This window comes from Vulpes lagopus, chromosome 7 (genome assembly GCF_018345385.1).
Source record: "Vulpes lagopus strain Blue_001 chromosome 7, ASM1834538v1, whole genome shotgun sequence".
Taxonomy (NCBI): domain Eukaryota; kingdom Metazoa; phylum Chordata; class Mammalia; order Carnivora; family Canidae; genus Vulpes; species Vulpes lagopus.
This window is the reverse complement of record NC_054830.1, coordinates 16014557-16075504: the sequence shown is the minus strand read 5'-3', so window position 1 is coordinate 16075504 and position 60948 is coordinate 16014557. Positions and strand designations below refer to the sequence as shown.

At 56.5% G+C, this 60948-nt stretch overlaps 4 protein-coding genes and 1 long non-coding RNA gene across 13 annotated transcripts in view; 3 read left to right on the top strand and 2 right to left on the bottom strand.

The window, feature by feature from the left end:
• The first annotated feature begins 274 nt into the window (after positions 1-274).
• On the top strand, positions 275-5374 carry PRSS50 (serine protease 50). Its single transcript, XM_041762400.1, has 6 exons — positions 275-398; positions 501-788; positions 1983-2145; positions 3134-3417; positions 4529-4695; positions 5044-5374. The coding sequence occupies exons 1-6, from the start codon at positions 275-277 to the stop codon at positions 5272-5274; spliced, it is 1257 nt and encodes a 418-aa protein (XP_041618334.1). The 3' UTR covers positions 5275-5374.
• Positions 5375-6460: 1086 nt separating this feature from the next.
• On the bottom strand, positions 6461-15090 carry TMIE (transmembrane inner ear). Its single transcript, XM_041763781.1, has 4 exons — positions 14995-15090; positions 11595-11712; positions 8085-8234; positions 6461-7756 (listed from the first exon to the last, which is right to left on the bottom strand). The coding sequence occupies exons 1-4, from the start codon at positions 15088-15090 to the stop codon at positions 7656-7658; spliced, it is 465 nt and encodes a 154-aa protein (XP_041619715.1). The 3' UTR covers positions 6461-7655.
• A 5464-nt stretch (positions 15091-20554) lies between these two features.
• On the top strand, positions 20555-41434 carry ALS2CL (ALS2 C-terminal like). Of its 8 annotated transcripts, none has more exons than XM_041761688.1 (26): positions 20555-20633; positions 23158-23399; positions 24369-24567; positions 24911-24976; positions 25440-25605; positions 26130-26261; positions 26911-27030; positions 28540-28598; positions 28724-28790; positions 29179-29375; positions 30449-30514; positions 30931-31029; positions 31135-31296; positions 31993-32104; positions 33000-33077; positions 33982-34112; positions 35291-35464; positions 35653-35749; positions 35936-36093; positions 36610-36678; positions 37575-37748; positions 38952-38994; positions 39808-39869; positions 39965-40114; positions 40418-40514; positions 40925-41434. In XM_041761688.1, exons 2-26 carry the CDS (start codon positions 23297-23299, stop codon positions 41003-41005), a joined length of 2862 nt encoding a protein of 953 aa, XP_041617622.1. In that variant the 5' UTR covers positions 20555-20633; positions 23158-23296; the 3' UTR covers positions 41006-41434. The 8 variants fall into 8 exon arrangements, 7 of the variants coding, with proteins under 7 accessions (XP_041617622.1, XP_041617624.1, XP_041617625.1 ...); XM_041761690.1 differs by having other exon boundaries at positions 20561-20633; positions 23250-23399; XM_041761691.1 differs by having other exon boundaries at positions 20568-20699; positions 23274-23399.
• Positions 41435-54408: 12974 nt separating this feature from the next.
• FAM240A (family with sequence similarity 240 member A) overlaps positions 54409-60948 on the bottom strand; it is an 18697-nt gene continuing 12157 nt past the window's right edge. For both annotated transcript variants that reach the window (XM_041761695.1, XM_041761694.1), the window contains one exon: positions 54409-58029. In XM_041761695.1, the coding sequence (XP_041617629.1) occupies positions 57897-58029 (133 nt within the window). In that variant the 3' untranslated portion in view covers positions 54409-57896. The remainder of the gene's footprint in view (positions 58030-60948) is intronic.
• The window catches only part of LOC121494784, a 4454-nt gene continuing 2250 nt past the window's right edge, over positions 58745-60948 (top strand). Inside the window, exons 1-2 of the long non-coding RNA XR_005988869.1 lie at positions 58745-59076; positions 60777-60948. The exon at positions 60777-60948 is cut by the window's right edge and continues 1661 nt beyond it. This is a non-coding gene — a long non-coding RNA (uncharacterized LOC121494784). The remainder of the gene's footprint in view (positions 59077-60776) is intronic.

Here is a 60948-nt window from a genome sequence, read left to right as displayed (position 1 = left end):
GGGGGCGAGGAGGTCCAGGGATTGGCTGGGCTAGGTTGAAGGGGACTCCGGGAAGGGCCTGGCCCAGGGGGCAGAGGTGTGGTGCAGAAGGGAAGCCGGGGGGCGCACTCGGGGAGCGCTCCCGCGGGCGGCCACTGGGGGGCGCCCGCGCGGGCCCGGGGCAGGAGCGCGCTCGTCCGGCACAGCGGACGCCGGCGCGGGCGGCAGACGGGGGGCGCCGTCGCGAGAGGAGCTCCGCAGCGCGCTCGCTGCCTCCCCCCCACCCCCACCCCCGATGGAGCCTGCGTGCAGGACCAGGACGCGCGCCCGCGGGCAGGGCCGCCGGGGCCCCGGGGCGTCCGCCCTTCCGCTGCTGCTGCTGCTGCTGCTGCTGCCGCCGCTGCCGCCGAGGCCCGCGGGTGAGCCCCCGCCCCCGCCCCCGCCCCCCGCCCGCAGTCCTCCCGGGGCCTCCACGGGCCCGTCCCGGGCCTTGTCCGACTCCGCTGTGCGTCCTTCCGCAGGCTGCGTGGCTGGCCCGGCGCCAGGGACACCGTCCGAGCCCGCTTCCGACGACCCTGGCGTCCCCTGTGACCCCAGGGCCACCTGCCCCTCAGGCGGGCCTCGCCTCCCCCGCCAGGTCCCCACCGACCCGGACCCGCCGCAGCAGCCCTCGACCTCCGCGGCCTCCGCGGCCTCGCCGACCTCCCCGACCTCGCCGACCTCGCCGGCCTCCCCGGCCTCCCCGGCCTCCCCGGCCTCCCCGACCTCCCCGGCCCGGACCGTGACTGTTACTGAGGAGGTATTCCCCAGTGAGTACCGTGGCCTCGGCCTCGCGGGGAGGAGGGTGCGGGGCGGAGGAAGGGGCAGGCCGCAGGGAGAGGAGAGTTCCTTTTGCAAAGGTTTGTACGGAGCATCTCCTGTGGGCCGCGTCCCGCCTGGTGAGGCCCCCCGGGTGAGGCCCCGCCGGGTGAGGTCGGAAGCAACGGGAGTCCACTCCCGAGGGGCCTGGGGTGGGTGCGGGTTTCCGCCTCCCTCAACCGACCCAGGAGGCTCCCAGCCAGGGATTTAGGGGATCCTCCCGCACAGCTTCCTGGAAGCCTTCCCGTGGCTCTGGGGGTCACACCCGTGGGCCACCGTCTTTCCAGCAGTGGCTTTTCCAGCATGTTGAGCGAGGATCCACAGAATTACTTCCTATCCTGGAACTCCGAGCCCATGACCTAGTGCGTGCAGACGTCCCCCTCTGTTAGGCTGACACACACGGGGGCCAGCCCATGCACGCTGATCTCACAACCCACTAACTGCCCAGAAAACACCAGGGCTGGGCTCCTGTGAGATTGGATGCGTGCATCTTCAGGGTGAGAACTTTTCCAGAGTGGCTGTACCCACCAACATCCCCCCACCCAAGCCAGCAGTGAGCAAGCTGGAGCGGTAACCCCCACCAACACTTGGTGCCGGGTGGGTGAATTTTGCCTGGCAGGTGGTGTGGAGCAGAGCCTCAGTGTGCTGCAAGTCTACACTTCCCGGAGGACCAGCTTCTGTGTTGGCGCAGCAGGGGTGTCGTCCTGGGGGTGTGTCTGTTCATGCCCCTGGCCCACTCTCGTTTTGGGTCGTATCAGTGAATCACGGGACGGCTCCCAGAGGAGGCAGAGGGGACTGCCTTGGCCGAAGTAGAAAGGGCCAGATGGAAACGTGGATGAGTTTCTGAAGGATCTGGCCAGAGCTCGGGGGGCCAAGGCTGCACCAGGCTGGTGACTGGGAACCTCTGGGGCTCATGCTTTGGGAGCAGAGAGAGTGCTCCCTGGGGGACACTGAGGCCCTTTGGAGGCTGCAGACTGCAGTCCTCATGTGGAAAAAGAGAAATCCAGTGGGAAAAGAGAATCACTGCCTGAGTGTGGCCCACAGCTGGAGAGGCAGGAGGTGGGCCTGATGGGAGGCAAGGGATCGTGCCTTGGGATGGGGCTGCAGGGTCCCGTGCTGCATCAAGCTCTCACCTTCCTCCTCAGCCTGTGGCTCCTCCCAGGAGCAGGACCCCACCCTCAGGGACCCGGAGTCCATGGCTCGGCGGTGGCCATGGATGGTCAGTGTGCAGGCCAATGGCACACATATCTGCGCTGGGACCCTCATTGCCTCCCAGTGGGTGCTGACCGTGGCCCACTGCCTGATCCAGTGAGTCGGGGCCTAGGTGGGTGGGTGGAAAGGTCGCTGGTCCTTCGGCAGCTGCTGTGCCCTCTGCACTTCCCCGAGATCCTGGCCCCCGCCTCACTCCTGCCCTCAGCAAGGGGAGGCTGAGTCCCAAAGATTCCTTGTCTGAGGATGGGTGGGGGGTGTGTGCTGCTGCCCTCACCTGGCTCCCCAATCCTTCACAGTCATGCCACAGATAAGCGACGGGGGCTTGGAAGGCCTGGCCAGGGCCTCCTTTCTGTTGCTAGCCAGAAAGGAGGTCCTAATTCTTTCATTCCACACCCTTTGCTTCAGTTACTCATTCCTGCCTCTGTCTGACCCATAGCCCTTGACACTCCCTTGAAGCCGGGCCCTGGCCTGGGCCCTGGGGGCAGAGAGGGGACACCTGACTCCTCTTGGGTTGCTGGGGAAGGCAGATGAGAAGACAGGTGCTCACAGGGGAGTCTGGGCAATGTGGGGCCAAGAGAGAGGGCATGCCTATCTTCGGGAGCCAGGGCAGCTGGACTGAGGGCAACATCTGTGCTGCCTGGAAGAGCCTGCTCCAAGTCTAAGCACCGACCTGGAGACTTGAGGGCCATACTGGGAAAGGAGGCTGGAGGGCTGATTGATGGTGCCAGGCCTCTGTCATTTCCAGGACACGGCACGGGGTGCCAGACAGAGTCCAGAGTTTGGAACCAGAGAACACTGGATCCGTGTCCCAGCTCTGCCACTTGCTGGCTGTGTAGCCTTGGAGCTGATTGCTAGGCTTCTCTGAGCCTCAGTTTCATCTCCATGAAGTACAGGGTTGCTGTAGAGGCTGGACCACATAGTGTGTGAGCAGGGCCCTGTTCACATCTGTTGCGAGAGGGCTGGGGGTCAGGGGGCTTGAAGCAGGTGGGTGGCCTGCCTGTATTTGCTCCGAGTGTGACAATGGAGTGGAGGCATGGGGTGCGGTGCCTGGAGCTGATGACAGACCCCCTCGTGTTTCCCCTAGGCATGATTTTACCTATTCAGTGCGGGTGGGGAGTCCAAGGATTGATGAGGTGTCTCAGACGACATCTGACATCCCGGTATACCAGGTCATCTTAAACAAAGAGTACCGGTCCCATCAGTACTGGTCCTGGGTGGGCCGGGCCAACGACATTGGCCTCCTCAAGCTCGCATGGGCAGTCACGTACAACAAATACGTCTGGCCCATCTGCCTGCCTGGCTTGGACTTTGAGGTGAAGGACGGCTCCTTCTGCACTGTGACAGGCTGGGGACTCCCCAGGGTTAACGGTGAGTCCAGGCCTCCCCAGACTGGATGGGGAGGTGGGGTGAGAGAGGACCCAGGTGCAGGCTGGGTTCTCCCATGGACAGATGATTCTGAGACACCTTCCTGTCGCGGTCTCCTCACCTTCCCCTTAGGGGTCTTGGCAGTGAGTGCATCATGGCCATTCAGGCCTTAGGGGTTCCAGATTGCCCATGAACCCTCAGCCCCAGGCCAGGACTTCCTGGAAGGCAGAGGGGCACAGAGTAATAACTCACTGTCTGTGTGTAATCCCAGGACGTCCAGGACTTGAAGCAGAACATCTGGAAGTGAGAGGAGCTGTAAAAAGTTCCCCCAAAGATCCCACATGGTTGGTTAGGGGCAATGTGCACCCTTAGAGTTTGAAAGTCACTGAGTCCACATGTGGCTTCCCTCTGCCCCCAATGGACCTCACTTGATCCCTTTATCATCACAAGGGATGGAGCAAGGCCCAGAGAGTGGGAGTGTCGTCCTGGGCCCATCCAGGGGGCATTTCCTTATGAGTGTTAGGAATGCCCAGTGCATTCAGGGAGCCCCTGTTTTTCATAAGAGAGGTGCTCTTCCCTATGGCTTCAGGGAGCCAGCTTGCCTAAAAAAATGGTGGCTCCAGCTTGGGGGTGAGGATGGCTGTCTCTCCTGCCATAGCCTATCTGGGGAATGGCTGAGGATGGTTGGAAGTCTGTCTGTCCCCGAGCGGCTCTGGCTAGAGACAGAGTCATACTGGTGAGAGGGAGGAGGAGACAGGACAAGGGAGGGAGGGAGGGGAGGACACAGTTCCTGGGGCCCAGAGAGGGGGGTCCAGGCTAGCTAGGGTGGAAGAGGCCTTTGGGGAAGACTTGAGTAAAGGAGGGATTTGGACCTGTGAGGGGCTGGGCAGGCCTTCGAGATGGAGACAGAAGGCAAGCCTCTAAAGTAGGAACAGACCCTGTGGATGGGTCTCTGTAGGGCTGAGGTCAGGCTGGGCATCCTGCTTCAAAATCTCTAGGAGCAGCTCATCAGAGGCTGGAGGAGTGGGCCCGGGGCAGAGGACAGCCACCAGGTGGGTAGCAGCGGGCGGCATCGATAGGCGCCAAGCCTGAACTGTGAGGGCCTGTCCCACAGGCGTATGGCCCCAGTTCCAGACCATTCAGGAGAAGGGGGTCACCATCCTGAACAGCAAGGCGTGTGACAAGATATACCACAAGATCTCCAAAGTCCCCAAAATGGTTCGGATCGTGGACTCCAAGATGGTCTGTGCAGAGGACTTTGACAGGGAGCAGTTTTGCTATGTGAGCACCTCTCTCCTTGCCCTCTCACCTCCAGGGGCCCCGGCCAGGAGTGGTGTCGGAGTGCAGGGTGGCCAGGCTCAAAGGGGAGGGATGGGAGACCAGAGGGAGAGATGGGAGATGAAGGTTGGAGAGGAGGAAGAAGTGGGATGGAGAACCCCTCTGAGGGAGGTCTCCTGGGTCTGGACCTCTAGGGCACCTGTCAGCTATGTGACCCCCTGGGTGGGTGGGGTGGGGGCTGTGGGAGAGATGTGGTGTGAGGTCACTGTGCTTGTCCTAGAGCTGGGGCGTATCTCCCTCTGGCCACACCTAGCTCCCCTGATCCTCTTTGTTCCCCACCTCTCCCCACAGGAGATAAGTGGTGAGCCCTTGGCCTGTTCTGTGGACACCATGTGGTACCTGGTGGGCCTGGTGAGCTGGGGCCCTGGCTGCTCGAAGAGTGAGGCCCCGCCCATCTACCTGCAGGTCACCTCCTACCAGCGCTGGATCTGGGAACGTGTCAGTGGGCAGGACCTTCCCACCCCATCCAGGGCCCTGCTCCTGGTGCTATCACTGCCTCTTGGCCTGCTCTCGGCCCTCTGACACCCTCATGGTGTCCCTGGGGTTGCTGTCCTCACCCTCTGTGCCCAGGATCCTGCAGATGTTGCTCCCCTGGCCCCACAGGGCAGGGCAGATGTGAAGTGCTTCATTAAACGCTTCTCTTCCCCAGCTGCTTCCTTCCTGGGCCTGCTTGAGCTGGAGGTGATGAGTGAGCCAGATGGGGGTCCAAGGGGGGACTTCAGATCATCTCTACTGGAAAGTGCAGAGCCTCCAGTCCACCTCCACCTGCAGTTGGAGGGAGTGTATAGGGATGATCCTGGGGTCTAGAACGTAGCATCCAGGCTGAAGCTGAGCTGCCAGGACAGTGAGGCCAGGGAGGTGAGTGTGTTTTCTGTGATACTTTAGTGGGAATCAGGCTGTCCTCCATGTTGGTCTGTCCCCTGGCCAGGAGCTGGAACCACCCTGTCATTGCCCCGAAGCACTGTAGTGAACTTTGACCTTCCCCCCTGCCTAGAGCCTGGGGCAGGTGCCCACTGGGATCAGACATCATCCATCAGCAGCGGAGCCTGTCCCTAAAAGACTAGTAGAGGCCACAGGTCAGAGGCCAGTGAGCAGCTGGCAGGGCAGATGCTCCCCCCAAGGCTTTACCAGCTGCTTCTCGGTGTGACTTCCAGTGACCTCTGCCCCTCTGGGCTTCTGCTGCCAGAGCCACACAGGAGGGCTCCGGCCTGTATGGGTAGTGTGACTTTTGCCACGACCTGAACTTTCTGCACAAGAAGCCCACAGGCTGGACTGTGAGGGCTGAGTCAGGGCTCCTTCCTGGCAGTGTGAGCACTCAGAGCCCACAGCAGGGCCTCTGCAATTTCTCTGGCCCCTCACCTGCTCCATGGCCAGTGTCTGCCTGGATTCCTCTCTTTGTAGAATAGTGATCCAGCTCCAGGTCGGGATCCAGATTTGACTCCTCTTGAGTCCCCAGCAGTGGGCTCAGACCATGGAAGGCAAAGTGGTGTGGTGGGGCCCCCGGTCTCCACACCCAAGCTGTCTGCAGCTGCCCCTCTGCCTCTTGGCTACCACTTCTCCCTCTGGCTCATCCTAATTCAGGCTGGGAGAAAAGTCGGAATTGGGGGGAGCTGCAGCTTGGCCTGTGCCACCTCTCACTGCTGTGTCACCCTTCACACGTATGATCTGGGGACAGGGCATCCCGCAGGGTCATCTCAGGTCACTCAGGTACGAGAAGGCACTCAGCTTTATTTACAAATCTCTGCAGGCTGCCAAGGCAGAGGCAGCGTGAGATTTTCCAGCAGCTCCCCCCGCCCCCACCCGGGCTCAGGAAACTCTGGTGTCTCCTTAGTTTCCAGGCCCAGATCTGAGTACTATCTGGAAATCCCTCTGCATGGCCCCTCCCCGAAGATTCAGTCTTTGGGTGGTGGTTGGGCCTTTACCCTCTGGTCAGTAGTGATTCTCTGAGGCGCTGTAGTTGAGACAGTAGAAGAGGAAGCTGTGTGCTGTTCTGCTCAACAGGTGGAAGGCTGGTTGCTGCCTCAGCCCCTGACTGCCCTCTGCGGTGGTCCCCTAGGGCCCCGACAACCCCCACCACCTCAAAGGGACCTCTGGCACAGATCAGCGCTTCCCTTGGCTTCTTCAGGATTCCCTGGTCCCCCAAGATGGGGCCCAGCTACCAGCCTTCTTCCCTTCTCCCTTTGGCCCATTGGCCTCAGCCTTCTGCATCCCTGACTGACCCCCTACAGCCCCAGCCCTGAACCCCCAGGCCTCAAGCTTGGCCTACAGACAACCTCAGCTCCAGTGCAGTGCAGCTGCCCATGGTACATGGGCACATGGTATCTGCTGGGCTGAAGTTCCCCTGCCTCTGGGCAGCTCTATTCACTGCCCGGGCCAGGACCCCTGCTGGGCCTGGAGTGGTTCCCTGGCCACTAGGGCTGCTATCTAGAGAAGTCGGAGAGCCTCGTGCTGCCACAGCTTCCTCGCGGCCAGCCCGGGTGTGGCCTCACACTCTAGCCCATCCAGTTCAGCCATCTCCTCCCAAGAGAGCCCATTTCCCATCACCCCAGTAGAGCCACTGCTGTTCCCGGCAGAAGGGACAGAGGCACGTCTGGGTGGATGTGAAGCCACTCTGGATCTGCAGGGGGGAGCAGTGGCCCAAGACCATCTTTGCTGAGCGGCCATGTGGCTGAGGTGAAAGGAGCAGAGTCCAGGCTTCAAGGCAGGACACCAGGTGCAGTCCTGTCCCTGCCCCTGATGGGCCATAGGGATGGGGCTGCAGCAGCCTCCTCGGAGCCAAGAAGAGGGTGTTCTGTAACCTCTGTGGTCCATGGATGACCTTGGAGTCCAAGATGCCTAGACCCCTGCCAGGACTTGAGCACAACGGCCAGCCAGCTCCAGTTGCCACCTCTAGGAAGCCCTCCTCATTTCTCCCCTTTCTTCTTCTTGGCCTCATTCTTCTCATCCTCCTCTACCTTGATGGCCACTGTGTCCACACTGTCCTTCTTTTTCTTCTTTTTATCCTCTGTAGAGTAAAGGAGAGGTGGGTAGTAGGGGTGAGGCAGGGTCCTAGGGCCCAGATCAGATCCTCCTGCCTCCAGCCCTTCGCTGCTTCCTTCCAAGCCTCTCCTACCTGCAGAAGAGCTCCTTGCATTATCTGCCTCATGCTGGGGCCCATTTCTGGGCTCTGGTCTCCATGGACAGGGCTGGCTCCCCATCCTGAATTTAATGCAGGCAGAGGGGAGGCGCAGGGCCACCCTTGGTCAGCGGAACTGAGGAGCTAACTGGCTGGCCCAACTGAGACAGGTGGTGGCAGGGGGTGCGAGGGGTGCTGGGGCTCCTGGTTCACTCACCTCCGGGGATCTCTGTGAGCTCGTTGAGGGGTGGCACCGTCTCCAGCTTGTCTGTGTACATCTTGGCGGCCTTCCGCTGCAGGTACCGGGCTTCAATCTCCTTCCGGGTCCGTGGCACGCGGCAGTTGAAGACACAGCACAGGGTGATAACTGTAGGGGGAACGGGGTGGGCTTGGCCGAGGCTGGAGCTCAGACACCCACCCCAGGGATGGGACCCAGATCTCAGACCTGTCCTCACCTACCCACGGGTGCCTCCCCCAGGAGATGCTGGCTGAAGGCTCAAGACCCCTGTGGGCTCTGGGGTTTCCGAGCCCTTTCTCCTAAGCCGGGCCAACCTCAGGCAGTCGCACCAGGGGCCACTCTCAGAAGGGCCTTGCACTTGGCTTAATGCTCTGCTGTCACTGTTCCTAATGGTTTCTGACCAAGGGGTCTCACACTTTCATTTTGCACAGGCCACCAGGTCATGTCATTGGTCTGGCTTTCTGGCTAGACCGAGGCCCCTGGAGGTCAGGGCAGAGGCCTGCATGGTGACGGTGACTCAAGCTCCAGCCGCCCCAAGGCTGTCCTGTGTTCCCACCCAGGGCTCCTGGAGCTTCCTCCTTCTTCCTCCCCAAGCTCCTGAGAGGAGCTCAGACAGTGGAGGACATGCCAGTGTCCTCCTCATCCTCCCTGAGGACAAGCCTGGGCTTCTCCTGGCTGCGAGAGCCCACCAGCGGGCACAGACCCTGCCGTGGGGCGTTCACCTCAGACAGTTATTCCAGGGCGGTTTTCCGGCTGAGGGCAGCTGTGCCCACGCGAGCTGGGCCAGAGAACGGAGCTGCCCTGTCTAGTGACAGGCAGGGTAGGACAGGGCTGCCAGGACCCGGCTGGCCTGAGTTTATTTTTCTAAGGCCCCATAGTCTGACCACCTTGGCCCCGGCCTCAGGGGAGGGGACGGGGCTGCTTCCTATTATAAATCAGATGACAAGACATAACTTCCTGGCAGACTTCTGGGGGCATGAGGGCCAAACAGGACAAGCCAGGCCTATTTTAGGGAAGATGGATCAGGCCAGGGTAGCCGGGGCTGGAGCACTCTTTGGGGTCAGTTTGTGTAACCCCTTCAGCCAAATCTTGTGGCCCCACTAAGTCTTGCCCAGATTCACAGAATGAAAAAAAAAAAAAAAAAGAATGTATGAATGCATGAGTGCATAAGACGATCTCAAAGCCTTTGCTCCTGAGGATGGAACGGGACTCCCCAAGGGATGGGTGGGGGTGGCTGACAGCATCCAGGACCTCTGGGGGGCTTCACGAGACCCCAGTGGTAGGTCTGACTCTGCACTGCTGTGAGGGGTAAATGACGAGCTGTTCTTCAAAGAGCCGGGTTCTGGCCTCCTCAGGCCCCTGTGTGTACGTCTGTGGCCCCGACCCTGCTGGCTTGGGGCCTCTCCCAGCCGCCCGCCAGGCACGTCCTCGCGCCGTGCTTACTCAGGCTCTCCACAAAGGCTGGTCCCAGGCACTGCGAGGCCGAGGCCGGCGGGGCTTCGAAGGGAGCTCAGCTATTGGCACCTAGCAGCAGGGTTCAGACACCGCCCCTCACTCCAGGCCTGCCCCACCCAGCCTGGCTGGTCACTTCTCTTCAAAGAAGGAAGAAAAAACAAAAACAGAAACGATGTGTCTTGGATGGAGTTCCAGGGCCTGGACAGGGAGCTGGAATGTGAGTCCCCAGGCTGGAGGGGACCTCTAGAGGCACCCCCATCCAACCCCCGCCCCTCCACACAAGGTCCTCGGGTGATACGCCGCTGACAGTGGCACCACCTTGGCCCAAGCACACTGGGAAGCAGGAAAGAGGATTCCTCCCCGGGACGTGGGGCTGTGCCGTCCCTACTCCCTGGGGCTCTGCACGGAAGGCAGCGAGTGGTGACCAGCTGCGCAGAGGGCTTTGGGGCTCTCAGTCTTTACTAGGGAATCAAATTGAGGAGTGCGAGCTGGTCTTTTTCTTCATGTTCAAACTCCTCTTTGGGTCCAAGCTAACTTTGTGTGGCCCTGGGCACCTCCACCATCCGGGGCTGAGCAGAGCCTACAGAGGCCATTCTATGTTTAGAGGCCCCTCAGTGCCCTCACTCCTGCTCCCTGGAGTTCCCCAGAGAGGCTTCCTGGCCCTGCACCCTACTCTGTTCCTTATCGGCAGATGCTCCCCTGAACCCTGCCTTTTGGTGACGGGATGGGAGGTGGGGGGCATGGTTTCCTCTCTGGACACCTGGAGTGGGGCGGCAGGCACGACCAACTGGCTGTAGGGCCTCCAATGAGAAGCCTGATGGGTTCTTGTCCTGGCTAGGAATGAAATGCAGCCTCTTGCTCAGATCCTGCTCCTACCCCAGCCATGAAGAAACGGTGATGGTGGGATGTGCATATTTTCCCACAACGAGGGCCTTTCTGGTGCCAGGAGAAGCACATGTAAATCAGATGTCCTTGTCTCCCTTGGAGTCCTTACATCTGGGTGGGCCCTCTGCTGGGGCACTGCCCTCCAGGGGACCTCATCCTGGGACAGCTCCAGCTAGCACTTAAATGCCATTTTGGCTCCCCTCACCTGGGATGCACTCCGTGAGAGTCCTGTAGGGGTTCCTGGAGACCTTGCGTGGAAGTGCGCGGAAGCCGTTTCCTCCCACCTCTGCCTACACCATCCCCTCTGCCTGGAATGCTTCTCCAGCTGCCTACCTGGCAAAACTGCACAAGACCTCCCGACGAGCTGCAGCTAAGAGGACCCTCACCTCTGTGAAGCCTGTGCAGGGGAGTGGGTTTTCTTTGCTGCCTTGCCTGCCTCTGCCCCGATCCTTTGGTGGGTGAGAGCTTTCACCGCACTCTACGTTGTACCCTGGCGGCCTCCCCCATCCACCGGCATCTCTCTGCCCCCTTTCCCCAACTCCCTTACTCTGGAAGGGCTGAAGGGAGCACGCCAGGCCCATTTCTGTTGTGAGTCTGCATCAAGCAACACCCAGTCCCAGGAGAGGAAGGGGGCTCCTGCTTTTAATCGAGGTGGGTGTGAGTCATTCCAGGGGAACGGGATTTGACAAGGCACAGTTTGCAGCCTGGGAGCCACATCTGCCGGGCGTCTGGGGAGCCTCTGCGCTGAGCTGTGGCCAAGGATGGCCTTGCTGGGGCCTCTGGGTGTGGGCCCTTTAAGCTGGCCAAGCTGCAGGAAAAGCATCAGGAGGCCAGCGATAGGGAAAAATGACACGTCCTCATCCTGGTTCAGTGGAGTCCCCTGTAATTACTGTAATTGCCATGTGGCTGTGTCCCAGTTGGGCTGAATACTTCAGGTCACCACCAGCCTGTCAGCCCTCCACAGGGACTTTGTGTAGATCAGGAGGTGCCAGAAACCACAGCGGGCCTCCTGCGGGCGACTGGCCTGCTTGCAATGCCCGGAATTGCTGTTCTGAGCCCCTGGGGGTGGTTTGGGGGGGTAGGAGGGTGGTGCAGGGTGTCGCTGTGCTCCCGCAGGGTGTGGGGGGAGGGAAGGGAGCAGCTACTCACTGATGGACAGCACGAAGAGCGAGAAGATGCCCACCACGTGCCAGAGGCGCATGTCCCAGAACACCACCGTCTCCTTGGTCAGTGGGGGCGGCTTGGGCTTGGGCGGGGCCGTGCTGGGCTGCAGGTTGGGAGAGAGGGAAGTGAGCCAGGCAGCAGCCAGGGGCTGGGGCTGGGCAGAGAGAGGCCCAGGTTTGAGGGAGGACTCAGCCCAAGTGTTCCAGAATCTCCTAGAATCAAGTGTCGTAGACATTCACGGCCACCGCCCTGGACCTTGGCAAGTTCCAATTTAGAGCCACAAGAAGAAAGCAGAGCCCCAGAAACATGGAGCCAGGGACCTGGGGTACAAGGGTGCCTGGGGATAGTTGGGGACACCAAGGCCTGGAGGGCCAAAGGTGGATGGCTTGTCCCACTCAGGTTCAAGTCCCTGCTGGGCAGCCTGCTCGTCTCTCCTCATCTTCCAGTCCTGGGCCCCACAGGCAGATGGGGTCTCAGGACCAAGGCCAGAGACAAGGCGAGGCCTGTGTTGTCCTGGGGGACTTTGCTCCCAAGCATCCTCCGTGTGTGTGGGGTGTGCGTGTGGAGCCGGACTCAGGACCCGTGGCTCTGCTGCCTGGCCAGGACTCGCACCCGGTGACCTCAACTGTTGCCCATCCTGCCAGAGTCACCTCTTCTGACCAGAGGCTAGGCCAGAGTCCTCCCAGGACAGGACTGGGTAATTAGTCTGCAATGCGACAGCGGCACCTAGAGGCCAAAAGTTATACGCACAGCCTGCCACCTCCCACCTCGGCAGGGAGATGCCACCTAGCCCTGGGAGTCTAGGGTAAATGGCCCTGATGGGTCTGCGCAGGACCCGTCCCTAACCTGACGGGCTGAGAGGGACATGACCCTATCTCTGTCACCAAGTTTGGCTGAGGGATGCTGTGGGGGAGGTTAGCGCTCAGAGGGAGAGAGGACCCCGGGGCATCCGTGGAATTGACTGTCTCCTGATTAACCGAATAAGGACAGACCTGGAGTCTCTTCTGCTTTCTGGGAAAGAAAGGCAAGGCACAGCTCAGCCACCTACCCAGTCTTTCTCCTGATCCACGAGCATGGGTTGGGCACCTACCACAAGTCAGGGGCTTCCTCATCGAAAGGACACCGCCCTGTAGCATGTGTTGGGGACACTCAGAGAGGACCAGCAACCCGTCCCAGGTAATCTGTGTGCTTGGGATTCGAACACGATTCCCCGGGTATTTTCTCTTAACCAGGGTAAACTGGGATGGGTGACTTCTTTCTTCTAGATCTCAGTGTCTCCATCTGTAACTTGAGTGGGGTGGTGCCAGGGCTTTCTGGGAAGCTCTCTACCCAATCAGAGTGGGAAAATTGAGGAGATACCCCTCCTCAGCATCATCCCAGGGGCCTGACACATGCCCCTTGATAGGGTCAGACATATGTGTGTGGGGTCAAGGAACATGTGTGTGGGGTCAGGCACATCTGTGGGTTTGGGGCACGTGTGTGTGGGGTTGGGACACCTGTAGGGCTGGGCACATATTTGTGTGTACAGAGCACACTTGTGATTGGAGTACGTGTGTGGTCAGACCTAAGTTTGCAGAGTCAGGACCAGGGTCTGGGCAGTGGTGGGGCCCCCGATCCTAAGGCTCAGGATGTTTGGCCCGGCTGGGCTGTATGGCTGGAAGAATCTGAGGTCTCAGATTCTGAGCCTGGGCAGCTGAAAGCCCACTTCTGACACCTTCTTGTTCTAGCGCTGTTCTGAATGGAATTGACCTTACAATCTCACCCTGATAGGGATCTTGGATAGAGGGTAACAGTTAACAGTGGGGCATCTCTGTGGTCAGCAGTGCTGGGGGTCTGAACTCCAAAGCTCGGGAGCCCCAGCCTCTCAGATGGAGAAATGATGCCGGCTGCGGTGGGTGGTGCTGTGGACTCCAGCCCTTCCCTCTCTTTCTGGTGCTTCCCTGGATCCCCTGGGCTCAGCCAGGCCCTTGCTCAGGCTGTAGGCAGATGGCAGGCTGATGGACTCCAAATGCAATTTCCCTCGATAAGCAAGGAGATGTCCTCCTGGAGGCTGAGGAGAAGAGTCCTTGGCTCAGAACTGACATGACCCCCACCCTCAGCCTTCTTTCGCACCCAGACCAGCTCAATTTCTACACCTGAGGCCTTGGGGCAGCCAGTAAGGGGCCCAGGTACACTCCGTGGGGTTCCAGCCAGCCTGGCTCCCCTTACAGGGCCACTGGAGCTGACATCTGACTCCCGCCCAGCCTTGTGATCACACTCCCTGGTCAGCAGCAGGGACAGGCTAGTATCGGGGTTCAGGGCTCTGTCTTCATGTCCCTTGGACCCTCAGGTTCAGGGCTGTGTCCTCCTCCTAGATCCTCAAGATAAGGCTCTGTCCTCCCTCTCCCGACCTGTCCCCTGGCACCTGTCTCCAAGGGCCTAGCTGTCTATTGTTCTTCTGTCTCTCTGCCTTCTTCTCTCTGCTCCTGCCTGCACAGGTCTTACCCCCCCGCCCCTCTCCCTGGCCCTGCCTTTTGGGCCTTCTCCCTCTGGCCTCATGCTCCAGATCTGGTCTGCCCCTTGGGGTCCCCTTTGCGGCTCAGCAGGAATGAGTTATGGAGGGCCAGGGAGGCTGCAATGGCCTCCACTCTTCCCCTCCCAGCCCTTTCTGGCCCCAGCCAAGCTCCTGGTCGACCACCCCAGCCACCCTCCTCACCTCTCTTGATGGGCTATCTGAGCAGCACCCCCAGCTCCCCCAGTTACGTGCCCTCTTCCAATTTATCCTCCTCCTTCCACCCCAGGACTCGACCACAGCTCTCCCCTTGCTCAGAGACCTTTGCTGGCTCTCCATCATCACCAGGGCCAAGGAAGACCCCCAAGTCCCCGGGGTCTGCCCTGCCCACACCTCCCCTCCAGGGCCAAGTGCTTCTACGGGGAGTTGAACTCAACACGCGGCTGCTCTATAAAGGGTCTCATCCTCCTGCCCCGACCCTCCAGATTCCCAAGGCTCCGTCTCCCCCATTAGGCAGGGGACCCCGCAGGATCTCTGGCGGCAGGAGCTTTTTCCTCCAGCGGACCCTGATACCAGGGACTAGATGTCCCCCATCAGACTAGAGGTCACTGACACCAAGGACTATGCCTTCCCGCCCCCTCCCTCGCTCCCCCCATTAGACCCAAGGCAAGACGGCAAAGCTGTACCCCCAGTCGGACTGGGAATCCTTGGGGTCAGGGTGAGTCTCCCAGAATGGATGTCCCTGAAATCAGGGGCCGTGCCCTCCCGTCAGACAGGGACCCTGAGGTCGGGGGTCCGCACAGCCGGGGGCGCTCAACCGCCAGCCCCGGGTCCCAAGGGCGTCCCCCAAGCCCCGGCCCCCAGCCCCCCCCCGCCCCGCCCCGCCCGCCTCACCTCCACCAGCTGCGCGGCGACCCCCGCGAGGCAGAGCCCCAGCGCCGCGCCGCCCAGCGCCCAGGGGGGCCCCGCGCCCCGCCGCAGCCCAGCCATCCTCGGGCGCAGGTGGGGGCCGCCGAGCGGGGCGCGGCTGCCGGCTGCCGGGGTGACTGCCCGGAGAGCCGCGCAGGCCGCCAGCGGGCATCATTTATTCATCGTCGGTGTCTGGTTCCCGCCCCCACCTCCCGGGGAGTCCGATCGCCCTCCCTAACCCGACGGGGGGGGGGGGCGAGGGGTGGGAGCCGGGGCGAGGGAGGAGGGAAGGAGGGAGGACCCGCAGGGGGCAGGTCCCCGAACGGCCGGTTCCCACCTTCCCGGGCCCCACTCGGGCCTCAGTTTCTCCATCTGGGGGAAGGGGAGGGGCTAGGATCTGCTGATCTAGGAGGCCCTTCCCAGTCTGACGTTCTGAATTTGAAAAACCCTACTGGACCCGGGCTGGTGGTGGTGGAGGAGGGGTGGAGTGGGGGGAGGGGGGTTGGCAGGCAGGTCGCCATAGTGACAGGCGCTCAGGGATGTCCTGGGCTTTCTGGGCTGGCTTCCTGCCCAGAAACGGCTCTGGTCACTCTGGACACCAGAGCTAGAGGGGGGGATGGGGACCAGGGGTTGGTATGGCCAGTCTCTAATTGCGGGTGCTATGGAAGGTTCCTGAAAAAGCCAGCATCTGCTGCCCCGTGGGACCGGGAAGGCTCCACCTGGAAGGGCGGGAGGACCATTTTCTGACTCTGGCTCTGAGCCTCTGCCCTAGTCTGAGCCCCAATTTTTACTCCAGTCTGAGCTTGACCTCATACAGAGCCTGGCCTACAGGTACACTGGTCCTCACTCCAGGAGGAGCCTTGACAACCCAGGGATGGAGGGAGGGTGTATCTGAGGAGCTGTGGAGACTAGGAGGGCTTTGGAGGAGGAAGAGGAGGAGGAGGAGGGAGATCTGGGGTGGGGAGACCCCTCTGGTCCATCCTTCCTCCTCTCCCTTTTCCTCCCTTCCTTCCTTCCTTCTTTCCTTCCTTCCATTGTTATTTATCTCCTGCCTGCTGAGTGCTGGAGAAGCAAGCAGCCCAGGTGTTGAGCCCTGCATTCTTCATCACTAGGGACACCAGTGGAGCAGACCGAGGGGCTTTGGGCATTGGGCCCACCCTCAGAACTAGGGATCCTGTAGATTCAGAGCCTGGGGCTGGAGGGGATGGGCAAGGAGCAGGGTGAGCCACAGCAGAGAGCAGAGGGGCCAGCTCTGGACACCCACAGGTGACAGGGCTGGGCGATCACAAGGCAGGCAGAAAAACAGGAGAGCCACTGGTGAAGGACAGCTGGGCCAAGGGATCCTCAACAGTGGGTGGTAAAGTCTGGGGGCTGGGTGAGCACGGTCACCCCATCCTCCCCAGGCCTGTCCTAGCCAGGCAAACAGGAATTCTACTAGAGCTCAAGTCACTTGGCTGAAGTTCCCACTTCCTCATGCCATCTGTTGTAGGCCAGGCTAAGGAAAGCCTCACTGACCAGCCAGGGAGAGCACCCTTGGGACACAGGGTCAGAGAGGCCTTGGCTGGACCGGGCTGAGGTTAGCGGGCCTGACCGTGACCTTGGGCAAGCCATTACACCTGTCTGCTTTGAATTCCTCATCTATGGAATGGAGAGAGCAAGACTCTCATCAAGGGGCGGTTGGGAGGGATATTAAACTAAGGTTTATGGGAATGCTGAGCACATGCTGACTTTCCCTGAGAGGGAAATCATGCAGTGGCCAGCCTCCCCGCACTTCTCTGCAGGCTCTTGGACATAGTTGAGATCTTGCTGCATGCTATTTATCCTGTACTTTTTTTTTTTTTAAAGATTGTATTTATTCACGAGAGACACACAGAGAGAGGCAGAGACATAGGCAGAGGGAAAAACAGGCTCCCCATGGGGAACCCGATGCGAGACTCGATCCCAGGACCCTAGGATCACGACTTGAGCCAAAGGCAGACGCTCAGCCACTAAGCCACCCAAGTGCCCCCATCCTATACTTTTTCACCCAGAGCTTTTACCCAGCACCAGAATCCCAGATCCCCACGTGCCCCAAATACAGTCAAATACTGTTAGACAGGCTTTGAAGTCAAACTGACTTAAAATTAAAAGAACAGGCTGTCCTGAAATAGGACAGTTTCAAGCACTTATAACCTCAGAAGTATAAAGCTACAGATTTGCAAGAAATGCAATTTGGGCGCTTACTTAAGTTTCCTTTTTTGCCTTTTGTAAAGCTGGCAAAAGTTGCCTGGCAAGGTTGAGGTTATTATCCAAAATTCACAAAACTAAGTGAGCATGAAGAAACTTTAAGTATGAAACTTTTGTATTATGTTTCTTATAGATTTGTGGCCTTTATACTCTGTAGTTTCTCAAGTTATTAAAGCTTAAAAGAAAGTCTTCTGGGGGCAGGAACATACATCTGTGAGACCTCGGTGGGCTTCAATCCCTCATCTGGAAAGTGGGTATAACTATAGTATCATGGCACCTGCGCATCACAAGCCTTCAGAAAATGCTAGTTGTTATGACTGTTGTGGCCATTGTGGGGAGACGCAGTGTGATATTATGCTGTATTAAAAACCAGTAGCACTTCATTCAATGCCTTATTGTTCAAACATTTACATTTTCCAAATTCTCCAAAGTGTGAAACACCATGGTAAGAGAAACATCCTGAAAGCTGATGCCTTCTCCATCTTTGAAGGCTCTTCTTCCTCCCCTCTGTGCACTTATGGGGAATTGAGGACCAGAAAGGGCTTGTGCCTTGTGTAAGATCACACAGGAACGGAGTGACCCTCAGACTCAGCGTGTGGCCCCCCAAGCCAGGGTTCTGCCCCCTGTCCAGTAATATCTCTATTTCTTATGAAGTGCCAGATCCCCCTGCACATTACTACCAGTAGGGCCCATCAAGTTTGGAGGGGGGGGCAGAGCTCTAGACCCTCAGACCAGACTCCCCTGGAAGACAGTGTCCCCTCCATGCATGGTGGCCTGAATGCTGGCCAGTGGAACCCTATTTGTCCTTTCCTTTGTGTGCTATTTTTAGCTCTTGTGGGTTTCCTGTAGGGACCTAGTCCAGTTTCCTGGGCCTCTGGGTTGGAAGCCCTGGGCAGAGTCGATTGATAGTGGCCAGGGGGACCTGTGGACAGTTCACTCCTGGAGCCAGAAATCCCAGGGCTCCAGGCACAGCTCTGGGGTGGCAGAGCGTGGGGAGTGGGTATCCTTCCAGTCCCAGCTAGGCTGGATCCGGGACATCTTGGACTTAGCTTGGGCTGAAAGTGGGGGCTGGGCTGCCTTAGGCCTGGGACACAGTGCCTGGGGCCTGCTGGGAGCTGGTCATCTCTGACCTTGTTGGCCCTACGCCTGGCCCAGAATAGCTCTGGGGCTGGGCCGGGCCTGGTGAGACCTGCATGTACATAAGCATGTGCTTGTGTCCCAGAACACTCATATACACAGGAGACAGGAGTGTATGTGCACTCTGCACTTGCCTCTCTGTGAGTCTGAGTGTGAATCTTAGTGTATGTTCTGTGGTGCAGTACGTAAGTCTGTGTCCGTGTGGGTGTGCACAGGGCTGCCTCCTGAAATGTGCTACATGGGAGTCCCACCCTTGTGTTCCATTGTAGATGGGTCTGTGTGGCACATGGAAGTCTACACACCACACATTCTTGTGGCTGTGGAATCGTGTATGTGTGCAGGGGATGTGGGAATGGGGTGGGTGGGTGTGTGCATATCTGTGGTGGGATTGGACAGGGGCCCTTGGCTATGTTGCAGGGGACCAAGGGCAGGTGGACCCAGTGGGGGCTGACCTTTGGGCACTGCTGGGGGCACCACAGATCACTTGGCCTTATCCGAGAGAGAAGGAGGGAGAGAGGCTTGGCAGTTTTTGCCCCATTTGGCAGATGATAAAACTCAGCTTGGCAATACTGGGGTGGACACCCAGCCTGGGGGGCAGTAGTTAAGGGAAGACCAGCCCCCAGCTTTCCACTTCTCTTAGATGTGAACAGGAAGTCTGGGCCCTGGGGAGGAAGCCGAGGGGGGGCCGTCCTTTCCTCTTCCAGCCCAGGCAGCACTGTTCTCCCTCAGCTATAGGTACAGACGAGGACACTGAGACCCAAAGAGAGGAAGGGCTGGCCCAGAGAAGCCAAACACAAAATCAGCTTCCTCCTGCTCAGGGACTCTGTCCTGCCTGACTTGCTCATCACACGTGATAAGAACACACACTCCTGGACAAACTTGCTCTCTACATGTGGCCATGGTCCCTCTTCAGCCCTTGACCCTCCCTCCCAAGCCCCAGAAACCCCTTGCCTGACCACTCCCATGTGTGCCAGGGAGCCCACAGACCCACTGAGACCCTGCACATCTGGGAAGGAACCCCCTGCACTGCCCTGTGCCCCCTCCACTGGGGATCTCTGGTCAGCTTGGCAGGATGGGGCATGACTCTCAAGCACTCAGACTTGAGTAGGGGGTTGCTGGGGTACCCTTTCTGCTCTTCCACTGCCTGTACGTGGCCCTGAAACTCGTGTACCACGGGAAGTGTCGGGGGAGGGGGTGCTGGTGTGACCACTGGAGGGGGACCAGGCAGCAGACAGCGGGCTCCTTTGTTACAGGCTGAATCATCGTCCTCCCTCTCCTGGGATTAGGCTTCCACCACCCTTTCCAAGGTCGCAGGGCCCGGAACACACAAGTGCTGGCTTCTCACCCTACTGGGCCATGTTGAGACCCAGGCGTGGGGGCAGGGGGGACTTCCCCAAGGTCACACAGAAAGGAGTGGCGGCTGGCCACACACACCTGGTCCAAGGGGCCACTGGGCAGCCTCGGTTGACCCCACTTCTGACTTCAAGCTTCTGGAGCTCCTGGCTCATGCTCGCCTGCTGTGATTAGGAAGGATGGTGGAGGGGATCCCTGGGTGGCTCAGCGGTTCAGCGCCTGCCTTTGGCCCAGGGCATGATCCCGGAGACCCAGGATGGAGTCCTGCATCAAGCTCCTGGCATGGAGCCTGCTTCTCCCTCTGCCTGTGTCTCTGCCTTTCTCTCTCTCTCTCTCTCTCTCTCATGAATAAATAAATAAATAATAATAAATAAATAAATAAATAATCTTAAAAAAAAAAAAGGTGCAGCACCCAGGCCCCAGAGCCTCAGAATAGGGGCGAGTGCCCCGGGAAGGCCCCGCCAGGATCCCGGACACTGCCTCCTGGGAGCCTTTCCCGGGGAAGCCAGGTTAGCCCGGCCTGGGTGAGCCAGCGAGTGTGTGTGTGTGAGTGTGGGGGGCGGAGGAGTCAGTCCCTCTCCTCTCCTTCGGACCCGGCAGGACTCTAGGGAAAGGCCTCAGGAGTAGACGTCTGGCGGGGAGGACCGACGCCGCGTCCCCCCTCCTGCCAGGAGGGTCCGTGGGCGCCCGCCCCCACTTCCACCTGCAGCTCCCGGAGGCGGGGCGGGGCGAGCGGGGGCGTGGCCGGGGGCGTGGCCGGGGGCGTGGCCGCGCCGGGGGCGTGGCCGCGCCGGGGGCGTGGCGAGCGCCGGAGCGGCGGGGGGGCGGCGGGGGGGCGGCGGGGGGCGGACCGCGGGGAGCGGGCGGCCGCGGCGACAGTCCCCGCTCGGGGCACCGGCGCCGCACAGGTACGGGCGGGGCGGAGGTCGCGCGTCTGTGGGCGGGCTCCTGTGCTCCGCGTGCCCTCACTCCAGGTAGGACCTTCGCCAGCGCCCCCTTGGGCCGGCGCGTCGCCGTCCCTCCGCGACTCCCCCAGACCGGGGCCGTCCGAGTTGGTGCCGGCGGCCTTCAGCCTCGTCTTCCCTGCCCCGTGGTCACGCGGCTCGAGCTGAGGGGCAGCGCAGGGATAGCACCCCCACCCCGCCCCCCAGGGTTCGTGCAGGGCCCGAGCGCCGTGCCCAGGGACTGGGCCAGGGCTAGGGTGCGAGGGGCTGCCTGGGAGGCTGCCAGGAGGAGGTGACGCCTGCGGCGAGACCGGCATGGGCCAAGGCCTGGTGGCTGGAACAGGATCCCATGTTTGGGAAACTCGGGACTGCGTGTGCCGGGGCAGGGAGGGGCAGGGGAGCTGTGAGACACCGAGGGGGGTGTCTAGGACAAGAAGCTTAGAGCCTGGAGGGCCGGAGAAGGGGTGCTAGGGGAGAGGCCATAGGCAGACTGAGCCGTCCCTGTGACAGTCGGGCGCCCCCTCCCTTGGGCAGCCCTTCTCTGCTCTACCACTGCACTTGCTGGTTGTTTCAGAGGACTCCACAGCAAGCAAAACTTCCTTGCCTGTCCAGACCAGGAAATACCAGAGTGGGTGCCATGATAGGGTGTGGCCCAGGGGCCTGAGGGGCGGAGGGGCCCGAGGGGCCAGGCCCTGGCCGGGGGCAGGGGAGGCCTCAATGGCCCTGCTGCCTGAGAGCCACTTGGCATGCACAGGCCAGGAATGCAGGGGAGAGAGCAGGTCTGGCTGCTGGTTAGATCGACACAGGGACAGGCAGCTGACTCACCTGGGCACGCCAGGACCAGCCAGTTCTGTCCTCACCCCACCCTGCAGGGAGCACCGAGGTTGCCTGAGGGAGGTAGGAGGCTGGGCCCTGCTGGGAACTTGCTGTGTGTCCCTGAGACAAGTCGCCCAGCCCTTCTGAACCACCTAGTTCTGGTGAGCTTGATGGGACAGGGAGCCAGAGGCCTGGGTCTGAGCCCCGCACATGCTCTACAAGTAGCGTCCGGGCCCTCCAGTTGCCTCCTGGGCCTCAGTTTCTCCATATGTACCTCACGTGCAGCCTACCACTGAGGAACCTTGCACCAGGGTGGAGGGCGAGGGTAAGGAGGCCATGCCCTTGACCAGAGCCGGGTGGGTTGGGGTGTGACCCGGCTTCAAGTAGGGATGACTCCTGCTGGGTCCCTCCAGTGTTATGGCTTAGCACCTCCCCCGACCCCCAAACACACTCATGCCTGGTCTGCTCCCTGCTCTCACACTCTTGGTTGCCTCCAGGATGAAGCCCCAAGTTCTTCACCCAAGGAACAGGGGCCCCTGGGCACCACCAGGCCAGATCCCCAACCATGCACCGTCTCATCAGCCATGTGGAACTTCTGGCCTTTCCTCTGGGCAATGTGCCTCCATCCCTGGGGGTAGACATCTCATTTGGGACCACGAATCTAGAAGGTTCCTAGAGTCGCGTCTGTTAGCAGCCTGGGTCTGTAAGACTCATCCTGAGGGGCCCAGGCTGCTTTGAACTGGGAGGGAGGCTGAGGACCAGGTCTCCACATCCAGAGCAGCTCCCCCACCAGTTTATCCTTTCTAAGGAGGACTTACAGAGTCCTGTGGGAGCAGCTGAGGTGCGGGCCATGGGTGCAGGCAGGGGTGGGGTAGCTGCCAGCCCTGCGGGGGGAGAGAGGGAGGAAGTCTGAAGTGGGGAGGGACAGAGCTCCATGTCCTAGGTGCCGTGGGACTGGGGTGGGCTCCAGGTCAGTGCGCGTGTGGGGGATGCTTGGTATTCAGGACCTCCCGAATAGCCTCGAGCTATTGATGCTTGCCCTGTGACACACGCCCTCACCTGGTTCCTAGTACACACCCCCTGTCCAGGCTGCACCCTCTTCCTCTACCTTCAGCCAGTGGCCTCACCTCTCAGTTCAGACCCCAATGGACTGGCTGCCAACTGAGGATGGAAAGGTGACCCCCAAAGGGCCTTTCTGTTCCATCCATTTCTGGAGATAATGGGGAAGAGTCAGGTGGACCACATTTGCTGTACCCTCTGGCTCCTCGGCTGGGCTTCCCCGGTCTGCCCGAGTTCACCTGGAGCTAACTGCTTCGCTGTCCCATGTTGGGGGGGCGGGTACCGGTACTGCTGCAGGGACCCACAGAGAGCAGGCCACAGCTGGGTGTCTAGCTGCTTCCCCTTCCTGCCTGTCCCTCCCAAGGCCTCACCCTCCTAAAGCAGCAGCAGGAAAGGTGGGGCAGGAATGCCTGGGCCTGGGCCCTTGGCCAGACCTCTGAGCACCCGCCCCACTGCCCCAGAGCCGGTTCCCTGGGAGTTGTAGACTTTGCCAGGGGCCTGGAATGACCTCTGGTGCCATTGGGGCTGGGTTGGGAGGAATGAGACCCCTTGTTGTTTGCCTCTGTCGCCCGCCCATTCCAGCGGCTTCGATTATATCTCCCACCCTACCCAGGTCAGCTAACTGCAGAGCCTCAGAGTGTCAGAGCCAGGGACAGGCAGTCTGAGGCTCTAAGGCTAAGAGACCCTCTAACTCTCAACCCCGAGACTGGGCCTGGGCCCTGTTCACAGGCCCCGAGTGCGGCGCCCTGGCCATGTGCAGCCCTGAGGAGGAGGCCCTGCTGCGGCTGGAGGAGGTCTTCTCGGCTACGCTCGCCCGCATCAACAGCCTTGTCCTCCAGCCCCTGCTCGAAACCAGTGAGTCTTGGCTCTGCAGGGGTGAGGGCCGGGGGGTGGGGGTGGACACAGGAACCATTCTGGGTATCGAGTCCTACCTTGTTAGACCTGGGGTGCAGCTTTCTCAGCCTCAAACGGGAGAGGTGACACTTGGTATCGGCATCTTCTGATGGGACTGGGGCTCTGCTTCCTGTTGGGGGCTGCTCCCTTCTCAGAGGCACCCCGAGGGGCCAGGCCATGACCCCCTAGCCTAGACCCAGCTGTACATGGAGTCAGAATCCCACCTCTTCCAGGGCACAGGCCTGATTCTTTGCCTGGATTCCCATCCTGCTCTCAGCCAGGACATGACAGGGTTTTTACTTCCAGTTTGGGGGTCTCACTTGTTTTTGTTTTTAAGGTGTATTATTTTCCTTTCTATTTTTGTATGTTTTTTTTTTATTGGAGTTCGATTTGCCAACATATCACCCAGAGCTCATCCTGTCGAGTGCCACCCTCAGTGCCTGTCATCCAGTCACCCCATCCCCCTGCCCACCTCCCCCTTCCACTACCCCTTGCTTGTTTCCCAAAGTTAGGTGTCTCTCATGTTTTGTCACCCTCTCTGATTTTTCCCACTCATCTTCTCCCCTTTCCCCTATAATCCCTCTCATGAATGAAGTGACCTTGGGCAGGCGTCTTCCATCTGGGGCTCTGTCTGTGCCAGGGGACCACGGGACTTAATGGATCCCAAATCCCAGACCCACTCCTAGCTCATCAGTGCTGTCCTGGTGTCATAGGGGATGGGGGGACCTGTGCCCCCACTTCCAACTCAAAGATGCTGTCCCACGCTCCAGCCCACCCATCCCTTCTGAGCTCTAGGGGCCACATCAGTCTCCTCCCCTGTCCTGAGGACCCCCGGCTGCAGCTCCAGGGCTGTGGGGCACCGCTCCCCTGGGTGGAGGAATGGCCCTGCCCCCCTCACATTGTGCTTGTACCCACCCCCCCTCGCCCTAGCCCCAGAGCCCTCGGACCCCCGGGGCAGAGAGCACCTGCGGCTCTTGCAGCAGCTGCACCAGAGCTCCCAGCAGCTCTGGGAAGTGACAGAGGAGAGCCTACACTCGCTGCGGGAGAGGCTGTGCCATCAGGACTCCGTGGGTCTGGAATCCCTGCTGTTGCTGTGCGGTGCCGACCGTGTCCTGCAGGTCCACGTGGAGTAAGACAGCGAGGGCGCCTGGGGCTTGGCCTGGGCATCAGGGTGCCCACCACGAAGCACCAGGTTTCCAGCTGGGTCAGGCATAGGCCAAGGTTTGGGTTTGGTAGGGGGTGGGGCTCACCCGGGGTTGGCCCCAGGGCCTTGGGCATTAGCTGGGCTCAGGCTCAGACACCGCAGACCTGAGCCTTGGGGCTTCCCAGTGAAGAAAGACTGAGTTAGAATTCTCTGGTTGGGGCAGGGTTCCAGCTATGCAGTGAATGGGATCTGGGGACCCCAGGGGGGCAGGGGCTTGGGTGTGAAGCCGTGGGCTGGGCCTGCAGGGAGTCCCCTGTGCTGCTTGCAGGTACATCGAGTCCTACACCAGCTGCCTGGTGGTACAGGTCTTTCAGAAGGCAGCAAAGAAGAAGAGGTGAGCCCAGGATGCTGCAGGGGCCCTCTGAGTGGGTGGCGGTGTCCAGGGGGTGCAGGTCGGGGAAGTCCCATCCCCAGAGCAGTGAGTGTCATGGCCCATGACTCATCCTGAACACTCCTGATTCTAACAATTCTACACTGATCCACACCGGAAGGGAGGGAGGGAAGTCTGCTGGGGCTGTGAACACAATCCAGATATCCCCTAGCCAGGCTTGACCCTGGGAAGGCAGAAGGAGTGCTGTCCTGTCGGGGTGGGTGGTTCTACTCAGCCACCCCTTCAAATGAGATGTTGCCATTGACTCTGCAATGGGGCAACTGCAATTATCCGATAGGAGAGTAGTTTGGGGTCTGGGACTGTCGCTGGGATGTGGGCACAGTTAGCTGGGGTGGGGGGGTGATGGTGGCGGGTTCAGGAATGGAGTAGGGGAGTGAAGGCGGTGTGTGGCCCTCCCTCTGCTCAGGGAATACTGGCGACGCCAGAGGAAGACACTGTGGCAGCTCCTGTCGGGCGTGAGCTCAGAGGCCTCTGTGGGCACAGCGCTGGCCCAGGCCCTCTGCCAGCCGCTCGCCCATCACGTGCAGCAGTACGTGTTCCTCCTGCTGAGCCTCGGGGACACCATCGGGGAGGTAAGTAGCAGGGACTGTCAGGGGGCCGGGTGCTGCTCACGAGGCCTGTTGCTTGCAGGGAAGCCGAAGGAGGAGAGACACAGGGCCCTGGCTTGGGGGACACACTGATTTGGGAACTGTGGTTTGAGAAGGACCCGGCCATGCTTTGGGGATATGGCTGTGTTCTGGGGGGTTTGGAGGGGTGTGTCCTTGTCCTGGCCTGTCTGAGGTACATAGCTGTGCCCAAGTGGGGCCAGCAGAGACCCAAGAGCAGACGGAGAATCATATACGGGAGGAGAGGACACCTGGCCCAGGCCCAGTGAGGGGAGTCATCCAGTGGTCCTGTCTGGAAGCACCTTCATGCTGGCCTCTCCCCGAAGGAAGGCCTGGCAGGGAAAAATGGACAAACTTTGGCTTAGATCCAGACCTTCTGAGCAGCTGGGGCCAGGCCAGCGCTGGGGCAGCCGTCACAGTGTGGGGGAGGTTCTGACAAGCCCCCCCTCCACCCCCATCCCCTGCTCACCAGCTTCTCTGTGTCCCTGCAGCATCACCCCACTCGGGAGCTGGTGGTACACGCAGCCACTGTCTTTGGGAATCTACAGTCCTTCATGAGGCAGGCGCTGGACCAGGCCATGGCCACGCAGGCCCTCTGGCACACCCTGAGCAGCCGGCTGAGAGTGAGTTTGAGGCCTGGGGGGTGGTCAGGGAAGGGGTTCTCACCAGGCAGTGTGGCCTGTTGGGCTGTCCATGCCGCAGCTTCCCCATCTGGAAGTGGGAGTGGTGGCCGAAGCAGGTGGCTGTGAGGCCCACCTGTCTAGCTATCTCCATGCACTTGCTGAGCAGCCCAGGCCGTGAGCTGGTTCTAGGGAGGAGCAGTTGGAACTGACCCTCTGTCCTGGGATGCCACCAAACGGTCATATCCTCGTGTCACTGCCCACTGTGTCATGCACTGTCCCTGCTGGGAGGAAAGCCCCTGTGCCCCGAGAGGGTAAGACAGGCCTGGGGCCCAGTGTAGGGAATTAGGTGGACAGGAAAGGGGACAGAATCGCCAGTAAGAGGCGGGGACTGCAGAACTGTGGTGAGTGTTGTTGGGCGGCTTGGCAGGGGCAGTGGCTTGAGGTGGGGCGGGCATCAGAGTGAAGGTTCAAGACAAGTTGTGATGCCCCTGCAGACTTTAGAACCCCAGTGTCCACCACTGAGCTGGGGGCCTCTGGGACAGTTTCAGACTGCAGGGGCTGACGCTCTGGGCAGAGACAGGCAGGGGAGCGGCCACAGTGACCAGCCCGAGGGTGCCTGACCTCCATGCCTCCCCGCTCTCCTCCTCAGGATGTGCTCTGCACCCCTGCTCGCCGACTCCTTCAGGACAGCCAGGACATACCCGTGATGGTCACCCCGCTGCGGGCAGAGCGTGTGCTGCTCTTCGATGATGCCCTCATCTTGCTACAGGTTGGGGTGGGGCTGACCAGAGGTCCTGGGGCTGCAGTGGGGGTCTGGGGTCTGGCTGAGAAAGGATTGGAGGGAAACAGCAGGCAGCAAGAACTTGGGCTTGAGGGAGTGGAGGGGGAGGTGATGGGGGCTGAGAGGCAGGCAGTGCCAGGGTGGAGGCGACAGGTGGAGTCATCCCTGGAGGACGGTGCGCTGCTCCAGGTGCATCCCGGCCTCAGCACTTGCCAGCTGGCATCCCTGCTAGGCATCACCTCGGTTTCCTCATCTGGAAAGTGGGATGCTTGTGAGTTTGTCCTGCAGCAGATGCTGGACAATTCTTACTTCTCTTCCTCATGTAGGAGAGGAGCCCCAGACTGGGAGATCCTGGGTGGCTCTTGGTGGCTAAGGAGGGTTGGATGAAGGACTCAGAGCACACATGAAGCTTCTAGAGAAGAGTGCCACGTGGGAGCAGTGCCTGGGCTCTGGACTTCACAGAAAGTGGGGGTTGGGGGGAGCCAGGCCTGGGGTTTGGGATTGTCGCCTTGACTGTGCCTAGTGCCCCCTGAATTCATACTGCCCTCATGGTAGCCATAGCACTGTCTTCTCTGTCCTCTCAGAAAGTCAGTCTAGGACTCTCCTGCAGGCTGGGAGGCTGAGGCCTGGGAGGGGTGCTACTTGCCCAGCCCAAACCTGTGTCTCCTGAAGCCTGGTTTTGGGGTTCTGATTCAATTTGCATTCCCCTTTACTCCTGATCTCACGTAAAGTGCTCCAAGTATACTGGATGAGATACCGTCACTTGAATGCACTGTGTCCTTTCCTATCTCTGGACCTTTGCATGTCCTGCGCCAGGCCCACCCTTGTCCCTGCCTGTGTCTGGCACAGTCCTCCTGCCTTCAGGCCTGGGCCCGGGGCCTCTTCCTCCTCCTGTGGCAGTGAGGCAGTGACCAGCCTGCCTAGGCCAGACAGGAGGTTGCTACACGAATCTTTTAGAGGAAGGGACATTCACCCATCAGTTCTCAGGGCAGGGACAGCATTCCAGGTAGAAGGAGCAGCATGAGCAAAGGTCAGATTGAGCGTGGTTGGGGGCAAGCCTGAGAAGATGTGAGTGTGGCAGGGCTGTGGCACCTCGTTGTGGAGAGGGCTAGGCGTGAGGACATATGAGCCAGGAGTCACCTTTGTGGTCTCAGATATAGGCTCAGCAGCGAGGCCTCCATCCCCCAGGCAGTAGGAGCCTATGGGAGGTTTCCAGCAGGGGCTAAGGGTGTCCGAGTTGTGGCCATGATGGAGCAGGATGTAGGGGAGTGGACAGGCTGCTCCTGGGTTCCTGGCCAGGCCGTCAGATGGGAAGGGAGACAGAGGAGCTGCCCTGGAGATGGGAACAGGCTCCGTGCTGGGCATGCTGGAGTGAGCCACTGGCGGGACACCCAGCGGGGTGGCAGCAGGTTGGTGCCTAGAGCAAGCCTGGGCCAGAGCAGCAGGGGAGCGTCTGGTCTGGGCCCTGGGTGACACCTGTACCCCATTTTCTTCCAGGGCCACAATGTCCACATCTTTGATCTGAAGCTGGTGTGGATAGATCCTGGGCAGGACAGGTGAGCAGCCCCCTCCCATGTCACCCCAGGCCTTCTCTCCCTCCACCCTCCTGAAACTGCCTGCACCCCAGGGCTTGGGCTCCCTGGACAGAGCTGGGGCCTACTCGTCACCTCCATCTATCTAGGTGCATGTTTCACCTCCTCACACCCGAGGAAGAGCTCTCCTTTTGCTCCAAGGACCCTCAGGACCGGGTGAGTGGGGGGTGAGCTGTGAGTCAGGGCAGTGGGGTCAGAGGAGTGAGGGAAGGGGCCAGGAGTGGGAGGTGGGGCACAACTATGCCACCCTGGAGGCTCCAGGGATCAGAATGCCGTAGAGAACAGGGATTTTTCCCTGTGAAGCCAGGAAGCCAGGACAGGGGCGGGGCCTGTGCTGGTCCCTCTGGGCAGGCCCGGGCACTGCACACAAGGATCTCGGGTCTGGGCGCAGGACCCTAGGGAGCAGTGTGGAGCAGTTGGAGGCGCTCCAAGTGACAGAACAGGGTCAGAGAGGGGCGGAGAGGGTACTGTCTCGCCACTGTCCTTCCCAGAGGAGCTGCTTGCACAGCAGTGACCTGTCCTGCGTTCCCCCTGCCCCCACCAGACGGTCTGGCAGTGGAAGATGACTCAGGCTGTGTGCCAGGCCCTGCGCGGAAAGAAGGACTTCCCGGTGCTGGGGGCGGGCCTGGAGCCCTCCGAACCCCCCACCTGCCGCTGCGTGGCGTACACCTTCCGCGCGGAGGGCCGGCTCTGCCAGGCCACCTACGAGGGCGAGTGGTGTCGGGGCAGGCCCCACGGCAAGTGAGTCACCGGGGCTCCGGGCCCGCAAGGCGCAGGGCTCCCCTGCGAGTCCGGGGAGGTGGGGGGCAGACAGGACCTGATTGCCTCCGGGCACCAAATGGAGGCTACTTCCTGCATCGGTTGGTCGACCGTTTGTCTCCCCGTCTGTCTTGAGCCCCGTTGGAGAGGACCTGGCCCGTCCTGGGTCTGTGGGTATAGGGTCTTGCTGATGGTGATGACCCCAGAGTGTGGGGGACAGGCTTCAGGCGGCTGGCCTGCAGGGCTGCAGTGGCTGTTCTCAGGAGGGTAGAAGGAGAACTCTCGTATCCACGTAGCACCATCTGCTAGCAAAAATGGTTTGCAGACCTCCCATCTCCACCCATCCTTACCAAGAACACTCTGGGGGCGTGTTATCACCCATTCTGTAGGTGTGGAAACTGAGGCCAGAGACTGGCATGACTTGCCCGAGGCCTTAGGGCAGGTTCTAGGGTGAGTCTGGCTTCAGCCGCAGACCTGTGTCAGCCCCACAAGCAGGAGGGCTTTGGAAGAACATGTGTCCCCCAACCCCCGCACCACCACCGGGAAAGCCAAGGCCCAGAAAGCAGGAGGGACTTGGACTTACCAGGGTTATGTTCACAAGCGTGTTTGTTTCTGATACTTTGCCTACTTCCAGAGAGGGCTCGAGGACGCACATGAACAACAACGACAAAACAAACAAACAAACAAATATAAAAAAAACAATGCTGCGCCAGAAGCCGAGAGGAGGATGCTAGAAGCCACTGACTAGCATTTGACTTAAGCTTGAAGTTTAGCTCCGAGCCTCCTGTTGGTCAAGGGAGAAAGGGAACCTGGATGTTTCTAGAGCTCTCCCTGCCTGTGGGGTGTGGCAAGTGGTCGTGCCAGGAGTTGACAAAGGCTGAGAGCCCGTGGGTCAGAGAAGAGGGCTGGGTGGGGGAGCGTCCAGTCCAAGGGGAGCCTCAGCCTCCAAGAGAGTCTATGCTGGAGTCCGCGGGGGTGGGGGGTGGGGGGGTGCAAGCTGTGCGTACTGGATGGGACTGGTGGGCCTGATGTGTGTGGACCCAACTGTCTTCCAGGGGTACCCTGAAGTGGCCGGATGGACGGAATCACGTGGGGAATTTCTGCCAGGGCCTGGAGCATGGGTAAGCCTGGGGCTGCTGCAGGAGTGTGTGGGGGGCAGGTGAGTGGCTTTCGTCCCTGCCCCCTGCACGAGCCTGACCCGGTCTTCAGTTCCCAAGCCTCAAGCAGGAACTTGAGGCCATCTGGTCCAGCTCCCCTGATTGTACAAAACGGAAAGCCCGGAGGAGGGAGCGAGTGGTCAGGGTCTGGAGGTGCTCCTAGGGTGCACGGGGGATGGCGGCGGGGGTGGGCATGTCCTAAGAGTGACCCTTGGGAAGAAGAGATGCCTGAGCACCTGGGAGATTCTCCCCCTTGTCTGAGAAGGCCACTCGGAGGCAGGGACACTCCTGGGTGGTATGGAGGGATGTCACAGGGTGTCCTGGGGTCAAGCTGGTGGCCCCTGGTGCTGACTGCCCTCTCCTTGCGCCCACACTGACAGCTTCGGCATCCGCCTGATACCCCAGGCCTCTGAGGACACGTTTGACTGCTACAAGTGCCACTGGCGGGAAGGCAGCATGTGTGGCTATGGCATCTGTGAGTAAGTGTCCCTCGGCCTGACAGCAGGCAGGATGGGCTCGTGGGGTGGCCCCATCGCCAGGGCTGAGCTTGGGGAGGCCTGGCCAGCTATTGGTGGCCTCTGCAGGTACAGCACCGATGAGGTATACAGAGGCTACTTCAAGGCGGGCCTGCGGCATGGATTCGGGGTCCTCGAGAGCGCCCCCCAGGCCCTGCAGCCCTGCAAGTACACGGGCCACTGGGAGAGGGGCCAGCGGAGTGGCTATGGCATCGAGGAGGACAGTGACAGGTGAGTGACCCGCAGGGTTGCAGGGCAGAGAAGACCCTCACGGACCAAGGTGCCTCAGGGCACTGGTCCTGTCATCAGTGGGTCCATCCATTTGTCCCCCAAGTCTCTTTGAAGCCCCTCACTTCTTGTTCATGACCTTGGATGTCGCTGAGGCTCAGGATGAGGGAGCCCTGAGCTCCCTGACCGAGGAGCCTCCCCACTTGGGCCCCTCCTTGTGCCGTCCAGGAGTTTCTGATCCCTGGTCTAGTGCCATGTGAGGACCACAGCCCTTGCCAGAGCTCTGGGCTGTGAGACAAAGCCCAGGGCCCCTGGACTGGCATTCGAGGCTTGTCCATGTCTCTGACCTCATCCCTGCCGTGCCACCTGCACACCCCTCCAACCTTCTAGACCACTCAGTGTCCCCACGTACCTGTTCTATTTGTGGTAGGTTCATAGCTCCAGGGCTTTGCACACCATCTGCCCTTCCTGCCACCTCGCCCAGGAAGCCTGCCAGGATACCCTCCCCCAGGCAGGCTCCCTGCCTCCTCCACTCTCTTCCTTTTGGAGGTCCTGATTTATCTTGCCCCGGGCCTGAGTTGAGTGGATTCAGGCAGTATCATTGCTCCTTATCTGCTCTCCACTCCCACCCCATCCATGCCAGGAGAGCACACCGAGGGGCCCAGGAACAATTCTGACCCAACTCTGGCTCCTCTCCAGGGGTGAGCGCTATATTGGCATGTGGCAGGCTGACCAGCGCCATGGCCCAGGGGTCATGGTCACCCAGGCTGGTGTCTGCTACCAGGGGACCTTCCAGGCAGACAAGATGGTGGTGAGTGGAGTGACCCCCGTGTGCCCTGAGCTACCCTCTCCCTGCACTGGGGCTGAATTCTGGAGCCCCCCTCCTATTCTGCAGGCCCCGATGCTGAGCAGAGGTTGGGCAGGGGTGGATAGGGCGGGAAGCTGGGTTTCATGGGATCATGTCATTGTCCCCAGTGTATGAAAGACAAATATGAGGCTCGGAGAGGTCAGAGAACCTGCCTGGTGTCACGTTCTTTTGAGTGGCAGGGTTGAAGTTCACAGCTGGGTCTCCTGAGGCCAGGCACGCCAGCACTTGCTTCTGGCCTCACCCACACCCTGCCAGATGCTTTGGCACACAGTAGGGCTTTGGCCTGGTGACTCTTATTGCTATTATAGCTTGTACATTTGCTCTTGCTCCACTTTGTTCTGGAAAAGTTTGAAGAAGGAAGAAAAGACAAGAATAGACACAAAATAGATTCAAGTAGGGCACAAATTGTATCCCATTTGGCTCTGAGCTTCCTGGAAACCAATGCAACAAGGGAGCCTGGTCAGCTCCACTGTCACTGAGGGTCAGTGACAGGGAAGTGGGGATGGCTGAGGAGAAGCCCAGGGCTTCTTGAGCAGGAGGTGGGGAAGGAAGGGTCCCTGAGAGGCTTTCTGAGAGAGGCTGCCAGAGAGAAGGAGCCAGGTCCCTGGGAGTCTTTCAGGGTAACCCAGGGGTGAGGTCTGTGGGTCTGGTGCTCAGTGCTCTCAGCAGGCCCACAGCTGCCATCCCGCCTAGGCACAGTCCTGGGAGATGTGGCAGGGCTCAGGACTGCTCCATCCCTGGGTCGAGGCCTGCTCCTCTCTTCCTGCCACACCCTCCCCACCCCCAGTCTCCTGGAGGCCCTTCCATGGCTTCTCCTCTCTCTGGCTTCCTTCTCTAGGGTCCAGGCGTCCTCCTCTCTGAAGATGACTCCTTGTATGAGGGCACCTTCACCAGGGACCTGACCCTTGTGGGGAAGGTGAGGGCCACCGAGACTTACTCCACTCCCGCCAAGGCCTCGGGTGGAGCCTGTAATCTCCCCGCTTGTCTCCAGGGCTAAGGGCGTGGGCAGTGGGTGTGGAAGGTAGGGGAGGGCCTCTCCCATCTCCGCCATGTCCAGGGGGTGGGCTCAGTGACCCCTCCTGCTGTGGAGTTGGGATTTGATCCTGGTGGGAGTCAGGAGGGGACAGGTGGACTTGCCTTGGGGGCCCAGGGTGTTGGTGGGCCGTGGCTGTGTCTCCCTGCAGGCCCCCTGGTTGGGAATGTACCCCCTCCACTGGCATTGATGCCTTGGGCAGGGGCCCCCGGAGTCACTGTCCTTCAGATGTTCCTGCCCAAGCTGACCCAGCAGAAGGCAGTTGGGCCCTGCTTGGGCCTTTGGAAATGCGGGGGCTGTTTCGATCTCCTAATGACCAGAGGGCACCATGGCATCTGAAGGCTGGAGGCCAGGAGTGCTATGAACAGGACAGCCCAGGCAGCAGGAACTGGCCCTCCCAGGGCCAGCGGTGCCTCATGCCTTCCCAAGGCCTCTTCCTACTTCGGGACTTACCCTGCACCCCACCCTCCACCCCCAAGTCCCACAGTAGCAGTTCTTCTGCTCTGACCCGAGTTCCTTCCTATGTGCCCCCCTGCCCCCAGCCTCCTACCTCAGAGGTGAGCCCCCGAGCTGTAGGCTCAGCTCTTGGTCAGAGGCTCCTGCAGGTGTGAAGGAATATGAGCCCTCCCAGGGTGGGGCAGATTGGATGGATGGTGGGATGGCGCCCTATCAGTCCCTAGCCCCTGTGACCCAGAATGGACAGGCATGACACCTGTCATGATTGGATGGAAGGGCAGCTGGATAGACAGGCAGACAGGTATCTCTGCCTCTTTTCCCCCGTTTGCAGGGCAAGGTCACCTTTCCCAATGGCTTCACCCTGGAGGGTTCTTTCGGCAGCGGGGCAGGGAAAGGGCTGCACACCCAAGGCATGCTGGACACGGCTGCCTTCCCGCCAGATCCAAGCAGCACCCGTAAGAGGTGAGAGCCTGGCCGCCTGGCCGCCTGACCTGTACGTCCTGGAGGGTTGTGTATGTGTCTGCATTTTGACCCCACGGACTCAGGTCTCATCAGAGGGGCTTTTCTGTACTTCCTCTTAGCTCTTTGGAGAGTTCAAAGAGCTCGGGCCACAAAGCCCTCAAGTCAGAGACTCTTGGAATCAAGGGCCATGACATAACCTCACACACACACACAAAACTGGAGAGAAATATTATGCATAGGCTTTGCTTAGACTCTGCTTTTTTTCTGGGAAGGGTACAAGATGGTTTGTAAAACTAACACAAATAAGAATAAAATGGAAAATAAAAGTATGAGTTGAACTGAAAGGCAAAGAAGGTACAAATAAGCCCTATACTGGTTATGATGGAACATGAACTTGGATCCGAGTTCCCTGGCAGCCAAGGTGAAGAAGGAAACTTGCTAAGTGGACTCATTGTCACTCTTTGGGGGTCTTTGAGAAGGGGATAGACTTCTTCCCCATGAGGACAGAGTTCTTCCTTGGAAAACTGTAGCTCAAGTGGTAACTTTTGCCATGTCTGTTGAGATGTGGGTGGTAGTTACATGGCCCCAGGTAGCATTTTGGATGTCGGGGGGTAGCAGAGTTGAATACTAGACCCATCATCCTTGCATGCTTCTCCCTGACAGCAGGAGCTGGGGGTAGACAGCAAACCCCAGAAGCAGGACCAAGCCTGGGTGGGGTACAGGTGTAGGACAATCTGTGCACGTGATGTGGGAGGGCAGTGCTCCATTAGGCACACACACGGCCTAGACCCCCAGGCCCATTGGCCAAGACAGGATCAAGCTCAGGAAGGAACCAAGTGTGTTGGGAGGGAGAGTGGGCTCTGCAGGCAGGAGGATCCTGGACTTTGGGCCCTGTTCCCTCTTAAGCCAAGACCCCACTGTCTGGATTCCAGCTCTCCAGATCTTTCTGTCTCCTTTCCAGGGCTCTGTGTGTCTCTTTCCTCTCCACTGTGGAGTAGATGCTCTGTGTCCTCTCTGCCTCTCCCTTCTTCTCCTGGAGGCTTGGAGGTCAGCCCCTCCAGTCTCCCCACCCTTCCTGGGCCCTGACTCTGGGCCAGGTGGGACATCCCTGTCTCTCCAAGGGCCTGGCCAGGGTCCTGCCCACCAGAGCCCCGTCGCTACCTCCCCCACTCTCGCAGGCAGCTAGGTGTGGGTGCCTTCCCGGTGGAGAGCCGCTGGCAGGGCGTCTATGGCCCCTTCCGGGACTTCGTCAGTGCCGGCTGCCCTGGGGACCAGCAGGAGGCCCTACTGGGCTTCCACGTGCAGAACGCGAGGGAGCTGCGCAAGTCCCAGGAATACCTGTGCTGTGAGAGGTGAGGCGCAGGCATGCACGTGTGTGCGTGTGTGCATGTGTGCACGGAGGCACCCACAGGGGCATCCAGAAGGCCAGGGTTGGCATCTGTGGGGCTCTGAGTGGCCTGGGGAGGAAGGATTCCTGGAGGGGGTGCACCAGGGCTCAGGCCCAGGTGTGGGTGAGAGACGTGTGTGCCTGGTGCCCCAGGACCCAGCCCGAGGCCTGTGCAGGCAGAATGGAAGATGTCCTGGATGAGCTGCTGCGGCACCGGGAGCCCAGGGCACTGCGGGAGTGCCTCAGGAAGGTGAGGGCCCTGGGGCAGGGGGTCTGCAGGGAGGGGACCTCCTCACTGCGCCCGGTAGGCCCTTGTCCTCGGAGGGTCTCAGTGTTCCCATCTATGAAGTGGGAGCTGTCTTGGGAGTCTTGTTGGGGTGTGCTGTGCTCCAGCCCCTGGCCCTGGACACCTCTCTGTTGCCTTTGCACCTGCTAGGCCCTGGGCAACTCGCTGCACCCTCTGGGAAAGCTGCTCCGGACGCTGATGCTAACCTTTCAGGCCACATATGCCGGCATTGGGGCCAACAAGCACCTGCAAGCGCTGGCCCAGGAGGAGGTGAAGCAGCATGCCCGGGAGCTCTGGGCCGCCTACAGGTGAGCCCTGGGACGGCAGGCAGGTAGGGCTCTGGCCTCTTCCACATGGCAGGTGCTCTGCCAAGCACCCTGGGCGGGAATGGCGCCTCTGGATTGGGGAAGAGCCAGAGAGTGGGTCAGGCAGCGTCCAGCTGGTGAGCAAAGGGGTTAGAAGGTAGGAGATTACATCCAGGGCTGCCTGTAGGCAGAGTCCTCGCCTCGGCCAGGCCCCAGGCCGACCCCTGACCCCAGGAGCTCTCAGCCTTTGCAGGCTGAGCCTGACTCTGGAGTCAGACTCCATCTCCAGTCCCGGCTGAGCTAAGACTCCATCTAGCATTACACATGGGGGCCCCAGGTGCTGCAGTCCTTGTGTTGCGGGGTTCCAGCACTCTGGGGCCCATGTCTTGTGCTCCCAGCTTCCTAACTGCAGAGGCCTGGGAGGCTGGGCTCCGGGGCGTGGAGCCTGCTGCCCTAGTCTTTGGTGACTCGGGTTCTGCGGGCAGCGGTAGCCATGCTGTCCCTCTGGCCCGTTTCCAGGGGTCTGCTGCAGGTGGCCTTACAGCGCAAGGGCCAAGCTCCGGAGGAGGACGAGGATGCAGAGACAAGGTGACTGCTCCCATGGGGCCTGTGGGGTCCCCTCCCTGGAGGCAGCCAGGCTCAGGACCCGGGTGACTACACACTTTCGCTCCTAAAGCCTCCCTCAGTGGGGGTAGGGTTCTTCCGGGGAAGTGTTGGGGGCTCATGCTATCGACCAAGCATTGTTCATTGACCATTTGAGGGTCCGAATGTCCCATGACCTCAACCTTGGGTCACCTGGGAGGGGGCACCGTCATATTGTGTCACGTGTATCTTTGTGGTAAATGCGCTATCCCAGCCTCCCCCTTCAGGTGTGCAGAAGTTGAGCCTTTGCCCCGGGCACCCTCCCCCCTACACGCAGACAGGGAAACTGAGGCCTGGCAGGGGCTAAGCCTGAGGTCACATAGAGTGTGAGTCAAGTGGGTTATTCAGTCTGTCTCCCTCGATCCCCCATAACTGAACTTTACAGTTTGTCTTCAGAGATCCTATCAGTGAGACCATCCTCCACGGCAGGAGACGTGGGAAATGGGGTTAGACGTTAGGTAGAACTTCCCCCCTGGAGTCCCAGGAAGCCCAGAAAACGAAGAGGCAATACTAGACCAGCCTGGAATGGCTGCTGAGTGCTTCCCCGCAAGTCCCTGGTCTCCCCAGGGCCCCAGTTTTGCTTTCCATCAAATGGGGATCAACTCCTGCCCCGGCTGCCATAGCGGCTCTCTCAGTGTCACGTGAGAGGATCAGGTGGCTGCAGATTTCCACGAAGGCATGAATGACTGAGAACAGGTTTCAGAAGCGTTTTCTAGAGAATGGAGGACATGGGGATGAGGAGCTCCAAGGGCTTTTTGAGGGGCGAGTCGTGATCCCTGCCCCGGCCCCAGGTGCCCCCTCCCTTCCCCCAGTCCCAACCTGTCCTGGCCACTGTCACCCAGGGACCTGCAGGTGCACGGACTGGTACTGCCTCTTATGCTGCCCAGCTTCTACTCGGAGCTCTTCACTCTCTACCTGCTTCTTCACGAGAGGGAGGATGGTCTGTACAGCCAGGGCATTGCCAGCCTGAGCCTCTTCCCCGACACCAAGCTGCTCGAGTTCCTGGACGTACAGAAGTAAGCCTCCCCGCCTTGCCATGCTTGCCAGGGCTCTCGTGTAGAGAGGGCGCAAGTGGAGTTCACGTTGTCTCTAGCAAAATAGGGCTGGTGTCGACTGGCTCAGGTACCCACGAAGTTCTAGGATCATGCTGGCGAGGCTAGTTTCAGGCGTGGCTGGATCTAGCTGCTTAACTGAGTGGTGAAGGGAAGCCACTTCTCTTCCTCTCTTGATGTCTCTCTGGCCTCCACTGATGGTGATGAACATGGCACCAGCCACTCAAGATTTATACTGTACCCATTCAGGTCCCCACTGCACTCTAGAGAGCTGGTGTCCCCTTCCCAGCAGCTCCAGCAGGGCTCCCAAAATCCCTCCTTGGTCTTGAGCCTGCCCCGAGATGCTGGCTGTGGCCCACTTTGGCCAGCCTACCTCGGTACCTACCCCTGGGGCGCTGGGGCAAGGTGTTCTGCTCCCAGCAATTGGACTGAGTGGGGGAAGGGAGGTCTTCAAGGGGAAACCGAGGACTGTCGTGAGAGCAAGTCCCTTGTACCCTCAGTTGCTGAAACATCCTTTTTCCTCAGTGCCCCTTCTGATCCACTGATGCTACAAAGGAGGGTGTGGGTGCTCTCTCTCCTCCCACACTTGGTCCCCTTTGTCACACAGCAATGGTGCTCCCACCTACCCTCTCTGAAACCCCATTTCTCCTTCCATCATGAATGTTTCCTGCAACTGACAAGTCACCAGCCCAGAAACCTGGGTGCCAACAGCTTCCCCAGTGTCCCTCCTCCCCACCCACTCCTGCGGCCTCTGTGCTGCTTCCTCCATGCTGGCCTCCCTGCTTCATTGTCTCTCCAAGTTCCTGTCCTGTGCTGCTTTGCATGGCACGTCCCTCCCTGTGCACCAGCCTTCCCTGGCCCACCAAGACTCCAGAACAGTCTCTTCTGCTGTCATTCTCTGGCCCAAACACCAGGACTTTGCTCCTAGGGTCCCTCGGTGTACAGCGCTGCCCCTCACTCCTATCCAAGTTTTGGGGGGCTATCCACTCCAGAATCTCTCCCAGCCTCCCCTTGGGTTCCTCACCAGCACTCCAGGATGCCATCATGGACCCCTTTCCTTGGCTCAGCCCTGCCGTGGGTCCTGGCGTACAGGGGGTTTGCCCCCTGACCTCAGACCCTGCCCCATCCTTCTGGTGAAGTCTCCATGTCACACTTGTTTAATTTCAGGCACCTGTGGCCCCTCAAGGACCTCACACTGACCACCAATCAGGTGAGAAGGTGGGTCCATTACCTGCCCCGGGTCGGGGGAGGCTGGAGCCTTGGGTAGGGCCCCCAGGGTTTGCTCAGCCTTCTGATCAGGCCTCTGCCTCCCTGCTGCAGAGGAGCCGGGACAGCACAGAGATAGATAGGTGAGGGGGGAGATCCCCAGCTTTCTGGGTCATTCTGACCTCCTGTGAGGGTGCAGCCACTGGCCCACCGTGAGCAGGTGCAAACATGGGCTCCCCCCTTTACCTGGCTGTGCGATTGTGGGCAGGATGCCGATCTCTGAGCCTCAGTTCTCACCCATGAGGGTGCTCTCATGCGGTGTTGGTATCCCCGCATGAGAGTGTTGGGAGGGCAAGGGGGCTGCTACACATGAGGCGGTGGCTCTCAGGCTGCTTGCTGGGCCAGCGGTGTAGCACCATCTGCGGAGCTATTAGGAAAGCAGATTCTCAGACCCAGCCAGACATACTGAGTCAGACTCCAAGTGTGGACCTGGACTTTGTGTTTCAAAAAGCCCTTGTCTGAGAGCCACTGACATAGGTGTTCAACCCCTGGTGGCACCCAGTGGCGATTGGGATTGTTATCTTCCTTCCCAGCCTCCTGGAGACCCTTTATCCCACTTTACAATTGAGTAAACTGAGGCTCCCGGTGGAGCTGTGGCTTGCCCTGGGTCACTTGACCCTCTGGGCGGGGCTGTGCTGGAGCCAGCCACGGGGAAAAGTGGTGGCAAGAGCTCCAGCCCCAGGTGGGAGACAGTGACAGAGCTGGGGGGTGGGGGGGGACCGTGGCCTCATCCACCTCCCCGCTCCCTGCCATGCAGAGACTCTCCCTGGTCAGGGACAAGTGCTTCCTGTCAGCCACGGAGTGTCTGCAGAAGATCATGTGAGTCTGAGCCCTGAGGAGGGTGAGGGGTGGGAGGCGGGGGTGTTGGGGCTGAACCTGAGGGCCTTGATCTGGAGCCTGCTCCCCTGCCGCAGCACCACAGTGGACCCCCGGGAGAAGCTGGAGGTACTAGAGAAGACATACGGGGAAATTGAGGCCACTGTGTCGCGTGTGCTGGGCCAGGAGCACAAGCTGCCCATGGATGACCTGCTGCCACTGCTCATCTATGTGGTGTCACGTGCCCGGTGAGCCCCAGGCTGGGGGCTGAGCTGCAGGATGACCCCTTCCCATCCTGCCTGACCCCCAGCCAAGACACACTCTCGAGTCTTGGAACATCAGGCTTTATGGACACAGCTTTTCTTGGTACAGTGTGGGGGGTCAGAGGCCCAGAGAAGCCCACCTAGGGTCCTGCATGGGTGCCAGGAGCAGAGCATGGGCCACATCCCAGGTGTCCAGCCACCCAGGCCAGGGCTCCCTCCCCAGCTGCCCGGTGCCTGTCCCTGATGGGCCCCATTCCTCCTCTCATGGTGGGGGTGGATGTTCCCCAGAATCCAGCACCTGGGAGCCGAGATCCACCTGATTCGGGACATGATGGACCCCATCCACACGGGAGGCCTGTATGACTTCTTGCTCACGGCCCTGGAGGTGAGGGAGAGAGGTGGTAGACTGAGGCAAAAGTACCCTGGCCTGTGGGGCAGACCCCTTCCCTGCCCTGGACCCTGTTGTGGGGATGAACCCAGATTCCCTGCTCATCTGTGCTCCTGTGGGAAGGTCCTCACAGAGCCCCTGGTCCTGCTGTTGCTGGAGGGCTGCAGGGGGGCCCGTACCTCATCCCAGCCCTGAGGTCCCTGGGGCCCCGAGCCTGTTCCAGGCTGTACCCCTGAGCATAACAGGAGAGGGGAGGCCCCCCTTCCTTGCAGACAGTGGCCAAGGCCAGGTTGGAGACGTGGTGGCCCCGGCCGGGGAGATGGGGGCACCCTGGTATTGGGGCGTCCTTGCAGGGGGCCGGGAGCAGGCAGGCCGGCTCCCCCTCAGCCTCGCCTCTTTCCCACCAGTCCTGTTACGAGCACATCCAGAAGGAAGACATGAGGCTGCTCCGCTTTCCTGGCCGCTGGGACTCCAGGGAGCCCTGGTAGCTCGGCCTCTCCCGGGCCAGCCGCAGAGCTGAGAGGCGCCGCCACGGACTTCCCAAGGGAGCAAGCGTGACCTGGCCTGGCCCCCATCGCCCACGGAGCAGAGGGCAGGATGCGCCCCTGGGGGAGTCTTGGAGGAGATGAACAGTTCCTCCGAGGGAGATGCTGCCGCTGCCCTGGGCGGGCTGAGGGTGGGGAGCGACAGGTGTGCCTCCACCGCCTGCCATGAGGTCCATCTTGGATGACGCCCTTGACACATGCAGGCTCTTTGCTGCCTGAGCCTTGCTCCCATTATAGAGCCTCCCTGGGCCTCAGTGTTGCTGTCTGTATACTAGTGGGCTGGGCTGTCTGGGACGGACCTTCCACTCATCTTGCTGGATTCTGGAATCCCTTCTGGAAGTTTGGCGTTAGTCTACTGGGCTGAAATCCTCACCTCACTGTCAGTGTTGTTGTTTCCCCACTCTTAGTCAGAGGCCCCAACTTGCTAGTGACCACTCTGTTTATTGGAACTTTTGTCCGCTAGTGGCCTCCTGGGGACCTGCCTCCTTCCTGATTGCCCCAGAGCTGAACTGGCCTTTCAGGGAGGCAAGGCTGAACAAACTTGCAGTCCACTCGACCTGCTGGGTGTCCTCTGGCGCGGCCCTTCCCCTTGGTGGTTTGTGATAGAACAGGTGCCTGGAGGCCTCCAACAATCGTGGATCTGTGCATACCTGATGGTGCCAGAGCAAGCTGCAGGGCAGGCTGTGCAAACTCACCTTGTGTGCCTACGAACCACACACCTGTAGCCCACAGGCCTGTGTGCAGGACAGCTGGCTGTGCCCTGTCCAGGCTCAGCACCTTGCAGGGGTGTGGAGAGGCCAGGGGGAGCTCAGGTGCCTTTGGGAGGGGAGGACCTCGTTCCCATGGTGGTTCTAGTGTGGGACACAGTTAGCAAGGTCTTGGGGCAACTTCCTCCCTGCCTGGCCTCAGTTTCTTCTTCCCACATCGAGGGGCTTGGGCCAGGTGACCCATAGGGGCTGCTCCCCCTGCCCTAACAGTGTCAATAGGCAGGGTGACTGTGTTCTGAAGTGGTCTGGGGGTGGGGTGAGGGCGGGGTGGGGTGAAGCATGGAGAGATGGTGGATTTATGCAGGGATGTGGCCCCAGGCACCAGGGCCACCCTGCCACCATGCCCTGGATTGTAAATTCTCAGCTCCAAGTGTACTTTCCATAGACAAAACCCTGATCTCAAGGCCTGTGAGGGAGGGGCCGAGGGAGGCTCTGAGAAAGACCAATCACACCTGAGCTGAATCCCCACTGGGAGCCTCAGGGTGGGGGCTGCTGGTGGCTGAGGGGACACCCACAGACCCTCAGATGACATAGGGCTGTGGGGTGGGAGTGAAGCTTCCTTGGGCTGGTTCTGCCAAATGTAGCAGTGTGAATGAAGTCTTGGGCTCTGGTTTTGCCAGAAACCCCTGTGGCGTCCCCACGAAGGTCCCTGGAAGGGGGCAGCACTGATGACGAGTGGCGGTATCCAGATGCTGTGGGCGTTCATGCTTACCCAGGACTATGGCAGCCCACTTGTATTTTAAGCTTCTTCAGTGGTCATCGGCTAGTTCTTGTCCTGTGACAAGCAGGGACAGCCTTGACTCAAGGGGCCCTGAGTTGGCGTGAGGCTCCAGCCCCACTCAAGATCCATGAACTCTCCCTGTAGTTCAGATCCACCGGGACCCCTCCACCCACGCTGTTGCTGGGCCTTGTCCAACACCAGCTGAGCCGGAGCGTCAGGACGGCCTCGGGAGACCCTGAGGGCAGCCGGGGCTGTAGCAGACCCTTACCACAAGACCAGAGATGGTGAGGACATGGACTCTGAGGTCAGTGTTCATTTACAGAAGAGACACCTGGAGCCAGGTCACCACCCACGGTGTGGGCACCTTAGGGAGGCCAATGGAGGTAGGTCACCTGCAGGGACCCCAGCAATGACCTCTCCCGGCCGCTGCAGGAGCCCCTTGGCTGTAGCGAGAATACACTAACATCTACTTGGGAGGTCAGGCTGGCACCATGGTGAGCTGGACAGTGTCAAAGTGGCCTGGTGGGGACTGGCTTGGGTCCCGTCTGCCCTCTATCTTTCTGGTCCCCACCTTGTCTTCCAGGATGAGGATTCTTCTTTCAACAGTGCTGGTGACAAAGTGGCAAAATTCATTATAATTGACCCTCATGATCACCTGGGCCAGAGAGGCAAGAGGTCAGGGGGTTCCTGCTCATTGACAGCTGCAGGTGGCATTCTGACAGGCCGCAAAGGGCCACAACAGCCCTTCCCTGGAGGACCTGGATTTGGGGCTGAGAAAGAGACACCTGAGAAATTAAATGGCCTCTCAGATGTCACACAGCCTGACCATCCCTGTCCCCGCACTGCAGCCCCAGCCCTACATGCAGCCTCTCCTGCAACCTCTCAACCCCTGCTTCCTCTGCACCCCCATTTCCCTTCCACCCCCTGCAGGAAATGCCACGTGGGAGCCAGGTTACATCTGTTGAATGGTTGTGGTTGGTGGAGATGGTGTCCTCCTGAAGGGGATTGGGGTGCAGAGGGGCCCATGAAGTCCCCTGTAGGGGCTGCCTCCCCCACCCCTCAGTCAGCGAGCCTCACCAGGGGCCTCTTGGATGCCAGCCCTGTTCCCTGCCTGGGGTATTGTCTGGAAGAACATGGAGCAGGTGTGGAGGGTTGGCTCTCCCCCGGAAAGGCACGGAAGGCAGAGAGAAGAGGAAGCCAGGGAAGCTGAGTCTTCAGGGACCCCAGAGTAGGAGATGGTGGGCGACTAGAGGGCCCAAGGTCTGACTAAGCCTCTATTCAGATCACCCTTGAGGGTGCTGGGATCCAGGGCCCAAACAAATCCCTTGCCTACTGCAGCCTTGGTGAAGGCTGGGGGGAGTGAGTGTGTGGGGGGCAGCCAGGGAGTGCAGGGTTGCTGGAGAAGCCTCAGCAATGCCCTGGGTAGATGCTCCCTGAGTGAGCTCTCTCCTAAGTGAGAGCCACGTGGCCTCAGCTGAGGGACGGCTGCCCACTGTGGGACCAGGGAGGGGTGGGCCCTGGGGAAGGGATGAGTTCAGGGTTAGGGTTGAGGCCGATGCTAGGGACTAAGGTTAAGGTCAGAAGTAGAGTCCGAGTCCGTGTCAGGTTAGGGGTTAGGATTGGAGTGAGGGCCAGAGTTCAGAAGGAGTTGAGTCAAGGTTAGCATGAGGGTAAAAGGTTCAGGTCAGTGCAGGGTCTGGGTCCAGGTGGGGACTTTCCTGGTTGGCCTTGTCTGAGGTCGTGCAGACATGAGTCTGGCTTATATTACTCCTGCTGTGGGCAGGAACCGGGGGTGGGGGCTGGGCAGCCAAGGCCTTGGTCCCCCTGTGACCATGGCCCAGGCCTTCCCCTCCACGGTCCTGTTTGCTGTCTGTAAGTAGTCTCTGTGCAAGACCTGATCATCTGGGATCCAGTTGCTTGGGTCTCCCAGCTCAGACCCTGAGCATGTGAACAAAACCACTTTTGGGGTGACTGCAGCCTCAACCGCCATCTGTCAGGAACCATAGGAGATGCCCCCCACCCCAAGCAACAGCTGCTGAGCTAAGCCAGTCAACCCCAGATTCAGGAGCAAACTGCATAACTGCTGGTGTTTCAAGCCACTGTTTGGGGGTGTGTTTTTAATGCGACAACAGATACATAGAACTGTCCTTTCTCCATTACTCACTATCTAACCTTTTATTAAGAACACTTTTATATGCTTCCTTCTTAAACCCAGAATTTTTTAAGATGGGAAGCTTCGTGTCCCTATGTATGTGGAAGTCCATCATCAATGGCAATAAATGGAAGACAACTGTATAAAGCAAAACAGGAAACAACCACGTAATCAGTTTCTACACAGGGACAGTGGCCATTCACTGCAAGTGCCCCGGGGGTGGGGGTGCGAGTCCTGCTGGAGGCTTCCCAGCATTCACAGAACCCCAGGCCCCCTTCTAAACCCCATCACCGGCTGAGATGCACCCCTTTCTCAGAGTCCTGGGATCCTGCCCCATGAGGCCCATTTCCCAAGTTTTAGTATTTTCAGCCTCTTTCCTTTCTTCCTTTCTTCAGCCCCAGGGAGAGGGGCTGCTCTCTGTAATTCTTTGAGAATTCTCATTTTGCCTTTTCAGTTCTTCAGTTGCTGTGTGTCCTAGGCAGCATCAGGGTTGCCCAAAGCTATCTGTGACCTAATCCCCAGAGCCTGTGAATAAGTCACCTTACCTGGCCCAAGGGACGCTGTAGATGCCATTAAGTTAAGGGCCTTGCAATGGGGAGGTGATCCTGGATTACCTGGGTGGGCCCACCCTCATCACAAGGGTCCTTAAAAGTGGAAGACAGAAGATGATTGGAGAGCTATGACTAGGAGGAATGGCCTGAAGCATTGGGAACAGGAGGGAAAGCTTCCAGAAGCTGCAAGAGGCAGAGAAATGGATTCTGGCTTAGAGAGCTTCCAGAAAGGGACACAGCCCAAAGAGAGCTGTGTCGGATTTCTCAGCTCCAGAACTAAAAGATAGTGAATTTATGTTGGTGTTTGCCACTAAATTCGTGATAATTTGCTATAGCAGCAACAGAAAACACACACGCTGGTTAACGCTTCCATATGAAACTCTGTTGGTGTAACAGGTGGCCATCCTCCCTGGCCCTGGGCACACCGATTCCCTCCCACTCCGTCAAGCCCCGCATGCTCCCTGGCACCCCACATGGTGGGCAGTATCAGCTGAGGCCAGAGCCCTCTTCTCCTGCCTCCACCTCTGGGGGCTGGTGGGCTGTGACTCTCAGGACTCTCCCTCCTGCTGTCTCTGATCTTGTACTTCCCGTCACTGCTACAGATCCCCAGGACTCAAGAGCCCCAGGAAGCCAAGACTGTCCCCTCCTTGCCCGTGACATTTTCAGCTCATATATTCTCCTGTCATCACATAGAGCCTCCTCCAAGCCGGCAGGGAGGGGGGGGTCGTCTTTTGGCTCTAAGCCCCCTTCAGGCCCTTCTGGTCATGTGGACCCCACTCACAGGGCAGGTGACAAACCAAACCCCCTCCAGTTCCCTCTCTTAAAAAGGAGTGGTGTCACTTCCTCCAAGAACCTTCACAAAAATGAATACCAACCAGATGCACTGAAGAGTTAGAAGGTAAAAATAAAACTCTAAGAAAATGAAAAGACAGGAGACTGAGCCCTGAAATTAGGATATGAGAGAGTATATTATCTATGGACAAGCATCAGCTGCTGTTGCTGCTGCCTGAAGGCTCTTTGGGCAAAGTTAAAACCTTGGACTACCTGGCAGGCTGTACCACCTATCAGAGCATGGGCTACGGAACTGGTTCAGAAGTGGAGGATAAAATGAAGTCCTCGTGCTTGCAAATAAATAATAGATTTGGTGTTGGTGAGCAGAATACCCAAATTAGCCCTAAAGTTTTAGGAATTGTTGACTGAGTGGCTGTGCCCCTGATATACTAGACAATATAGAAAAAAAAAAAAAAGCCTGCGTTGATTGAGATAGGAGTCATCAACTTAGCTTTGAACCACTGTCTCTATTGTTCTTAAAAAGTGATTTAATTTCATGTGTCTGTTACTCATCTATTTGAAAGCTGGGAGGTAAATCTTTGCAGTGTTTGACTCTAGGACCTGTTTCGTTCCTTTTCCCTTACAGGGTGTTCTTATCAGGCCTGGGGAGAAGAATCCTGCAGCACCTGGGGGCAAGGAGGCAGCCTGGTCGGTCGGCACTGGAGGCCAGGAGAGAAAGGATCTCCATGGCCACGTCGGCCTTCCCGCTGGTGCTGTGATGGACAGGGAGAAAGGTGACCCAGGCGCTGCAGCACGCCCGCATGCTTGGACTTGGCTTCCTTGAAGGTTGTCAGACAGAGTCCTGGCCAGGAAAGCCACGGCGATGCTCCCCAGGACAAAGGATCCTAGGTGTCCCTGGACGTAGCAGAAGGCAGTTGGCAGAGGCCTCACTGCATCCAGTGGTGATGTGTGCAGATGTGGAGTGTGTGCTCATTTCAACGAAAGGAGAAGTGGTCTCAAGCAGACCCCACAGGTAACGACGTGGATCAAGGCACCGATGGGAGGGACCACCAGGTGCTCCTGATAACATCCTTGCCTCCTCCTCTTCCTTGGCATGGTTGTCATGAGAGCCAAAACCACAGTGATGATTTTAGCCGAAGCAGCAGAAGTAGCCCCAGAGAACCCAGAGGTGAACATCATCTGTGGGAATACGTAGGTGCCTTTGTTGGGAGGGCCGATGGGAAGGAAGAGGGGAAGCCGGGAAAGGAGGTGAGCAGAAGGTAGCTGAGAGTTGGCTGTTGGCCTTGACAAAGGGAGTGTCTTGGTGCTTCACAGCGACCCCAAGAACCACAGCCCTGGGGACAGAGACGCATAGATCTGGGCATGCGGAGCTGTCCCCAGTGGGTCTTGGTAAGGCAGGAGGGTTGCTTTTTTTGGGAGACAGTGATCTTGATTTGAGTGTGAGCGCTGATGATATGGTAGGAAATTTGTGCCTGATTTTTGCTGAGTGGTCAGTGGTCCTACCTCGGCTCTGGAAGGGACTCCGGGCAGCCTCCTCAGCACAGTGGCCGGGCTGGTCTGGAAGATGGGCTCTCCCTAGACTTCGGCATCGCAGGCTCACGTGGAGCCTGCAGTGGCTACAGCTTTCTGCCAAACTCAGCTTCGTCCGTCGGGCCAAGAGGAGCAGTGATACAGAAGCTCAAGGAGAAAGCCGCCTGGCTTTCTTTTTTCTTTTTCTTTTTCTTTTTTTTTTTTTTTTTTTTTAAGATTTATTTATTTATTCATTCAGAGAGAGCGAAGAGAGAGGCAGAGACACAGGCAGAGGGAGAAGCAGGCTCCATGCAGGAAGCCCGATGCGGGACTCGATCCTGGATCTCCAGGATCACACCCCGGGCTGCAGGCGGCATTAAACCGCTGCGCCAACGGGGCTGCCCCCGCCTGGCTTTCTAAGGTAGAAATCCCTGAAGGTTTGATGGGGTGTGTTCTGCTCGTTGGATCCAGGACCCTGGAGGACAGGGCTGTGGTCAATACTGCGGACTGGCTTCCTCCTGCGCTGGAAGCTCTGTTCAGAGTTGGCATAGTTGTTCTATTAATCAAACTAAATGAACTTGGCTAGCGTGTGAGTCAGATGAATCGGGTCAAGACTGACTTCTTCTAAAGCCCGTGCAAGAGTCTTTCCAGAAAATGATACCATCTTTCTCCTCTGTTTTACTTTTCTCAGTTCTGTCCTCTGCCTTCTTCATATCCTTCCCTCTTCTTTTATTTTTTTTTCTTAAAGATTTTATTTATTTATTCATGAGAGACACAGAAAGAGAGAGGCAGAGACTCAGGCAGAGGGAGAAGCAGGCTCCATGCAGGGAGCCCGACGTGGGACTTGATCCTGGGACTCCAGGATCACCCCTGGGCCAAAGGCAGCCACCCAACCTCTGAGCCATCCAGGCGTCCCTCCTTCCCTCTTCTTATCTTGAGATCTACATAGATTCGGGAGCTGTCCTCCAAGACAACCGTCTGGAGCTGGTGGGATCTGAATGGGGCTGCCATTGTGACCCATGGGGGCATGGACCACCCATCACTAAAGCCTCTCAAGGTACCGGTGATGTTTATTATTAACTATAGGCAGAGGAGCTGCGGAGCACCTGGAGGTGAAAAGGCTGTGGGAAATTTCCACAAGCACCACACCCTTGTCATGCCCTTCGCTTTGTAGGCCAAATGGAAGCATTGGGACAATTATGAAACCCTAAAAAGTTCCTGGTCAGGAAGTGGTCTTGGAAAAGGGGGAAGCGTCTAAGCTTAGCAGCTGACATAGTCTGTTTTATGTTGACTTAGACAAGCTGAGCTAGTTGTCTGCTAAAAGGGGGAGGAAATAAGCCTCAAGTGACATCAGCCCTGCTTTGAATGGGGTGTTATTTAGGACTTTCTTATCGAACAGTGTGCTTGTGCTATAGGCAAACACTCCATTCATTCATCCAACAGTTAAGTTTTGTGTCTCATAACATATTGTAAGAGTTGTTCCAGACCCTAGGGCTGCACCGGATACCAAGGCAGCCAAAGTTTCTGCCTTCATGCTCAGCCCGGAGCCTCCCTTCATGGTCTTCTCCCATCTCATTTCTCAAGTTCTCCCAAAGCTGGCCTCCAGCCCAGCAGGTGCTTCATCCTGGTGACCCTTTCATACATTAGAGAGGAGGAGACCTGTTGGCTCACCTCCAGGGAGTGAAGGTTTTCAAAGGGCAGCAATTAGGACTATTCAGATCTCTGAGAGGACCCCACACCGATGGCACAGAATGGAGCCAATGGGCTTCAAGGCCCAAGTCATCCTCTAAAGCTCTTTGTGACCTTGAACAGATGAATCCTATGTTACACATCTGTTATTTTCCAGAAATGAAACCAGGTTCCATAGAAACATGCTGTTTTTTTGGGGAAGAGAATTCCAGTAGAGCTTTAAAAATGACCAGTTACATCCGTACAAGTAGACGTGAAAATGTGACTTTATATATCAGTCCTACAAAAGTAACTTCATTCTGCTTGTATTTATGTGCATTACAAAAAAGCATCTAAAACATTGGTAACCAAAACACACCAATCAATAAGAATCCCTTTAGTACAGATTCAGCCTAGGAATACGATAGAGCCCAACAAGTGCTTGGGTATTTCAAAAGATAGACATCTTGCTGCGCCTGGGTGGCTTAGTCAGTTAAACGGCCAACTCTTGATTTTGGCTCAGGTCATGGTCTCAGGGTCCTGGGATCAGGCCCCATGTTGGGCTCCATGCTTAGCAGGGAGTCTGCTTGAGGAATCTCTCTCTCTCCCTCTGCCCCTTCCCCAGCTCATGCATGCACTCAAACACTCAGAGCTCTCTCTCTCTCAAATAAATAAGTCTTTAAAAAAAAAAAAAGACACCCCCTTTTGATACTCAGGGACAGGACATTTACAAATGGTTTCACTTTTCATCACACCCATAATAAAACCCTTCCCATGGAAATGGAGTCTCCAAATCTAAAACTCTTCTTCCCACTCATCTATCCTTGGCTGTGAGTTCATCATTCTCTCTGATGAGTCATACACATTGTGCTGGAGACCAGCATGGAACCAGCCAAGATTCCTTCCAAGTCTCTACCCCCATTTAGTAGATCAAACGGGCATCAATGCATGAGATGCCTATTTTTACTATCTAAACAGTGTCCCAAGGAGCTAACATTCGAGACTGTCTGGGCAGTGACTTGGGAATAGAATTCCTTCTCTATACTACACTCCATTTTGAAGGTATTACATCCACCAAGTTTCTTGAGTGACCTTCTACAACTCACCAAGCCAGTTCCCTTGTACCTCTCCCGAGTAAGCCATCACTCACGGACACGAGGCAACAGCTGCCCAGAGGAGGGGAGAATGGAGGACTGTGGGCTTCTCTTATAAATTAAGCTGTCTAAAGATGATACATTCTAATTGCTTTAAATTTACCATCACCCTTGAACGAGGGTCTGGTGGCCTGATGCTAAACCGTGTAAGCTTCAGGTGGTGGAACTGACATTTTGAGGATGCACCTGGCAGATTTGTGAGTGACCTAGGGAGGGAATTGGGGTAATAGATTTTAGTGGGAGTTTCTGGGTGAGTAGGACACCGGTTATAGAATGAAACTGGGGTTGGTGGAAGTTGGGGAGTGGGTGTGGAGACGCTTTCTGGAAAAATCTCCTTAGAAGAAAAAAATGTTTTGATCTTAAAAGTCTAAATGTAGGAGCAGCCTTTAAGTGCACTCACCAGACAGCCTTTGGTAACTCTGAAATTTTTTCACTTGTAGAAGCTTAGTGATCTGTTCAGTTGTTCACCCGTGACAGTCACTGTCTGTTTGCCTCCCTTAACCTACCACAGGTCAGGTACCATACTCCATTTATGAGGAACTATATTCGAAGTCATGATGAAGATGACTTAAATGATTGACCAGAAATGATTGACTAAGGTCACCTAGCTAGAAATATGCACCATAAGCTCTCTTCCTGTGTATTCAGATTATATGAAAAGTCAGCCCAATCCAGTAGGTGCTTTGTGGCTTTGGAACCAACAGCACCAGCTTCCTGGTCCTTGTGAAATGCCTGTTTACCCAGAACCTTCTTCTGACCAACAGGGCCTTCCTCCAGTGAGTACATGGTCCAACGGACCTGCTGAGAGAAACGAGTTTGAGAGCAAAGTCTTTGAAAAACCCTTGAACACTCTTGGAATACGTTAATGGTGACCTTATTTCTTCACCAAACATTTTGATCCAGGATCAGATATTGGTAGCACATTTGCAGGTGGGATTGCTCTCGAGAGCCCAGCTTATCCGGTTCTCCTGGAGATGGAACTGGGAAGGGTCAGTTTGCAGAATTTAGTCCCCGGGGCGAGTGGACCCTGGGTGGTCTCCTCCCAGGAATAAGCCCTCACACCAGATGTCTTGGACCAGATGTCTCAGACCAACGCTTTCCCCTTGAGCTGTAGCTTGGCATTCTAGAACACTGTACAAAATCTGGGGCCTCAGGTCCTGGCCCACATTACAGGGGATGTGGATGGCTTCACTCCTAAAGAACCGCCTTGCTTTCTGATTGAGACCCTGAAATCCCCTTTAATCTATATGGTTCATGACTGGGAGTAAGAGAAATCAACTCCAAGCAGCTTAAAAGAAAGGAATTCATTGCGTGAACCCAACAGTGCCTCATGGAGCCCAAGGCCAGAGAGCAGCCAGACTCCTGGAAAGGACCAGCCCTGGGCTGGAAAGCTGCCCAGGACCCAGGAAGGTGCTTTTTTCCGCCTCCTGTGTTCTTTCTCCAGGTGTCTGCTTCTCTCCTACTTCTCTCCTAGGGGTTACACCTCTCTGCTTTCCAGGCACAGCAGTGGGGGGTGGGGGTGGAGGGTGGGGAGCAGTGGCAAAGCAGTCAGATTTCCATGGTCCTGGTTCAGCTACATGGAAGAAAGTGGACTCTTTCTTGGTCCCACCCCACCCTCTGGGGAAATGTCTGCTGCATCCGCACAGTGCTCTTTTGGGCCCGAGTGAGGTCAGGACTTGGTGGTTCAGTCATGGCTGTCGTTGGGGGCACAGATTTGGAGAGGGATTGCCAGGAAGAACCTCTCTGAGTTTGGTCCTGAGCAGACGCTGCTCAGAATAGTGCAGGTGGGAGTGTGACTGGGCCCGGGCCCCAACAAGGAGTCTGTTGAGGTCCTGTGGGGGCTTGCCATTTGGTCATAGTCTCCTTGGATCTGTGGGGACTGTCATTAGTTTATACTCAGTACACTTTTCACTGTTTATTTTGGAAGCCACTCCTTCTCCATTCCATGTAGGCCTGAGAGAGATCATGCAGTATTTTTCCCTTTGTGGTTGGCTTGTTATTATTATTATTTTTTAAGATTTTATTTATTTATTCATGAGAGACATAGAGAGGCAGAGACATAAGCAGAGGGAGAAGCAGGCTCCCCGAGTGGAGCCTGATGTGGGACTTGATCCCAGGACCCTGGGAGCACGACCTGAGCCAAAGGCAGACACTCAACCACTGAGCCACCCAGGAGCCCCTATTATTATTATATTTAAATAGGCTTCATGTCCAGCATACAGCCCAAGTTGGGGCCCAAACTCGCAATCCTGAGATCAAGACCTGAGCTGAGATAAGGAGTTGGATGCTCAATGACCTGAGCCACCCAGGCATCCTTGTGGTTGGCTTATTTTACTCAACATGATGTCCTACAGGGTTTTTCACATTGTATACTGTGCCTGATATTCCTTCCTTTTTCAAGGCTGGATAATATTCCATTGTACGGATGCACCACATTTTGTACGTTTGGCTCTTGTGAAAATTGCTGCAAGGAACGTGGGCGTACAAATACATCTTCAACATCTTGTTTTCGATTCTTTTGGGTGTATACGCAGAAGTGGATGGCTGGATCATATGGTGATTCTACATTTAATTTTTTGAAAAGCCACCATACTGTTTTCCACAGCAACTGCATGTACTGTTTCATATTCCCTCTTTAACAGTGCATAAATGTTTCCATTTCTCCAGGTCCTCACCAACACATTTTATTTTCTGTTTTGTTTGTTTGTTTGTTTCTGTTTTTGTATAGTGACCATCCAGTGCGTGTGAGGTGGTATCTTATTTTGCATTTTCCCTCATGATTAGTGATGTTGAGCATTTTTGCATGTACTTATTGGCCATTTGTGTATCTTCTTTGGAGATTTCTATTGAATTTCTACTTGAATATGCCAGTTAATCTGTTTTTGAACAGGGTTGTTTATTTTTTGTCATTGAGTAATAGGAGTTGTTTGTATATTCTGGATATTAGCCCTTTATCACATATACAATTTGCAAATGTTTTCTCCCATTTCATGGGTTGCCTTTTCACTCTGCTAATTGTATCCAGTGATGTACAGAAGTTTTAAATTTTTATGTTGTGCAATTTACGTATTTTTCTTTTGTTGTCTGTGCTTTTAAGGTAATATCTAAGAAATCACTGCCAAATCCAATGTCATAAATCTTCCCCCTTATGTTTTCCCTCTAAGAGTTTTAAAGTTTCAGCCCTTATGTTTAGGTCTTTGATCCATTTTGGGTTAATTTTTGTATATGGTGTGAAGTAAGGGTCCAGCTTCATTCTTTTGTGTGAGGAGATTCAATTTTCCCAGGACCATTTGTTGAAAAAACTGTGCTTTCCCTCATTGAATGGTCTTGGCACCCTTGTCAAAAGTCATTTGACTACATCTGTGAGAGCTTATTTCTGGGCTCTCTATCCTATTCTTTTGGCCTATATGTCTGTCTTTATGCCAGTATACACTCTTTTGATTACTTTAGCTTTCTAAAAAGTTCTGAAATCAGGAAATGTGAGTCCTCTAACTTTATTCTTCATTTTCAAGATTGTTTTGGTTATTCAGGATTCCTTGAGATGCCATATGAATTTTAGGATGGATTTTTCTATTTCTATAAAAAACACCATTGGGATTTTTATAGGGTTGCACTGAATCTATTGTTTGTTTTGGGTAGTATTGACATCTTAACAATACTGAGTCTTCCAGCCCATGAACGCAGAATGTTTCTCCATCAATTTGTGTCATCTTTACTTTCTTTCAGCAATGTTTTATAGTTTTTAGTGCATGAGTCTCTTGCCTGTTTGGTTAAGCTAGTTTCTAAATATTTTATTCTTTTTGATGCAATTGCAAATGGAACTATTTTCACAATCTTTTTCAGGCAGTTCATTGTTGGTTTACTAGAAATGTAATTGCATTTTGCATGTTGATTTTGTATTCTGCAACTTTTCTGATTTCCTTTATTAATAGTTCTAACATTTCTTTTGTGTATGTTTGTGGAATCTTTTCGGTTATGTATATATGGGGTCATGTCATCCGTGAACAGAGATAAGCCTTTTATTTCTTTTTGTTGCCTGATTGCTCTCGCTAGGCTCAGTACTATGTTGAATAGAGGTGGTGAAAGTGGACATCCTCTCCTTTCAGAACTCCATTGACACAAAGTTTAGATACTTTGTTATTGCCCACAGGTCCTGAGATTCTCTTCCTTTTTTAAAAAAGAAAATTATTAGGGTGTCCAGCCAGCTTAGTTGGTAGAATGTATGACTCTTGATCTTGGAATCATGACTTTGAGCCCCATGTTAGTCATAGAGATTACTTAAAAAGAAAAAAAGGGAAACTGTTTTTCCTTGTTGTCCAAATTAGGTAATTTTATTAACTGTCTAAGCTTGCTAAATCCTTTCCTCTGTATTTTCCACCCTACTGTTGAGCTTATCCAGTGTTATTTTTGTTGTTTGTGGATTTTAGTTATTGTATCTTTAATTTCTAAAATTTCCATTTGGTTCTTTTTTTATATTTTTCATGTCTTTGCTGAGATTTTTAAACTTCTCCCATTTGCTTAAGGAGTGCTTGTAATTGCTTGTTGGAGCATTTACATAACTGCTTCAAAATCCTAGTCTGATAATTCTAACATCTGTGTCATCTCTGTACTGCTATCTGCTGATTATCCTTTTTCAACTCGGTTGAGATTTACTTGGCTCATGTTATAAGTAATTTTGGATTATATCCTGGACATTTGGAGTACAAGGTTATGAGACTCTCCCCTTTTTACAAATCTATTTTAGCAAGCAGTCAAGCTATTTATATTAAGAACGCATGTCCTGGCTCACTTTTGTGGGCTATGTTTTAAATGTCAATTATTTTTCAAAGCCTTTGCCGTGCTTTTGTGATCTGCTGCTTGTGTGCTACTCAGAGGCCAGCCTGGAATCTGGACAGGATCCCACACCATAGTAGAGCTCTCAAAGCTTTTGCTGTGTTGATCCCGGTCAGTTTTATAAATGTGATGTATCCAGGACTTGATATTCAGATTTAAAACATCCCATTCTGTTGTGAATTTGTTGTATCTTCTCTTCCTTCCCAACCCCTAAACTTCATATGTTGAAGCCCTGAGAATTCATATGATGGTTTTTGAAAATGAGGCCCTTGGAAGGTAATTAGATTTGGATAAGATGAGGAGGGTGAGGCCCTCATGATGGGATCACTGTCCTCATAAAAAGAGGCCCCAGAGATTACTCCCCACCCATTCCTCCCATCCCGTGTGAGAACACTATGAGAAGATAGCAGTCTGCAAGGCAGGAAAGGACCCTCATCAGAACTGACATGCTGGCACTTTGATCTTGGACTTCCAGCCTCTAGCTTCCAGGACTGTGAGAAAATGGCCCTGATGCTTCTCTGCCCCTTTCTTTCCAGTCCCAGAAAAAGGGACTTGCCAGAGCACCAAGGCCTTAGCATAGACCTTCTTGCCTCTCAGGAGGCATCTGCGGATGCTCCTGTCTGGCCTTCCCACCTCTGTCCTCCTGCCTTTCAGTGCAGGGTAACCCTCCAGGACCAAGGCCATTGTGGCCCTCCCCTGCCAACACCCTTCGGTGGCTTCCTGTGCCCTTGGGAGAAGCTCCAAGTCTCCTGGCCAACAAGACCTTGGAGGGTGATTTCTGCAGACTCACAGCTTCTCCTCATTCCCAGTCTTACGTTACTATATGTATTCCCTTAAGGCCACCAGGACCCACCATCCCTGTATCTTACCTTCATCAGGGTCACATTTATGTTACTAGCCTATTCTTAAGCCCTCCCTAGGCCAGGATCGGCCCCCTAGAGGGTGGGCAGCTTTGCCTGCTATAGCTCCCAGTGTGAAAGTCCTTTATGCCCAATACCCTTCGCTTTTCTGTTGTCTTCTCAGACTGTGGCCTCCAGAGCCTGTGCTTCTGGGTTTCTCTGCAGTTCTCTGGTTGCCTAGTACAGTGCCTGGTGTGTGGTCAATGGGTCAATGAACAAATCTTCACCTGCATTTGGATCCCATTGTAGTTCATGATGGCAGGACTTTGCATCTGAGAGTCCCTCACCAGCAAGCCCTGACCTCTCTTCTTCCTCTATTTAATTCCTATTTTCCTCCTACTCAACAAAAATTCCTCTGCCATCACAACACTCTCACCTGAACCCAGCTGGAATTTGTAGTGTATTAGCTGAATTGAATCCCACGTTAAGGGCAGCCCGGGTGGCTCAGTGGTTTAGTGCTGCCTTCAGCCCAGGGCGTTGATCCCGGGGACCTGGGATCGAGTCCCGCATCGGGCTCCCTGCATGGAGCCTGCTTCTCCCTCTGCCGCCTGTTTCTCTCTCTCTCTCTCTCTCTCTTTCTCTCCCTGCCCCCCCGTGTCTCTTATGAGTAAATAAATAAAATCTTAAAAAAAAAAAAAAAAAAGAATCCCACGTTAAATGAAACCATAGAGGGAGGAAGGGCTCTGAGCCCTCTTCACTGAATCAAGTGAGCATGGGACCTGGGGAAATGCTCTCCCAACCCTACTCGCCTTCTGGTGGCTTCCATTGCCTTGATGAAGCCTCTTGGACTCCCTGAGGATGTGGATGGAAGCACTGTCTGGCACATCAGGGTGCTCAGAGGACTGGAACAACACACGTGCCGCTGCCCAGAATTGCCTCTGCCTTGCTGTGTGTCCTGGTGACATTGGTCCTGTGCATGTAAGGCCTGCAGCCTTCTAGTACTTTACATGGTCTCTCGGAGCCCTTGTCCCAGCTGGAAACTGGGACATTTCAGTTTATACCTCAGGAAGTAGCAACCCTACCCTGGGGACCCAAGACATGGCTGGGAAGTGACTATGACATTTCAAAGTCCAGAACGTATATATGGCAAACACTTTGTTGGGGGTGGCCAGATATACTTTAGCTGAGCTGACAGAGAGCTACCCAGGGCAAGTGTGTTGGAATTTGAAATAAAGCAACAAAACACAGAGCATGTACATCTGTGGTGGCAAGGCAACCAAGCTTTATTAAAATTATCCTGATCTGATTGAACAGTTCTTGGCAAACATGCTTTGAGGAAGCCAATTAAATTCACATGAAGGAGAAATAATATTAAATCAATTTCTTGACAAACATTTTTATGACTATTTACAGTATAGCTATTTCTGCAGATGGGGGCATTTTTCTTCTCACAAAAAGAAAACAAGAGAAAGGATCATGAGACACTGTTTCTAGGAGAGATGAGAAATGACACTTGTGGGCAATGTTACAGTGTGACCATGAAGATCAGGTCCTTCCCTGACAACCCCCCTCCCAGCATGTGCTTAGAATTTAAAATATGTAGATTTGAAAGTTAGAAGGTAATTGTATGGAGATAAAGTATGCTACATGGATGCTAATCTCATCTTTAGAGGCACTCAGGCTAATATCCTGGCCCCCACGTGGAGGTGCCTGACTTGGCTAATAATGCCCACTTGGCATCGAGGAGGACGTGCGGGTAGATCCGTCACGGGTCAGTGTAGTGTGACATCTGTCTGGCATAGCTCAGGGACTCGGGCATTTGCACTGATTCCTACTGGCAGAGCCACCTTAGTGCTTTGAATCCTCTTGTGTCAGCGAAGTGAGAAGCTCCCGGCCCATGTTTGCCCGCTTTTCTGTCTCATCTGGATTGTTCCGCAGCCTCAGCTTTGCTTCCAGTCTCTGCCTCCATTCCTCTCTGAGCCTGAAAATAGAAACCACAGAGCAAGCAGAGCACCCATGTCCATGGCATTTGGCTCAGGGATGCTTCCTTCCTTTTTTTCCCCCCTAAAAGTGTGTGTGTGTGTGTGTGTGTGTTTGTGTGTGCATTTAGGTTTTAAAAGGTATGCAGGAAAAAAAAAAGGTATGCAGGGGGACACCTGGGTGGCTCAGTGGTTGGGTGTCTGCCTTCAGCTCAGGGCATGATCCCGGGGTCCTGGGATCGAGTCCTGCATTGGGGTTCCCTACAGGGAGTCTGCTTCTCCCTCTGCCTCTGCCTGCTGCTCCCTCTGCTTGTGCTCTCTCTCTCTGTGTCAAATAAATAAATAAATAGAATCTTAAAAAAAAAAGGTATGCAGAGGACTTGAAATTTAAATATATGCATATTTTATACTTTATAGGTATATATTTAGCTCTCACTTCTGTTCAGGCTATTCTAATATTAATCCTTCTAACTCTTCCTTTGAGAGAGCAATGTATTTAAAATACAGGGAGAGGGGATCCCTGGGTGGCTCAGCGGTTTGGCGCCTACCTTCGGCCCAGGGTGTGATCCTGGAGTCCCAGGATCGAGTCCTAGGTCAGGCTTCCTGCCTAGGGCCTGCTTCTCCCACTGCCTGTGTCTCTGCCTCTCTCTGTGTGTCTCTCATGAATAAATAAATAAAATCTTAAAAAAAAAAAATACAGGGAGAGGAGCCCTGGCTGGCTCAGTTGGTGGAGCACGCAACTCTTGATCTTGGGGTTCAAGCCCCATGTTGGGTGTAGAGATTACTTAAAAGTGAAGAAAAAAACCTTGAAAAAAATTACAGGGGGAAAAAACCTCTGTCCATCTAGAATTGTTTGTTCACTTGGCAAAGTTATTTTTCAAAAACAGGTGAAACAAAGATGTCTTCAGCCATACAAAAACGGAAAGAATTCATCACCAGCAGCCTGTTTCTATGGGACACGTTAAAGGGAATCTGCCAAGGGAGAATGACACCAGATGGGAGATTGGGATCTGCATGATGGAGGGAAGGGCACCTGAAAAGGCAACTGTGTGGGTATATTAATAATTTTCTCTCCCACCTTGAATCTCCTTAAAAGATAATCAGTGCCTGAAAGCAAAACTGTTAATGGTGTTGTGTGGATCTGTACAGAGGATCTGTAGTTTGCACCAGGGCACAAGGGCCAGGTGGGGGGGGGGAGAGTGGGTTTGTGCCATTGTGAGGCTCTCCCACCTATAGGAGACCACGTGCACGTGCCACTCGATGGCATACTGCGACAAGGGTCGTAAAGCAACCCCTAAAATAACACCAAGAGATACTGTGAAAAAGCCAGCAGAGGAGATGAAATGAAATCATGACAAATATTTAATTCACCCCAAAGAAGGCAGAAAAGAAAGGAACGAAGAACAGATGAGAGAACAGGGGGACAAATAGCAAGATGACAGATTTAAACCCAATCACACCAATTAGCATCAACGATGTGAACCACTCAATTAAAATGCAAGATTGCCAAATGGAATAAAAAAAATATTGAAATAGATGTTGCCTGCAGGAAAACCACTTTTTAATATAAGACAGCAATAGGTGAAAATTAAAAGAGTGAGAGGTTGATTGGACACTTAGGTAGTCAGGGCCAGGGTCCCCAGTGAGAAAACAGGGAGCCGGGGCAGCTAAGACAAAACCGGCCTAGCATGCTGTTTTACAGCTTAGACAAGATCACAGTACCATCCCGTCGAGCAGCCTCTGCAGGAGTGACTTTTGCAAAACATCCTGAAACAAAACAATTAACCACAAAACATTGGTCACTATCACAAGTTGAGGCCGACTCCACACGTCAGCCCAAAAGACCAGCAACCTGTGAACAATAAACCGATAGGTAGACAGGTGCGGGATCAAAGCCCTCACTGGCACACCTGAGCAGCCAGTCCACAGGGGGCCCACACTCACGATGCTTAAGATACTTCCTCGAAAGAGCTTATTAAAACTCCTAGATTTGAACTCCAAAACGGCAATCCTCTCAGGTCCCATCCCTCCCCGGGAGCTTTATACTATCCCTCACTAAACTTCGCTTTGACTGCCCACCACTCCTGCGGGGAGCCTGCTTCTCCCTCTGCCTAGGCCTCTGCCTTGGCCTTGGTCTTCGAAGCAGCATGACCAAGAGCCACGGACGCTAAGGGAACAAAAGTCCTGTAACTAAAAGATGGGAAAAGACTCCATCTCAACCCCAATCAAAGAAAGCCGCGTGGTCATAGTAATGTCCCACAGGGCGGATCTCCTAGGCAAGAACATTACCAAAGGAAGACGGTCATTGTGCAGTAAGGGGGTCAATTTATTGGGAGGATATGATATATCAAGAGAATATCCAACATTTGTACAAAAATGCAAGAAATGAAATGAGACAGAGCTGTAGGGAGAAACACAAATCTGTGTCGAGAGAACAGGCAAGAGATCGGTAAGGTTGTGGAGTGTTCGAGCCACACTGCTGAGCGCTGCCCCCCACCCCCAGGGAGCCGGGGACTGTCCTCAGCCTCTCCTCTGACTGCCTGTGGTAAAGTAACAAGGAGAAACCGAAGGCCCGGGGAGAGCTGCCAACTCGCCCTGACCTCAGGGCCCGCCGTCCTCTGGCGTCTTGTCTCTGCGGGGTGCCGTCCTGGACTAGGTGGGACGCAGGGGAACCGACCCCAGGCATGTTTTCCTGTCCTGGCCTTGGAACAGCCTGATGGACTGGGACCCTCTTCTCCATTTTGTGCAGGGACAAGATGGAGCAGTGGGTGAGAGCAGAGACCTTCTGGAAGGGGCCACCCGGTTCAAATGGGAGAGGGGAAGAAGGATACGTAAGTTGGAGTCTTGCCGTCCCACCAGCCAGAACGCTTATTTCCTGTTACATGCATAGATGGGCCCCGTGCACATATGTTTTCATGTTT

What these genes read in the sequence shown, in the direction of transcription:
- ALS2CL (XM_041761688.1), top strand. Translation starts at nt 23,297, where the DNA reads ATGTGCAGCCCTGAGGAGGAGGCCCTGCTGCGGCTGGAGGAGGTCTTC. An exon ending in CCAAGCAGCACCCGTAAGAG is followed by an intron (nt 34,113 to 35,290) that starts GTGAGAGCCTGG and finishes CCACTCTCGCAG; the next exon opens with GCAGCTAGGTGTGGGTGCCT. An exon ending in TCACACTGACCACCAATCAG is followed by an intron (nt 38,995 to 39,807) that starts GTGAGAAGGTGG and finishes CCTGCCATGCAG; the next exon opens with AGACTCTCCCTGGTCAGGGA.
- PRSS50 (XM_041762400.1), top strand. Translation starts at nt 275, where the DNA reads ATGGAGCCTGCGTGCAGGACCAGGACGCGCGCCCGCGGGCAGGGCCGC. An exon ending in TACTGAGGAGGTATTCCCCA is followed by an intron (nt 789 to 1,982) that starts GTGAGTACCGTG and finishes CTTCCTCCTCAG; the next exon opens with CCTGTGGCTCCTCCCAGGAG. An exon ending in ACAGGGAGCAGTTTTGCTAT is followed by an intron (nt 4,696 to 5,043) that starts GTGAGCACCTCT and finishes CTCTCCCCACAG; the next exon opens with GAGATAAGTGGTGAGCCCTT.
- TMIE (XM_041763781.1), bottom strand. Translation starts at nt 15,090, where the DNA reads ATGGCTGGGCTGCGGCGGGGCGCGGGGCCCCCCTGGGCGCTGGGCGGC. An exon ending in TCGCCGCGCAGCTGGTGGAG is followed by an intron (nt 11,713 to 14,994) that starts GTGAGGCGGGCG and finishes CCCAACCTGCAG; the next exon opens with CCCAGCACGGCCCCGCCCAA. An exon ending in GCTCTTCGTGCTGTCCATCA is followed by an intron (nt 8,235 to 11,594) that starts GTGAGTAGCTGC and finishes TTCCCCCTACAG; the next exon opens with TTATCACCCTGTGCTGTGTC.